This window comes from Triturus cristatus, chromosome 4_2 (assembly GCF_964204655.1).
Source record: "Triturus cristatus chromosome 4_2, aTriCri1.1, whole genome shotgun sequence".
NCBI lineage: Eukaryota > Metazoa > Chordata > Amphibia > Caudata > Salamandridae > Triturus > Triturus cristatus.
Genome location: NC_140586.1, coordinates 937870277 through 937942365, shown reverse-complemented (window position 1 = coordinate 937942365; position 72089 = coordinate 937870277). Strand labels below are relative to the sequence as shown.

The window sequence follows — 72089 nt, the reverse complement described above, 5'->3', positions numbered from 1 at the left end:
AATGAAAACAACAGACCGCAACTCCACTTGCGACGAAAAGCGCCGCCTAGCGAGTGCCGCCTTGAAAATTCCAATGCACAGAACTGAGGGCATTGCGCGTTCTCTTCGGTGGCGAGTAGATCTAACCAAGGCTCTCCCCACTGCTGAAAGAGACCTTGCGCCACTTCTGAGTTCAGACGCCATTCGAGATCCAACATACATCTGCGGCTGAGTTCGTCCGCCCTGGCGTTCAGAGAACCTGCCAGGTGTTGAATCACCAGGGACATGCCCTGATGTTCCAGCCATGTCCAGAGGCGGAGACCCTCCTGACATAGGGTCCACGACCCCACCCCACCCTGTTTGTTGCAGTACCACATCGCGGTGGTGTTGTCTGTGAACACCTGCACCACACTTCCCCGGACAGAGGGAATGAATGCTTTCAGTGCAAGCTGGATTGCCCTTCTTCACACTAAGCAACATCACGGTCAACAAACCAACGCCTGTCACCTGAACTTAGTACGCCCTCATGAGGCCCAAAGAGGGCGACCATGGCAGCAAGAAAATCTTGCACCTGGGCTGGAGTCGCTCCCAGACCCGGAAAAGGTGGGTAGGCCGGGGTCGACTGCACAGGCTCCACATCTCGCCACGCACTAACCAGTGTAACAACGCCATTCATTCCCTAAAAATCTCATGGCATGTCTAAGGTCACCTGACCCAGGATTTGGGATAGTCTTTTGAACACAAATACTACTCATATTTACTCAGTGGTGTTTAAATTTGGATTTTAGTTACTGAGCTGTCGCATTTACCCCTGTACTTTGGAGAGGACAAATATTCTGCAATTTTTTCCTTGCCAGCAGTGACTCTCTGATTCTAAGCAGCCCTTTGACTGATGGTGGGTCGGAGAGGATGAAGTACTGCGGTTCCCCTGTCCTGCCAGCAGAGACTCCCTAGCCAAGGGTCGAAGGCTTCAGCCGTGAGTAACACAAGAGGTTGTTGGGCATTCCCGAACGGGACATCACTAAGCGAGTGCTGGGGGAGGTTTCCCCTCCTCAGATTTTGGGTGGTAGCAGGTATTGCTTCACATTATAGCGGTAGCAGGTATTGCTCCCCATATGTAGGGTTGAAGCAGGAATTGCTCCCCGGTTTGGCACTGGTATTGAGTGCATGACTATATGGTAGGGGGCTAGTAGGTGGTGCTTCCCCCCGGTTGTTGCAACAGGTATTTTTGTGCCGTTTTTGAGATATCCCTGGTGTTGGTAGCCACACTATAGTGTAGCCAGAGAGCGATCGGCTCTGGTGCACTGCCTCCTGCTGGACACCAAGGGTGGCCTCCAGTTGTGAATAGGTGTCCACCTACACACAACAAGGAGGGGGTTGATATTGCATTATATGCATTCATTTGAAGTACCGTTATTGTATTGGATGCATTTATTCGAAGTGCTTTTTTATTTTTATATGCTGTCTTTGATTGTCACATAATGTATTGTGATTCACTGAGATTTCGTATTTTGCGACTGACCTTTCATATGCTGTTAGATGTCAAATGACCGATTACCGGCCGCCTTAATACAAATGTTACTTTGAAATGTCACAATACTATGTTGATACTAACTGTCGAATTGACTAACAGACCTCCTGATGTTTACTTTGTATTGGACAGATGACCCTCTGCCTGTGTGATATTTCTCATCACACTTGAGGTCCTCTTTCTGTTTCCACTATTATTATTTTGGGACTAAGTTGGGAGTACATCACTCAGTCATAACGCACAGTACAACACAGCGCCGCTGCACAGGGACTGAATTCCTGATTCTGTATTTCATGTGTATGCCTGTCACCTTTTATACTGTCCAAGAAACGCCAGTACGCAGGACGTTTCCCTCCCTTTCCAACTTGTGAATGCTTTAGTGAATTAGTAGCAATTGCATTGTTTGTTGAATGATGGACGGCTTCCTCTGCTTTTTCAAAGGCTTCAGGCTTGTGTGTGGTAACGTTTGTCCTTCCTATTGTGTCACTTGCAATTAACCTAATAAACCACCTTTTGGCATTCTCTGCCACAGGGGCACAACGCACCGAGCTGCCCCATGATGAACAGACCTTTAGCAAACTTCTCGGGCACAAGCTCATGAATGGGGAAGTTAATAGAACTTTCAATAGAATACTTCTCTTGTAACAATGGGACAGGAAGCAGCCTATGCGGCTTCCACGTTCTGTAGAAAGAAAAATGTGCTGTTAAAATTATGCGCAGAGAAACAGCCACTAACTCCAGATCATACCAGGATACAGTGCTCTCGCTAGCACGTGCAGAATTAATGGGCAAAGGTCCTGAGGCCCACGGTGCGTATGAGCTGCAAGCCATGGCCCTGAGAGAAGACGGAATACAGGAACAGCCCCCCTCTCCAGATTATAGTTGGGATGTAGCCAAATGTACGTTCACAGATTCCTTTCCAAGAACCAACAACACTTGCATTGATAATGCCCCTGTGAAATGTGTCCCCTCCACCTGGGGAGAAGGAAAATAAAGTGGCATATGTACATGTCTCATGGTCCAGAGCAGATCTCATGTCCTTCACCAAAGACTTTCCGAAATTACGTGAAGAACCAAAAAGAGGGTACACAGAACTAATGAGACAGGAAGGGAGACAATAGGTGGAGTGGAATGCACACTAACTACACCCATTATTCCAGGACCACTAGATAACAGCTATAGTCTCTCAATTAACGCGCTTGGAGCTGGCCACATCTGATTTCCAGCTTCGAAGGCACAAAAATACACTGGAAAGGACCGCTTGAGGAGACCTGACCTCTCCTGAGACACTTCGCACCCCTGATAATTTTGCAGCGCACAAAGAGTGAAAAACAATAGTTACTGAGAAATGTTCTGCCCAGCAAGGCCTTTGATATTAGGATATATTGAAGGGTTAAAGAAAACTCTTTTGGTCTGGCTTTGAAATAACGATCCTGGCTGGCCACTGACTCTGGGCATTGCGCCAAGACCAAACCACACACTACAACAGTTTTCTGTGGGCATGACCAGAACTGGTTAACAAAAAGAAATTATTCCTCGCAGCGGAGAATGGAAAGGAGTGCAAATACTTAACGAAGAGAAGTGTTATTTTGTGTATATGCACTTTAATAAGTTTTGGTGCAACGGTTTGTTTCCTAACATTTTTATTTTCAGATGCAAGAACGTCGGAAAAAAGATGATTGTTACTCGTGCGTGTCAGATTTATGTCTGGTCTTGTTTCATGGTATGTCTCTTGTCAATTGACATTGTAAGGGCCAGACTGATGGCATCCACAGGTCTCCCACCCCCATCTCCCAGAGTCATTTTTAGTAGGAGACATTTGCTATTTTAAAGAACAAAAGATTGCATTACATTGCGCAAATAGCTACTTAATTAACAAGCATTTGCAATGCAAATTGGTCTCGCATTTGTGAGAGTTAGAGGTATTGGCGTTGTAAATGACTATGGGGCATATGCATCAACATTAGCATTTGCGATTCCTTATTAGCGAAAAATAAGGAATCGCTAATAAGGAATAGCAAAAGGCTATGCATGTAGGAATCGCTATTCAAATAGCGATTCCTTAGCATTCCTTATTACCGAATCGGTAATACCGAATCGGTAATAAGGAATACCTACCCATTCATTCCTATGGGCTTGGAGGCCCATAGGAATGAATGTAAAGCCATTCTGTATTAGCGATTCGGTATTACCGAATCGCTAATAGCTGGAGCACTTTCAAGGGTGCCAGGGTGTCAAAAGGACACCCTGTTGCACCCCTGAAAATGATATGTGCACATATGTTGCACACACACATGCTCTAAGGGCATGTGTGTGCGCAACATGACACTTTGAAAAATGCACAAAAGTGCATTTTTCAAAGTTTTTGCAAATTACCATGCGGTTCATCTTCATGGTAATTTGCTCCCCTTATTAGCGAAATCGCTAATTTTTTAACTTTGATGCATTGCATTTAAGGAATCTCACTTTGGGATTCCTTAAATGCAATCGCTATTTAAGGAATCGGTATTTAAGGAATCCCTATTTAAAGAATCGCTATTTAAGGATTCCTTAAATACCGATTTCTGCTTTTGGGTTGATGCATTGGGATTGGGTATTTTTTACTTAATACCGGGAGCTAATAAGGAATCGGTATTTTACCGACTGGATTTTGGCTTGATGCATAAGGGTGAATGTCTTTTATCTACCAAAGGAATGAAAGAGGAAAAATATGTAAAGAGAAAGGATGCTTGAGAAAGGAGGAAAATGAAACAGAAATGGAATGAAACTGAGGAAATGGGATAAATTGAGTGAAAAGAAAATAGGGCGGAAAATAGAAGCGGCACAATAAAGATAGAATGATGAAAAAGAGAAATAAAGAAAGCAAAAATGTCCAAAGATTAACAAAGTAAATAAAGGAGGAAATAGAGAAGAATAAATAGAAACAGGAGAAGAAAATAACAAATCAAAGCAGAGCAAAATAGAAAAAAGCAAGGTGGATAAAATGGAGCAGAAAGACATGGATTGGCAATCCAGCTTTCGAATTACCATGAAATGCCCCCTCACGGATTAACGAAAAAAACAGACGGCCTATGCCAGGGTACAAAACAGAGCCAGACAGTCACATTTCGAGGCCCCCTTTAAAAAACTTCTGACCCACTTCCAAGTGTCCAGGCGGTGACACCAATTGGGCGGGCAGGACTCAGGAATGCCCATTCTCATCCGGAGGCTTTTTGATCAAGAGGCTAGCCAACTAGCCCTTGGAGTCACTCTGGTGGTCTTTGGATCAAGATGTATGTTCAGTTCTTCTCACTTAGACACAAGGGCAGCAGGAAAGAAGGGTGGATAGCATGGCAGCAGAGTGGAAGTCTTTTTTGCCGCAAAGCAGCACAATATTCTGTCTTCTGAGTGTTCATCAGGTCCAGATGTGTACTGAAGAGTTGGGGGTCTGAGGTCCAATATTTATACCCAGTGCCCACTTTAGAGTAGGCGAAGTTTCTAGAGGCTTACATCCACTTGAGGTGTCGGTCATCCCATTTCTCTTTTTCTTTGCCCCAGCTTGTCTGGGGAAACAAAAGACTAGTGACAAAACCTTTGTGAGAGTGATCAGGCAGAGCCTGTGTGATGTACAACTGTGGTAGGTGACAGCTTCTCCCCGTCGTTACGCCGGAGAGGCCCATCCTGCCAACCCCTAGCTTCCCTTGGTCTCATTGTCTGGGAGCAATACACGAAGATCAACTGTCAGCTACACCTGTCATGTGACCTAGGAATAGGCTGCAGTCATCAAATGGTTAGGACAAGAAACTTTCTAATTGTGGTCTTTTCACATTTGTGGCTAAAAATCTGACTTTACCATTAAAGAGGGATTTTAATTACAATTCTTTGGACCTCAAAATCAACCTGACTACCTGCTCCGAAATTGAAAGTTATCACTTAATAAATGTAATAAGGTAACCCAATGTTTTCCTATGGGAGAGGTAGTTCTAGCAGGAGTGAAAAAATGAATTTTGGAGTTTTTCACTATTTATTATATTTATAGAGCGCAACACTCATCCCCAGGGAGACATCACGGTGCTAGATTAATTGCTACATTGCATTCTGTTTCACAACCTTTTAAAGAGGGAAGAGCCAGGTCTTCAACTTCTCAAGAAACCTGAAAAGATCTGTATTGAGACAGAGATCCAACAGCAGCAAATTCCAATGGGTGGCGGCGAGATGAGAGAATGAACGTCTGCCCATTCTGGCTTTTCTGAAGCGCTTACACAAGCCTACACTAACACTCCTGTAGACTTACAAAAAGCCACTCGGCCACGCGAAGTAGCAGGCCCAGACTTGTATTGTGCCATGTGAGCATGGCACAGCAACTTAAATTTAGCTCCCTTGCATACAGGTAGCCAGGAAAGTGAATTCAGACAGAGAGTGGCTGCCCCTTCCTTCACAAAAACAATCCTGCCTGCAACAGGGGCACCCATGCACCACGGTGCCAGGGTGCCTGCATTGGAGCTAGGAGCCCATTGTGCGCCAGTGCTGGGGAAAGGACAGGAATGCACCACACTATGATAAATATGGCGCATTCCTGCCCTGGCTGTGCTGTGCTGCATCACTTTGCCATAAATATGGCCCCAAGTGTGTTTACAAGGCCTGTTTGATGATTGATTGATTGATTGAAGGCACCCGCAGTACCAGGGTCTGCTACAACGTGTGCCCAGGCCAGGCTGCCTGTCTGCTCAGAGGTCACCTGCTCAGGCTTCTTCATTCCATTAGTCACCCCCTCCCCCACCTCGTATATGACTATACATAAGGTATCAAGTTGCACAAAGTTTTTCGTAAATTCGGTCTGGGCAGAGCGCCATCTGTGCACAAACTGAGAAACCTCGGAAGACCTCTATCAAAATCTCAGGCTGAAGTTCCAAGTCGTGACTTCAAGCACTAGAACGAGTGCTAAAAGTAGAGGAACAATCACTAACAGCTCTCCGAGTGGCTCTCTACAGTCTGGACTTGAGTAAAAGGACATTCTGTTGCCCTGACACAATAGCCAGCCTCCTCCCTGCAGGGAGTGCTACCATGGTGTGCGCTCTCAAAGCTTACACCAAAGGAAGCAATGGAGGGCGAGGCGTGGCGTGACCCTCTAGTCCAACCCGGCCAAGAGGTGCTGCAAAGGTTCGAGGCCATCTCACCTCAGAAGTTCTTCCACTGAGCACCCAGGAAGGAAGGGCTGTGATAAAATAGGTTTAATATAATGTGCTTGAAGCGTCTACAGGACTTCAGGGTGCTTCACACAACATAGTTATTCACAGGTAAATTTGTATCATCCTCGGTAGGCAGAGAGGCGTGATCATTACTGTAAATATTAACAATAGGGTGGGCCTAGGGCCATGCCATAATAACCATAAGCCAGCTCAGAAGGTTAAGCGCTTGCAGCGGAGACCAGAGTGGAGCCTGCAGTAGAGTACATCCGACATTACACACATGTGCAGTAAATATAGCAGAGTGTATTTAAAAAAGCTAGACTCCTGTAAACTGGAAAATTATTCTAACAAGAAAACTTACCCAACCTGGTGCCGGCCGGGACATCCTATCCATAAAGTGTGCATTAAGAACAGCGCTGAAAGAGCCTGGACAGACACTGAGACCAGCTGGAGGTTTGTTATGGGAGGAGTCCAAGAGTGACGGAACCAGTCCAGAGGAGAATCCGCCTCCTCGAGGCATGACCGGTGCGAGCCCATGTGTGCACGATAAACATGTCCCAGAAGAGGACAGCTTAGGGACCCCCCTCTCTCACCCTGACCATGTCTGTGGTGGGGTCAGTGAGTCTCAATGACCCTAGCCCACCTTGTGACATGATGGGAGAGAGTGGGCGGGGCTTACCTGACTGATGTGCAGCCTCAGGAGCTGGAAGGCTAAAGCCAGACGCCCTGGCGGGAGGGAGCTCAGCACAGAAGGTCAGGTGTCCGCTGGGCTTATGACCTTAGAGGCTCCAGGGGTGTGAGATGGTCAGTCCAGCAGACTTTGGCTCAGCAGGGTGGCACGAGCAGATACCACATGGAGTTGGACTGCCTGGTTCTTGCTTGTGAGTGCTGCCTGCCCGATGCTCCAAGCCAGAGTTAGCATAACAACCAGGACAGGCAGCCTTTCTGCATCTTTTACTGTTACTAGAGTACCAAACAGCAAAAGAGGTGGAAAAATGGAGAGGGCGGAGCCCGAGTGTCCTTATCAACAGGCGCCACTTCCGCCTCTAGACTTCAACGGCTCATGAGGTGATGTTTAACCACCTCATTCTAAAGGTGCACAGATGGTGTTTCCTGTTCTCGTGACACAAAATCTTCATAGTACTCCTGCCATTCTATTCTTCACCACATGCGACTGACAGTTGTGACCCTCACATCTGTATGCAGCTCCTGAGCCAGATGCGCCCAAGCTGCGAGTGACAATCACTCGGGTAAACTTACCTTTTTCACATCTTTGTTCCCTCACTGGGACAATGTCGAGAACAGTCAAGACATTCCTTATCCCCGAGTGGTGTCTGCTGACTCCCTTCATATATCAAGGCCTTGCTGCGCATCAGTCTCCAGACGTCCCAGTGCAGGAAGGGAAGCCTTTCACCCTCAACTGTGCTCAAAGGACGAACTACCGATACATGCACTGGTATAAACAGAACACCATGGGGAGACTGGAGGAAATAGTGTACTCTCTCGAAGGCGCCACACCCAGCATGCAGAAGACGTTTGAAGACCACTTCCAAGCAAAGAGACTAGACACCTACTCCTTGCTTGTCGCTGTCAACACAAGCCGCAGATGTCCATGACTCTGCTGTGTATTACTGCGCGAAGCAAGATCACACAGTGTGTGCGTGCGCCGGCACCGGGGGCAAAAACACCAAGAGTTATGAGAAACAAGCAGTATCCAACCCCTCTTCAAACTTTCTCTAAGATGCAAATTGATGGTGAAACACAAACGACAATTCATGGATAAAATATGTATCGAGAAACATTGGGGAATATCCAGTAATATAATTTATACCAAAACCTAAATAAAGGAATACAAGAATAATTACAAAACTGCTGTGTTACTGAATGAATAACTCATTTACGGTGCCTACAACTTAGCCTTTAAACTAGCTCAGCGGATTAATGCATTTGTGGCAGACTTTGTGCAACGTGAAGTTCGGAGGTTTGAATCCCATTTTAAGATCGATGAAATTAGTATCATTGTTTTGGGCAATAATTAACACCTGCTGTTGGAGATGGGGCAAATAGTAAAGTGCGCAATTTAAATTTAACAATTCACATTTTTCTAAACATTTACTGTAACTGGTAGTTTCCAATGGGTGACGCTTAAACTACATTCCTAATTGTTGAGCAGATACTTGCTATTTTTCTACCAAAACACAAACCTCTTACATCCACTTACAGCCTCATACAGATGAGAAAAGAGAAATATTTTTCATTAATATCAGAAGTGACAGTCATCCCCACTAGACGGGGCAGAGGTCACACTATTGTATGAATTCATAACTCCAGCACGATTTCTAATGTGCGATACATAAAGGATGCGCAATTATATTGGGTTTGGACAGAAATGGGGTCTCGATGCGCCACACATGCCCTCCCAAGCCCAGAAGCACTGGTGCACGTGCCCTGGAATCCACCATATTGCAAGGACCAACGCTCAACATCACACATTAAGTTAATATCAAGGACTTGACTAAATATAGTTTTACTGTGCAAGGCGCCCATAGGCAGCTCAATACTTACTGTCATTGTCCCCAATTGCACTCATTTCACAGTCCTCCACGTTCATCAATGGGACATTACATGGTTTGTGCAATCTTCACAGGTACAGAAGCATAAAGTGCTCCGGCATGAGGCACTTGTCCTCACTGGTGCGGAAGCATGCAGGGCTCTGACCCACACTTGTCTGCACTGGTGGTAAAGCAGAAAGTGCTTTGACACTGGCCACTTGTCTTCAGGAGTGTGGAAGCGTACAGTTCTCTGACACAAGACACTTGCCTTCAGGAGTTTGGAAGCATACAGTGCTCCGAGACAAGGCACTTGCTTTCACTGGTGCGGAAGCATACAGTGTTCTGACACAAGGCATGGCAGGTTACTGAGTGGGACGAGTATTAGATTTGTGTTTTTCCACGTTCTTAATCTGATGTCATGAGCTGCAGCTTCCCACACTAAGCACTTCTCCCGAGAATTAGGGTGCGGCTTGGTGAACTTGTAATATAATACAAACTCTTTTATTCTGCACTCAGTCACAATTTAAACAGGCTTCGACAAAGGCAATCAATTGACTTTTGTACATTAAACCACATGTTCCAAGTTTCAACATCTCACAAAGCGTTCACAATGGATGAGTGACGGTGCATATCTGAAGCTGCTGCGAGGGCGACTGAATAATGGGATAAATGTAATGCACTAATGACAGCAGAAAAATTAAAACATCCTGGGTTGCCTGGCGATTGTGAAATTCGCCATCCGTCCACTCCTGCAGCCTTGCGTGCGCACGCACACACACGCATCCACTCATCGCACGCTTGCTTAGGCATGCTGAAGTGGATGCCTGCTTGTGCCCCGGGGGGACCGCAAAGTGCATTCTGATAGAGAAGCACTCTAGTAGGTCCCCTGCTTGTGCCCCAGGGGCACTGTAAAGTGCACGCAATGGAAACAAAGATAAACCCCTTTAAGGGGCTTGTCTTGAAGCGAGGAGCGGTGGCGTAACATGTAAAGCTGCCGACGTTGGAGCTGGAGAGCAGAGTTCGATCCTCGACTTGGGCTGAATTAATTATAAATAATGATTATTAATTATAAATAATTAAAAGAAGGCTGTATTAATCCTTAAATAATAAAATAGAGATCTAAAACAAGCATGCATTGTGGGGATAGACACTTAAACAAGCATTGGCAGAGACAAATAAGACAAATAAAACAAGCTTGGCAATGCAATAGTGTGGGGGTGTGAGAAGGCATTGGAAGAAAGTAAAGGGGCCAATAGCCATGGAAGGACACAAATGAAGCCTACAACCAATCACAAGGCACCATTTAGGACACCAGCCAATGAAAATGATGGGTGGAGAGTGGGCGGTGCTTATATACACTATAGTGTATACTGCATGTCTCAACGAGACAGCGCAAGCGCTGCCTAGGCGAGACCTAAAAAGCAGGGGGCAAGTTTTATAGGCGGTATAACAGAAAGTATGTGTGAAGGGCCAACGCCCACCCCGATAGTGAAAGTGCTGCCTGGAGGGGCACGTACGGCCCTCCTGCCGGTCACATCTGGGCCCATGAATAGCAGAAGGGTGTTGTTTACTCTGACGACTAAGTGCTGGAATAACAGAGAAGTTAAGATATGGAGGCAAACATTTGCTTAAAGGTCAAGTTACATTATTGAAGGGAGATAGCCAGAGTGCCCTGCACAGCATCACTTTCAGGATAATAGTACAGCAAAAGTATTAAAGGAAATTAAATGCCCAGGATCACACAACTAGGTCAGGTTAGGTAGCTGGCTTGTTTTCCCCATATCTCACTCCACAGACCGCCGCCTAACATAGAACACCACCATCCTCACAAGCACATATAAGAATAGCACTAGGTGTGTTGAGTTCTTGAAGGGTTTTGCCTAATTAAATGGCACAAGGAGAAGTACTATTTTATGTATGTATTAAAAAGAAATAATGTGTATGTATGTTAATGTTTTTCATTTTCTAGGATTTTCAGACTTGCAGAAGATACTATTCTAAAGGGCTCAGATTGTGAGAGGAATGTGCTAAAATGCATTCTAATGCAGTGCATTCACCAGGGACTACAAAGGATGTATAATATGTAGTAATTTTAAATGTATATATATTGCGGTTTAGTAATAAGAATATGAGCATAAGAAAAATACAGAAGGACAGTGTGCATTGAATAACTGTGCTTCGTATTATAATGTTTTAAAGATACAATGTGGACAGATTTAATATGTCTTTTAGTATACAGGTGCAGTCTTTAGGGGTGTTTGCAAATAGGTTTCAAGGTATAAGGGATTGGCACAGTTTGACATCTATGAGTATTTTGATTCCCAAAGGTGTTACAGTGACAGAGATTTTCACCTGCGTTTGCTGTTGGGACAAGCTATAGTACAATGTTTTAATTCTTCTTTTGCAGATAATGGATTTAAAAAAAAATCTTTTGCAGGGATGACAATATAATTTTTAGGTTCTTTCCTTCATACCCTACCGAGTGTAATAGGTTTCCTGTTTTTGAAATGTGTGCATGCATGTGCTTAGTGATAAACGTTTTGACCCTCTCATATCTGGTTAGAAAGCTCCACCGGTGCAAATGTGTTCTATGATTCTGACAATTTGGCCCACACATTGTGCCACTCCTGATTTCTCACCTAGCAATGGGTCATAGACAGGGAGTGTTTGGTAAAGAACAGTCCATGTGTGCTAGCGACAGATAAGTATGCAAATGTTCGACCTGATTTAAGAGACACACCTTTCCCCGATGGAGATCTAGTTGTTCATGGTTCATCCATCAGCAATAAAACAGGATCACTGCAAAATTCTGACGCAGTGGGCACGGCTAGAAACGTACTGGAAGGGGGCAAGATTAACAACATGAAGGAAGAATAGTGAACATTTACACAGACAGTCGATGTGCTTTTGGGGTGGCCCCTGATCTTGCCCCGCTGTGGGCTATGAGGGGATTCCTTTCCTCGGCTGGCCAACAAATACAGCATGCAGCATTAAAAGCACAGCTATTGCAAGCCCTCTTGCTACCAAAGAGCTGCAATTGTAGAATGTGCTGCACACGCCTCCTCCAAGGACCATGCATCACGAGGTAAAGCCTCGATTGATGCGGAAGTAAAAAAGGAATAGCATCAACTGACTGCGAGAACACAATGGATCAAATTGCTTCTACTCAACAGGATATCAGGAGATCAAGATGAAGGATGATGATATGTACTATGACCCAAAGTATATTACACAAAGGGCGGGTGTGGAAGAGAAGGAAGAATGGAAAAGGGGAGGATGTAGGCAAACAGAAGAGGGAATCTGCTCCACCAAGAGCAGTGCACCGAACAAAGTATTCTCAAGTCTATTGGTATTTTTCTTAGTTTCAATCCTTTATCACAAAATTACAAGTAAGATTGTTTTAAAAAGCAGCCCGCTGTAATAAAGGATTGAAACTAAGAAAAATACCAAAAGACTTTAGAATACTTTGTTCGGTGCACTGCTCTTGGTGGAGAATGTTACAGGAATCTGGAAACAGTGGCACCAAAGGGTGTCGGGTGCGGAGAAGTGTTCACGGACTATAATTCATATATGATCGCAGTTGGAGTGTGAGGTGCTTTAGCAAGAGTCCGTTGCCCGTTGTTTGAGAAGAGGGAATATGGATAGGCCCAAAAGGGAAATATATGTTTACCAACGATAATGCTTGCTCCCATGGCCTGACTTTTTCATGGTCCATCCGATGTGGGACGTGATGGACTGATCAGATTGTTTTCCTAATGCTGGTACAACGGTTACATTGGAAAGGGTACTTCCACTGCCCCAGGCCACTTCCCTTCCACACATGAAATGGACTTCATCAACATGCCCCCCTACGCAAAAGTACAAGTACATGTTGGTTATTGTGTGCATGTTCAGCAAATGGACTGAGGCATAACCATGCAAGAACTGTGATGCACCAACTGTTGCTAAAGGCCTCCTGAAAGAGTTCATTCCGCGATTTAAAGTACATATGCTTTTTTGGTTCTGACAATGGACCGGCGTTCATCTCACATGTGATTGAGGGTTTGTGCAACCAGCAGTGTGTGCTGTTGAGAGAAAGAACGGAGTGTTGAAAAATAAGATAGGGAAGATTTGTGCATCCACTGAACTGACCTGGATTGATGCACTACCACTTGCTCTGTTGTCCATGAGAAGCACCTCGGACAGAGTGACAAAGCTCAGCGCACATGAAATAGTGTTTGGATGGCCAAGGAACATTCCAGGCCACATGTCTATATTGTGAGAATGCTCTCTTATGCCCGCCTTGCGCCGCATTTCCCATGCTAATGTGGCACAAAGTATGTTTCACCAATAATTTTTAATGTGCCCGGTTATTGTTATATAGCATTTCTTGAGTACAATGTGCCCAGATATCGATGTGTATATATAAAAATTATAAATTCATCATGTTTAAAAAAAGGTGCTTGACAAAAGTATTCAGGACATGGTACAAAGCACCAACTGTGCAAATAACGTGTATTCAAATACTGAATAGACATGCGCCTCATGAATATTCAATAGCAGGATACACGTGTAGCATTGGACTTCTGAACACTGGGTAGAAAATGCATATGCATGAGCTGCCTACACGCGTCAACCGTCAAGCAGCAGACGCGTGTATGCAAACAACCTGTAACCGTGAATGAGAGGGTATTTAAATGGCTCCCATTCACACTCGAGTGCTAGGCCTCGTTGCCCCGACACTTACCTGGCTCCAGCTGCTGTTTCCGGACCGGCCTCCTCCTCCTCGGGGATTCCCTGGCTCCTGGGACTCGTCGGACGTCTCCAGTCGGGTTTCCTGTTCCTCCAATTACTCAGCAGCTACCGCATATCCTGAAAAAGTGGGCAGTGCAAAATTAAACAAGGTATTCAAAAGACTACAAAGACACCGGTGAGTAAAGAACTCTTAACCAGTGACTTATTAGAATTTGTGATGGATCAAGTTCATATGCATTATGGATAGAATTACTGTATTTCTTGGTGTTGATGGACATTTGAACTCAAAGACAGAAAACTTTATTTTTTACAACTTGGCAGCCGATTTTGTCGAACCTTATGAGAATTAAGGATTCAATGTTTTATTTTAAGGAGTAAGCAAAGATTATCAATCTCTAACAAAAGAATGTAACTGGCGCATTAATGTCAAAGTAATATTTTGTCTTGTTATTGGTTTTTTAGTGACAATTGATGCTGTTTACTTAAAGCAAGAAGACTCACTATCTTGAACCTAGGCACTTCCACAGAGGAACTCCGGTATTACTACTAGTAAAGTATTGTGTATAATAATTAATGAACCAGTAATCGAGCGCTAATGAATGTATTGTTATTTCCAGATTGCTGATCTGGTATCTAGAGTGTAAGCATTCAGTAGTCCCGTGCACAGCCTAAGAAGTAATTAGGTAAGATTTGAAAGTTAGTTATTGTCAGGACAAATACTAGTGACAAATGATAAGAGGTTTACACATATTCTGTTTTTATATATTCTGATATTAGGAATCTAGTGGAAGGTTCAAAAGTCCTTGAAAGTCCCGAGATATACCAGAATCCAATATCCAGTATTCGGTAAACCTGTCGAACCCCTGTCCGTAACGAAGACCTCTGGATTCTTCGTCTTCTCTAGTCCCTCTTGTCATTCCAACCCCTTTCCCCCCTGGAGACTTTCAAAGGGACGACAAGTTATAAACCTTGGTTGCCACGCTGCCAGTTTTTAGAGGGACTGGGGATTTGTCGTCATCAAGGTGGAACAATCTGGAGCGCAGGTGAGTGCCTTCTACAGTCTATTGTCCCTCTGTCCTTATCTAATGAGCGTTGGCGGCCGCTCCGACCACGCGGCGCTGATTCCCCGCCTGTGCGGGCGAATAGTGCGAGTGGGCGAAGTCGTGACGGAACCACTCTGTCATGAGCACAGCGCGCCCGTGGCTCATGATGGAGTGGTTCCGTCACGAGCATGGCGGCGCCGCGCTGCCCCCAAACCCCCCCGGCGCCGCGGCAAAATTAGTGCCGCGGTGAAGGGGTTAATTGGGATAAACTAGCTGCGTGTAAACAGAAGAAAGATGAGAGTGTCTCCGATTTCTTTACTCGTTCTGAGGAGACGTTTATTGATCACAGTGGTCAGGATATGACTACGGAGGGTGGACAGCGATTATTTGTAGATAAATTTGTATTTAATTTGCTTCCCGAGTTGTCACATAAATTGAAAGACTCCGAAAGTTCATGGGCTGTTTCTTCTTCTGCTCAGATATTGGCTACTGCTCAATATTACGAAAACAGGGACAAAGAGGAAAAAGATAAACAAGAGAAAAAGACTAAAGAATTAAAAACGAAGGTTCTTCTGCAACAGGCTTATCCTCCTCGCTCTGCTCAGCTTCAGTTTCAACAGCCTCCTCAGTTTCAGAGGGTGTTTCAAAAACCTGAGCCCTTTATTCCGCGACCTTTGTTAGGTCCTAACCAATGTGCCTATTGTAGGGAGGAAGGTCATTTTAAGAATGGCTGCCCGGTTTTATTACAGCGTAATGGAACACTATCTGCTCCACAAGGTCGTGGTGGTTTTCAATTAATGCCCCGGGGTAGAGGTCGAGGTGTGTTGCCTCAAACACAGCGTTCCCTTCCCCCTCCAAATTCTACGAACTATTTTGATCAGCAAAATACTCAGTCTACACAGTATTACAATGATGATTACTATGTTGAAGGTGAGAATGAAGGTTCTCACGCTAACTAGGACAGCCAAAGACAAAGTGAGGGAGTTGTATCGATTCCAGTAGATCAGAAAAGGCCTTATGTTAATGTCACTGCAATGGGTGTTTCAGAGCCATTTCTTTTAGATACTGGTGCGATGAGAAGTTCTATCATTCATTCCACCTTTGTCTGGCTTAACGAATGTATCTGTAGGATTTTCTGGCGCCCCAGTTCGTAACCCGGTCTCTTGCACTCTGCCTATTTCAGTTGGTCCTTATGATTTGGAGGCTCCGCTTCTTTTAACGACTGGTTGCGGCGAGAATCTGTTGGGTTTGGATTTATTGAAAAGATTGCATGCAACAATATATTGTTCTCCTTCTGGTGTACATCTTGCTTTGGGCCAGAAACTGACTTCTCCAATGTATTTGTCTAAAGATCAATTTCCATCCAAATTGCTTTCTCTCCCTGCAACACTTTGGGCTACGGGTCCAAATGATGTTGGTTGTCTTGAGATCCCACCCTATATTGTTACCATCAAGCGAAAATGCTAAATTGCCACGCATTCCACAAACCATATACTAAGTAAGTGGTATAAGGACCACTGTCACGGAAATAGGATAGGCCTAGGCCTAGGGAATCGCTGGGGCTACACTATACTACCAAAGGTTAGGAAGTGGGAGGCCCACGGGATTCAGGTGCAGAGTGGAAACACTCACGCGTAATGCGTATAATCGATAGAAATAGTACAGTTTTGAATTAAATAGATTTAGGACACTTCCGGAGTAGCTAGGAAGTCGAGACTGGAAAACTAGACACTAGGATAGTCACTACCCTGATGAGCACCGGAGTACCCAAGTTACCTAGTCCACAGGCTGCGGGTGCATAGGTGTGAAGTTGCGTCGGGTTTCGTCGTCGACTCCAATGGATGCCTGAAGAAAGATGCTGACAGGCAGTCAGTGAAGAGGGTCCGGTGGATCCCAAGGCTGGGATCAGGAAGAAAGGATACCTGCAAGCAGAGGGGACAGAGTCAAGGTCACTAGCCAGTGACCACGTGGAACCAGGAAGGAACCAGGCAATGTCGTGAAGATTGCAGGTGAAGGTGAAGCTGGTCGCTGCAGCCACGATGACCAGGGAACGTCGAGGACGACCAGGACCAGGAGGCGAGCTGTCCGACGAAGGCTCTTGCTGTCGGCGGCGTCGAAGTTGGACTAGGACTCACCAAGCCTCGGCAAGCGGAACCCACGAAGAACGGAGGACTTGCTTCTGGTGCAGACCAGGAAGGTCTGGGGTGCTTCTCTTTTTCAAAGAAGCGGGAGCCAGTCTGGAGGAGCCAAACCAGCGCTGAAGATTGCAGGGTGCGTCGTCTCAAAGGCCACTAGCCAGCGGGCAAGCAACCGGACAGACGCGGCAAGGAGGAAAATGCAGAAGGGCCCCACGCAGGACTCGTGGAGTGTGGGGGGGCTGATCTTCGGTGCAGATGGTGCTTGGGGTTGGGGCTTCTCAATCCCCGGTGCACAACTTCGAGGGTGCCTCAGAAGCTGCGCTTGAAGATACTAGCCACTTTTCCCAGGTAGCCGGTCCCACGTCTCTCGTCGCCTCCACGGATCTCAGCACGGCTGTGGATGTGGATCAGGGTCGGAGAAGTCTGGAAGTCAAGGCTCTGGTCGGGCTCTGCAGTCAGTCCCTCGTAGAACTTTAGCAAAGCAAAGGGTAGTCTCTTGATGGTGCCTGTTTGCACAGGGTAGCCACTCCTTGGCCACAAGGGAGATTCTTCAGTCTTCTTCTTTCGTCGAATGTCGAAGGTCCAGAGTTTCTGTTCAAGTAGCAGGTTCAGGATAATCTAAAGTCTTGAGGCCCAACTCCCACTCTTATACTAATCTGGGGGGCTGGGATACCTGCTAGGTCACGCCTTATGGGTGGGACCTGGGAGGGGGTGGTTACACCCCCTTCCCTTTGTCCAGTTTCGCGCCAGGACTGGGGCTGGAGTGCCCCAGCACCGGTTTGAACTGGACTATGCATGGGACACCTTGTGTGCCCCAGGCATGTCTCATTCCTTTCAGCCCTCCCTGCCCCAATACACTAAAGTCTGTCTGGGGAGGTGCTAGCACCTCCCCAAGCAGGAAACCTATTGTCCAAGCCTCCCTGGCCGGGATCACTCCCAGCAGCAGGAGGTCAGACTCGTGTCTGTGGCAGCAGCATCCATTTTGTGATGCTGGGGCTCTGGTTAACTTTAACCGGGTAAGTAGGTTACAACATGTCTTCTCCCTCTAGAAGGGAGAGATAATATCCTCATCCCCAGAAATGGGATGGGGGTATTATTCCAAAGTGTTAGACACCTTACACGACATGTTTTGATAAAGCCAAACCATAGTTACCATAACCGTTTAAGATTATAAGGCACTTTAAGAGTATATGGTAGGCTATATCATGGAACAGCTATAAGGACATGGTTCCGAAAGCTGCAGACAGGCTCAGCTCATGCTAGAGCACCATCTCACATGTTACCAAGCACTCTGCCTCCAGGATTGTTAAGGCCTGCCATAGGAGTGGCTGATAGGTACACATGTGTCTATATATAAGGTAGATATAGATATACTATATCTAAGCAAGGGGTGATTACACGACCTTGCCCCAGCTGAGTGATCAGCCAGTTGTGTCTGATTGGAAGGCCAGACCAGGGGTGGCATAATACATGCTGCAGCCCCTGGGAGGCCTAGGGTACACCTATGCCCTGGGTACCTAGGGTACACTGTACAGGGTCCAATAAGGTGATCCTTACCAATTGGGAATGTACCTAGGGTACATGGAGTCCATTTTAAAGAGAGAGCAGACAGCCTGAGACCCTGAATGGCAGGATCTCAGGCCAACTAAGTCGAAAAACCAGCTAGACACTAGGCAAAAAGTTGGGGGTAACCATAGTCAGATATCCACCTTCCTACAGCTATTATTTATGATTTGATTCAAAAGGGTGTGGTCAAGGAGACAAGAGGAAATGTATGCAATAGTCCTGTTCTCCGGGTTCTCAAACGCACTGATACTTCTCAGCCTCCTGTTTATCGCTTTGTGATTGATCTTCGGGAGGTTAATAAAATTGTTGTACCACAGTTTCCTGTTGTTCCAGATATAACTGCCCTGTTAACTATGATACCTGCCTCGGCAGCGTGGTTTTTTGTTATCAATCTGAAAAATGCTTTCTTCAGCATCCCAATTGCTGAAGCGAGTAGGGATATTTTTGGGCTTCTCTTTAGGAGGCCGAAGTTTCCGGTTCAAGCGCGCAACCCAAGGCTATTGTGAAAGCCCCTCCATCTATAGTCAAGCTCTGAAATCTCAGCTTGATGCTTTTCCTTTGCCGCCAGGTGCTACCCTTATTCAGTATGTGGATGATTAATTGATTGCTGCTGACTCAGAGGATATTTCCAAGAATGTGACTGTTGCACTGTTGCGTCACTTATCTGATCTTCATCATAAGGTTTCACCTTCCAAACTACAAAATGTCCGCCAAGAGGTTACCTATTTAGGTCATCTCTTGTCGAAGGAGGGAAGACGACTGACCCCAGAACGTATCCAAGCAATTGGACAAATGTCTGTGCCATCCACACAAAGAGAGGTGTGTGCCTTTCTGGGCATTACCTCTTATTGTAGACAGTGGATTTCAAATTGTTGGCACTCACTTTGAAAGACACACCCCAACCCCTTCCTTGGACTGACGAATGTCAGAAGAGTTTTACGGATTTACGTGCTGCTCTGTGCTCTGCTCCTGTGTTAGGTACTCCGGATTACAGTAAGCCCTTCACGCTCTATGTCCATGAAAGAGAGGGTTGTGCGTTGTCAGTCTTAACACAACGATTTGGAGACAAACAGCGGCCATGTGCCTATTTTTCGGCAACATTAGACCCAGTAGCCAAGGCATTGCCTAGTTGTCTTAAAGCTACAGCAGCAGCGGCAATTTCTATTCGTCAATCTGCTGGAGTAGTACTAGATAATACTCTCGTTGTTATGGTACCGCATGCAGTGGATACCTTGCTAAATAGGACGAAAACGCAGCATCTTAAAAGTGCTCGCTTGTCTGGATATGAGCTGACGCTCTTGGCTAGTCATATACCCATCAAACGATGTAACACTTTAAACCCGGATACATTGTTACCTCTTCCAGAGGAGAAAGGTATTCAGGAACAACATGATTGTTTCCTCCGTAATGAGGAGGAGACAAAAGGTAGGATTGATTTGAAAAATATACCACTAGTGGACCCGGATGGGATCCTATGGGTGGATGGTTCTTGTTTTAAACTCCCTAATGGTGAGACAACTTCAGCTCATGCTGTTACCACCTTGCATACAATCGTGGAGACAGCACACATCAGACATAATTCAGCTCAGGCAGCTGAACTGATAGCTTTGACCAGAGCGTGTGTGTTATCTAAGGGAAAGAGAGTGAATGTGTATACAGACAGCCAGTATGCGTTCGGTGTGGCACATAGTTTCGGTCGGTTGTGGAAGGAAAGAGGATTCTTTACCTCCCACGGTACTAAGATACAGCATGGTCAGTTGGTAACTGACCTTCTTGAGTCACTTGCTTTGCCTATCCAGATAGCAATTGTAAAGTGTAGTGTGCATAAGAGGATTACTGATGATGTTGGTCGCGGGAATGCTTTTGCGGATGAGGTAGCGAAAGAAACAGCCAGAGATGCTACAAGTCGCATGTATGTTGCGGGCCCTGCAAATTGGGTCAGGGAAAGAGGAATGTGTGAGGACACAATAGAAAGTGTGAGATCAATTCAAGGAGAGGCTACAGAGAAAGAGTTGAGTAAGTGGAAAGAAAGTACAGGAATGTTAGACGCGATGGGATGTTGGGTAGAATTGTCAGAACGTCAGCGTTGGCTGTTACCAGACGCCTATGTACTGCGTGTAGTTTCTATGGTGCATGGTCCAGCCCACATCAGTGCGAAAGGAATATGTAAGCTTCTGGCTCCAGTTTGGCTCAACGAAGGGATTCCAAAATGTGCAGATAATTTGGTGAAGCATTCTCACCCTTATGCATCAAGCCAAAATCCAGTCGGTAAAATACCGATTCGTTAATAGCTCCCGGTATTGAGGTAAAAATACCCAATCCCAATGCATCAACCCAAAACCTGAGCAAATAACGAATCGCAAAATAAATAACCGCGAACATACCGAATCGCTAATACCCAAAATGCTAATTTACCGAATCGCTATATACCGAATTAGCAATTACCGAAATCACTATTAGCTCCCGGAAACTGCCAATAGCAAATAACGAATCGCACCCCAATGCAACAAAACTCGCTAATAACGAAAATCCCAAGAATCGCTATTTTGCAAGAGCTAAATAAGGGGAATCAAAACCTGGAGGTAAAGTGGAAAAAAAAAAAAGAAGTAAATGCAAAAAAAAAAAATACATGTGCGAATGCTTGAGGCAATCACCAGACCCTTAAATGTGGCCCAGGAGACCCTGTTGGCTCCACACAAAATGGCTGCCCTCTACGTGCTTGCAAGGAGGATGCGGATCAATGCAGCAGGACAGCGCAGGAGAAGGGTCCAGGAGCGAGTATACAGACTGCGCATCACCTTGCTCGGGCAGAATGAGGACGAGGTGTACCAGAAGTACCGCCTCAATCGTGCCATGATCATGCGCCTGATTGCAGACCTGGGACCATTACTGCAGCACCAGACACACAGGACAAATGCTATCCCTGCGCACGTTCAGGTCCTATGCAGCCTGCACCTACTGGCCTCAGGGAGTTTCCAGGGGGAAATTGCGGTGGCCGGAGCTGTGTCACAAAGCGCACTGTCACGCTTCTTCAGGAGATTCCTAGATGCCATGCTGACAATGCTACACACACACATCAGCTTCCCCACAACCCCACAGCAGTTGGACCGCACCAAACAGGCAATCTACCAGGTGGCACAATTCCCACATGTGATTGGATGCATCGACTGCACGCATATCCCCATATGTCCTCCCGCAGCAAATGAGTACATATTCCGGAACCGCAAGTCATACCACTCGATCAACGTGCAGGTTGTGTGCGATGCCAATAACATCATAACGGACCTAGTGGCACAATTCCCAGGGAGCACACACGACTCCTACATCTTCCGCCACAGTGGAATGCACAGGCGACTAATCAACGGAGAATTTGGAGAGGGACTCCTGCTAGGTACGTAGAAATACGCTTCCCCACCCCAACACCACACATGTATGTACATCACCAATGCTAAGTCTATGCTCCTATCTTCTGGGTGACAGTGCCTACGCCCTGCGTGAATACATACTCACCCCATACTTAAATCCTGCAACCCCGCAGGAACATCGCTACAACGCTGCACACATCAGCACCAGGAATGTGATAGAGCGGACTTTTGGGATTCCCAAGAGCCGCTTCCGAATCCTCCACAAGACTGGCGGCGCCATGCTATACCAACCTGAAACATGCTGCCGGATAATTGCTGTATGTGCAATGCTGCACAACATTGCCACCAGAAGGGGGATACCCATAGAGGTGGACAGGGATGACGACCACCGGGATGACCAACCACCCGCCCAACAACGACAGGCACACATCCCAAACACAGCAGAGGGCCATAGGAGGCGGACATACATAATGCAAAATAATTTTTGAAACATGGGAAAATGAGACATTACAAGTTAGTATGTGGTGCAACTGTTTAATGCACAGTAGCACTGAGGATTGTGCAACAAAACTAGCATTGTAAATCATGCTCCGATTGCATTCATGTAAATAAAAGGTGCCTTAAAGTCAGGCCTGTGCATACACAATAATTGGATGGCCATGGTTGCCCCACCATGGTCCTGCATGCATGTCCAACTGTCTAGTGGCGCTTGCCACGTACCCCAAGCCTCCGCTCAGGTGTATCCAATGCCTCACCACGGCCTGTCCCCGTGGAGGCACGCGAACTGCGGCGCCTGGTGCTGGCCTCTGCCAGTGACACGCTGCTGACACTGGAGGCAGCCTCACTTGTGTCATCCCCTCCCAATGCAGCAGCACTGCATGTGCTGCTCTGAAGGTGTTCCACAGCAGTGGTGATGTGTCCCAGTGACTTAGCGACATCCCCGCAGAAGTGCCCAAGGTCCACCTGCAGGGAGACTGTGCGGCGTGCCAACACAGCGGTGCTGTTGCTGTGCCGTGTTATGGCCTTGGTAGCGGCGGCGGAACGCAACATTAGCTGCCGGTGACTCCTCCTCTGGGACTCATGGCCCTCCCTCATGGCACGGGTGAGCTCATGTACCTCCTCCCTGAGCTGAGCATTGCCCTCTGCAACCGCAGTGGTCTGGTCCCTGACCGCCGTGCCCATGTCCCTGACCGCCGTGCCCATGTCGGTGACTGCTGCAGTCATGGCGTGCATCTCCCTCGCAAGGCGCACGATATTGCAGCTAATGCTAGCCACATGTTGTCCCTGCAGGCGCTGTGTACGCAGCATCCTCTCCTCGATTGCAGAGGTTGTTGGGACATCCTGTTCGGCTGAGGAGACGGAACTGCGACGAGCCCTGTGACGCCGTGCGTGTCTTGAGCCTCCAGGTGGTGCATCAGGTGGTGTGTATGTGCGCTGCCTGGGTGCCAATTGCGGGGGGGGTGTTACTATCTCCTGCAAGGGCGCAACTTGGTGCCTGTGCCTCTGCGCTATTGTGGCTGTACTAGCTGCAGCCTGTTTTGCTGGTGCCGTTGCTTGTGGCGCTGGTGCTGGTGCCTTAGCTTGTGGCACTGGTGCTGGTGCCGTTGATTGTGGCGCTGGTGGAGGTGGTGCTGGTGGGGTGGCAGGTGTTGGCGATGCGTGCGCATCCTGCGCTGTCTCCTGGTCTAACTCGACGGGTGTCTCCGAAATGATCAGCTGGTCGCTGTCGTCAGAGTCCCCAGGTGATGCATCTGTGTGTGAAACAGTGCATGGTTAGTGGGATGATTACACCTACATAGTGTTGTACCCATTAATGTCCCTCTGTGGTCCAACAAATGAACAGTCTCCATCCATGTACAACTGATGTGGTGTATGCTCATTGGATTTACGCCTGTACATGCACACTGGGCTGACTAGACTACAACTCCCAAGATGCACTAGTGTCATGTGTGGAGCTGTCTGTGCCAGAGCTGCAGACACAGTGAGATTGGGCTGGGGGCATGGGTATGGATTTACGCTATGCTGGGTGTGGCACAGGCATGCATCTTACCTTGGGCACTTGTGGCTGCGCCGGACGTGTCCATCTGGGTCACCCCCACGACGGCTTTCCGCTCTATCGTCCCTTCCACAAGGTCCTCCAGGGCTGTGTTGGATGGTGCTGTAGATGTGCCGCCTCCAGTCCTGCTAGCCTCCCGGAGCCTCTCCGCAATCCTCTCTTTGGCGCGCTTCCGCAGGTCATACCACCGTTTTTTAAGGTCGTCGATGCTGCGGGTAGTGACGCCAACCGCATTCACCCTCTCACGGATGCGCAGCCAGATGCGCCGCTTCTCTGTCTCAGGCACCTTGAGGGACAGCTTGCCAAAGAGGCGGTCGTGTTTGCTGGAGACTCCCTCGATAAGGTACTCCAGCTCCCTGTCCGAAAACTTCTTCTTGCGCTTGCGTGCAGATTCTGCGCTGGATGGCACTTCCTGCGCCATGATGGATGTCTGATATGATTTGCAGAATCGGTGTGGCCTCACTCTGCACAGGCAGTCTTTCTTCCCAGCTCCTGTCTGCTCCTCTGTCGAGGCTATGTGGGTGGGGCAGCAGTATTTCCTGGTTGGTGATGTCATCTGCACGTTCCCGGCGCGACGCGGCAATTTGCGATTTCGCTATTACCGATTCGGTAATAGCTAACTCGGTATTACCGAACTCGCTATTAGCTAATTCGGTATTACCGAACTCGCTATTTGCTAGTGAGGCCGTTTGCGTGCCCCGCTATTAAGGAATCGGTAAATTTAGCGATTTTTAAGGAATCGCTAAATTTTACCGAATCTGTTGATGCATGCCATTTACCGATTCCTTAATGGCGATTCCTTATTTTTCGCTATTAAGGAATCGGTATTCGTTTGGTTGATGCATATGCCCCTCTATCGTTTGCTTGATGCATAATCCAGGAAAGGGAACCCCAACTCCAGCAGGTCATTTTGCTCCCCCAACATATCCTTTTGAGGTGTTACAAATTGACTATATTCACATGGAGCGATGCAACAATCTCAAATATGTTCTGGTGGTGGTGTGTGCCTTTTCCAGATGGATAGAGGCCTACCCTCTGAAAGACAACACTGCTTTGTCCACTGCCAAAGTTCTTTTGAAAGAGTTCTTCCCTAGGTTTGGTTTGCCGCGCATTGTCTGGAGTGACAATGGAAGTGAATTAGTGGGCCAAATCATGCAAAAGGTGTGTGCAGGTCTTGGTATTAGGCAGAAATTCCATGCGGCAAACCATCCTCAGTCAGCGGATTTGGTAGAGTGCTATAATAGCACTCTCAAACTTAAGCTTGCAAAGGTACAGGCCAGCACGGGTCTTGCCTGGCCCGATGCTTTACCTTTGGCTCTCCTATCACTAGAACAGCTGTGCATTCTCGTTTGGGACTCAGCCCATATGAGGTTGTTTTTGGGCGCCCAGCTAATGTTTGGGGAGTTCCTCGCCCTAAAAAGTATTCTGACATACAGTATCCAATGATGATTGACTACTTACATGACCTTACCACTAAATTACGTGTTCTCCACCAATAGGTTCAAAACGCTTTACCAGAGGCCTCCACAGACCCAGGACATTCTATCCAACCTGGAGACTGGGTCTGTGTGAAAAATTTTCAGAGGACAAGGAATTTGGAACCTCGTTGGAAGGCGCCTCGACAAGTTCTTCTGGTGACACGTACAGCAGTGAAAGTCGAAGGGAAAAAGAACTGGATCCATGGCGTGCACTGCAAGAAGGTGCCCCTGGTCTTGCCTTTTGACCAGTGGGTCCGCAATCGTGTAGGTGATTTTGAAGGCGAAAAGGTCCCCCGGTTTGTACCTTTCAGTAGCGCACGCCTGGATGGAACTCGGTCAGAGAAAGAAGATGACGACGTTTTACAAGTAGCTGTGCCGCCACATCTCCGATTGAACACTACAGACCCACAGACATTATTTCAGGACCAAACTGTGCTAAACAGAACTCGATATAATTTAAGGCCTAGACCGGTCAAGGACACCTGAGATTCTCATCCCTTTTTGTAACATATACCATCTGTCCAGGTTGCAGGGTCACGGTAGGAGTCTTGGTTTGTGACCTGTATAGTGGCTAGGCCCCCAGGACTTGCAGTGTCATAGGACGGCTAATAATCACAGCCAAGTGAGTAAGGAAGATTGCCGTGAGCAACAATTTTAGAGGATGGATGTCAAATTGGGAAAGAAGGATAAGAAGGAATAGATGAGGAAGAAATATTGTAAATTATTGTACAGTCGATGTGGCATAACATTGTGTGTTTTTATGTTTTTGATTATCTTATTGGCTTGTGTAGGTTGGGTTGTTCATACTATGCAGCAAAAATATGTCCCTACTTCTATTTCTTTGCCTCTTCTTTCTACTATCTCCCCACATCAATTACGTACACTTCCCCAACATGAACTAATCAGGAGAACAGAATATTTTAATAATTCATTTGTCCAGTTGTTGCATCAGCATCAATTGGCAGTTAATACAACTGACTGTTGGGTGTGTGGACTTATGCCGCATACCACAGATAAAGGGATGCCATATTTAGTACTTCCGTTCTCTTATGAAGGTTCCGCTTGGGCTTATTTTGTGATGTTTTCAAATGCATATCAGTACCGATTTGGACGTCCGGTTGGTTCATATGGTAGTGGACCAGATTTTAGTCATAGTTCTCTGATAAAGGGAATGGTAGCTATGGATAGAATTGTGGAGAATAGTAAGGTTCCTGTTGATGAGAAACGGACATATGATGATTGGAATGTGACTCGTTACGTTGCCAGCCTTACAGATAAAGTTAAACAGGGAAAATCTCCACCAATTTGGACTGTACCCCATCAAGGTAACTTTTGTTTACAAATGAATGGCCAGACTACTGACACTGGACAAGGAAAGAGCTTTTGTTCCCATACATACATTTACACATCTCAGAACTCGACACCGTTAGTGCCATCTCAGGGCATGTATTTTGTCTGTCACGATAGAGCCTACATGTGGCTACCGACGGATTTTTCAGGAACGTGCTATATAGCGTTTCTTCTCCCTCCTACATAAACTGCTCCTTCAGCTCATCACAGAAACAGATATGGCAGAGGGATAATTGATTCTAAAGACACGGCAGGACAAGAGGGAGGTGATTTCCTTAAAGGATTTCTTCCTTTTTGGGGCCCAATGGCCAACAGTAGAAACATGAGACAATTGGTTCGTGTTGTTGAGACTACCATAGATGTCACTGTGGGAGCCTTGAGTAATCTCACAGCTGAACTTCAGGCGGATCGTCTCATGACATTGCAGAACCGGATTGCTCTAGATGTTATTCTTGCGGATCGTGGTGGAGTTTGTAAACTGATCAGATCTAGCTGTTGCATTTATATACCTGACGATGCCCCTACGGTATACCAAGCCATCTCCAAATTACATGTGATCTCCGAGTCGATTCATCAGGACGAAGGAGATTGGTCTTTATTGGAATGGTTTTGGGGATTACTGTCCAAATGGGGATGGAAGGTATTAACCTTCCTTGGAGTGGTTTTGGCCATCATTTTTTCCTGTTGTCTCTGTATGCAGTGTGGCCCCGCCATTTGCGGTCTTTGTGCCACCATGTGTGTCCCAAAGCCTAGGTCATAGAAGACGGAGAACATTAAAATGATGTTGCAGCAACAGCTTGATGACCTCATGGCCATTGACGTCGACTCAGACTAAAATGAGTCTGTGTGGCTTGCCTGAGTAAGGGCAAAAGGAGGGTCTGAGGTAATTCAGTTTCTCATTTCGCTCGTATTCAGCCGCCATTTTGTGTCCCGTCGCCATTTTGTGTTGCCCTCACTCAGGCAGCACGGCGAATGTAGTGTTTTTGCCTTTCCCACTGATACGTGTCAAATAACCCCCCTGCCTCTGCTTATGAAACTGGTGTCAGGGTCTGGCCGAGTCCACTAATCCTCGTCTGGTTTGACTGATCCCTGGTTCGACTATCTGTTGGTTCGCACCATTCTTTTCTTGACTTTATCTTATCTTCTATCCTTCGCTATTCTCTGCTTGTATTCTCTCGTTTCACAACTGTCCTTCGAGGCATACAAATGTGTTCTGCCACCTGCAAGACGAATTGTAGGTACTACCACTGATTAACTTGTGGGGAAGGGTGACAAACAGAGTTGAAAAGGAGGCTTATTTGGGTCGCTTAATACCTTGTTTTCAAACTCTTCCCATTGGTTAACCATGTATACATTGGGAGTGTACATTGAGAATCTGTGTGCGATAAAACATTGTGCACCACGGAGTAAAGTGGCAGTCTCCTAAGAACATACCGAGTGTACTTCTGGGACCACTGTACTTAGCTGCAGCTAATAAACCTGACCTTCTACGCCTAACGGAGTGTCCCGTGTCTCTGTCGGACAAAGCAGGTGAACTCGGAGATTAAGGCGTGCCCTGCGCCACCAGGCCCATTAAGGTTCCTGGTTCTTCAGCTCAAATGGGCTGTAACCAACCCCCTTCTGTGGAACCTCTCTGTATGCAAACAAAAGGCAGGGAAGAAGAAGGTCCCATTTCCGCCTAAGCTTCTCTGGGAGTCCTTTAATCATTCCCTTAAGGGTTTTGTTGAAACGTTCAACCAACCCATTGCATTGTGGGTGATAGGGAGTGGTGAATTTATATGTTACACCACACTCCTTCCACATTGCTTTCAAATATCCTGACATGAAGTTTGTACCTCTGTCAGAGATGACCTCCTTTGGGAAACCTACTCAGGAGAAAACTCCAACGAGGGCTCTTGCCACCACAGGGGCTGTGGTGGTCCTCAGGGGAATTGCTTCTGGGTACCTGGTGGCATGATCCACTACCACCAGGATAAATCTGTGCCCAGATGCAGTTGGAGGGTCAAGGGGACCAACAATGTCAATCCCTACCCTTTCAAAGGGTACCCCCACCACAGGTAGTGGTTTCAGGGGGGCCTTTGTTGTGCCACCTGACTTGCCACTGGCTTGGCAAGTGACACAGGAGCGACAGAACTCCTTGGTGTCCTCTGACATATGTGGCCAATACAAATGTGGAACAAGCCTGTCCCAGGTCTTGTTTTGGCCCAAGTGACCTGCCAAAGGGATATCATGTGCTAGGGTCAAGAGGAACCCCCTAAATTTCTGAGGTATTACCAACCTCCTGGTGGCTCCAGGGGTTGGATCTCTACCCTCAGAATATAGGAGTCCCTCATCCCAATAAACTTTATGGGACCCACTAGAACTCCCAGCAGCCTCAGCAGCAGCCTGCTGTCTGAGGGGGTTCAAGAGAGGGGCAGCACTGTTGCTCCTTACTCAGATCTTCCCTAGAAGGGCCCCCAAGAACTCAACCTGATCAGGCTCAAGTCCCTCTGGGGCTGTTCCTTCTTCAGGATCTGCATCTCCTCCCTCAAGAGGTGAATCTGTGATCTGAGACAGAGGGGAAGGCACTGCCTTAACCCTACTTAAAGAAAGCTATCCTGGTGGTAACTGTGGAGAGCAGCCTCCAAGCTAAGTCTTGGAGGAATGTAAAGCAGCTTGTTTTACCATATAATATCTTGAATTACCAAGTGAAAGGACACCACACAGGTATATATATCAAATATATGTATTTATTACTTAACAACTCTCTACTAATCTCTTTATGAGATTAGAAGTCAGGAACAAATGCACAAATTAATGTTTCACAATAAATTAAGCACAAATATGGCTGGGGCCCTAGGGGCGTACCAGACCATATACTGAAAAAGAGACTTAAGAACAACGACTTGCAAAAGGACAAGGCCTAGGGCCTTCAGAAGCGCTGGGGCCTCACGAAACCACCCAAGGCAGGTAAGTAAAGGGCCCACAGGGGATGCATGCAGTGTGTTAACACAGCCGCGAATCCCTATTGACTTCAATGGAGCAAGTCGCGATTGGAAATTAAGAGTTTAAGGGTACTTTGGGAGAGTCTACAAGCAAGTCACTTACAGGGTAAGTTGTTCTAGAGCCAACACCCACAGGAGCACCATACCTCACCCAGGGAAGCTGGGTGCATAGGTGTCTTTTGGTGTCGGGTCGCGGCGTCGTTTTCAATGGGAGCCAATGAAGACTTGCTGCTTGTGAAGACAGAAGAAGTGTCCGGTGGAATCCAAGTCTGGATTCAGAAGAAGGAAAACCTGAAAGCAGAGGGGACAGTGTTCAAAGTCACTTGGCAGTGACCCAGGGCATGGAAGGTGGATGCCCACAGTCGTCGGGTGGTTTCAGGTGATTCACGGGTGTCTTGACTCTTCAGCCACAAGGTCCAGGAGGCGTCGACGACAACCAGGAGCTGGATTCAGCGTGTCCCACGAAGTCTGCAGCTTACTGCGGTGTCGGTGACCAGATTGGAGCCAACAAGCCTTGGTAGCAGCAAGTCTTGTGGAAAGGAAAAAAAGTTAGCGGTGCAGACCAGCAAGGTCTGAGGGACTGACCCAGCGAGGGTAAGTTAGGGCAGGCCTGGAACAACCAGGGGAGCCCTTTGCAACTGTAGAAAAGTCTTCAGGGGACCCATGAGCCAACCGGCAAGGGATCGCGAAGACGCCTTAGGAGGATCCACTCATCAGGGGCCCACGGTCACTCGGGATGGGGTAGGCCTCTAATCTTTGGAGGGATCCCTGCTAGAGGCTTGGACCACACGTGGCCCAATGCACAGGTTCGTAGAATGTCGTGAAGGGGTTGCACTCGAAAATAGGGCACGGTACCCAGGGATTCTTTGTCACTCGTTGGGTCCACTTGCCTCAGCGTCGCTGGGGACTCACACTTTGAGAAGTCAGGAAACCCTCTTTCTGGGCTGCAGGGACTTCGGACTCCTTGACTCCAAGGGAGATTCTTCCGTCTTCCAGAGATAATGGAACGTCGAAGGTCCAGGATTCGTCTTCAGAGCATCATCCAGTGGTATCTAGTTTGCAATGGCAAGGGTTCCCTAACTTATACTAGAAGGAAGGAAGGGGCTAGCTCTATGACCCCACCTATGGGAGGGTCAGGAGAGTGGGTGGCTACACCCACTTCCCTTTGTCCAATTTCACGCCAGAGCAGGGGCAGGTAGCCCCTGTGCCGGTTTGAACTGCTGTATGCACAGAGGAGCCTACTGCTCCCCCAGTGCAGGACTTCAAAGCACTCTAGGAGTGCACCCACCCAGTCCCAATACACTAAACCCTGTCTGGGAGGTGGTCACACCTCCCTGTGACAGGATACCTATTGTTGGGCCTCCTTCACTGCGAGTTTCAGTCATCAGCAGGAGGGCAGCCCAGTGTCTGTGACTGGTGGCATCCATTTTATGATGCAAGGGCTCTTCAGGATTCTACCACGTTTCCACAGTAGGTACTGTCTATCCCTCTAGAAGGGTGGGATCATACTCCCACACCAGTTACTGGTGTGGGGGTATGATTCCAAAGCGTTTGACACCAAACTCGACATGTTCTGATGCAGCCATTCCAAAGTTAGCATTAACCGCGAGGTTATAATGCACTTAAGAGTATATGGTTTGACCGCATTCACAAACAGCCCCAGAGAATAGACTCTGAGAGCTGCAGAGGGGCCCTGCTCAGGCAGAGGCACCCCCTCACACGGAAACCAAGCACCCTGCCCTCAGGATTGATAGGGCCTGCCTTAGGGGTGACTGATAGGTTTAGATGTGTGTGCAAGGAGAGATACAGTGAACCTATATCTCAGTGAGGAGTGCTAGCACCACCTCACCCAGGCTGCAGTAGCAGGCATGTGGTGTCAGATTTAGTCTGCTTCCCAGGGGTAGCATACTACATGCTTCAGCCCCTGGTAGGCCTGTGAAGTACCTATGCCCTTGGTACCCAAGGTACCATATACTAGTAAGCCTGGGCAAAGCACTACGCTACGCGCGCGTAGTTTGTGAAGTTTGCGCTACTTCGCACTACGCGAATTGCACGTAGCACAGTGCAAACACACGTAGCGTAGTGTTGCGTAGTGCAGCGGTCATTTTTTGCTTGCTCGCGGCCTTCAACGTCAAGTTGGCGACCGCGAGCAAGCAAAATGACATCCCGGTGAGACTTTTTCCTCATTCGCGATCAGCAACATCAAGTTGGCGATCGCGAGCGTGGAAAATAAACCTCCCGGCGAGATTCTCAACGCGAGGAGGTCAGGTTTCTCATTGCGAGTGGTCGCGTATGCTCGCGACCGCTCGCGATGAGAAACTACCAGTCCGCGTAGAGGAAGCTGCCGCTCGAGTAAAAATCTACTCGAGCGGCAGAAAACTACAGCTCGCACTGTGCAAGATGCCGTTTTCAATGATTGCACAGTGCCGGTTGCTTGTCCGCACTGTGCAATCATTGAAAACAACATCTTGCACAGTGCGAACAGGGTACTACGCAGTTCGCGAAGCTCGCGTAGTGCGAAGTGCACTTTGCGTAGCTTCGCCTAGTGCTACTTCGCGAACTACGCCCAGGCTTATATACTAGGGATTCATAAGGCACCACAATATGCAATCACTAGTGCACCTAATATGCACTCCATTTTGTTTAGAGACAAGAGAGAGGCTGGGGCCCTGATTAGCAGGGTCTCAGCCAAACTATAGCCAGAAATCAGTGTAAACATTAAGAAAAAAGTGGGGGCAACATAAGAGGCAGATCCTACTCTCCTACACATTCCTTTTCCTGCCCTTCTTTTCGAGCTCTGGTTCCCTCGCCTATAGATTTATTTTGTATTTTATCTGAAATATATATATTATTTACTTTACTCTACGCTTTGCGTTTTTCTTTCTGTACCGGTCTTATTTCTCTTCCCTGGCCTCTTCTGCTTTGGGAGCTCGCTCATCTTCCTGTTTAGAGCGGAGAGGCCAAGAAGAGAGACTGAAATTCCTGCAATCATCTGCAAAGTCAGGAACCCTGCAAACATATGGACCCACTGAAGAGACCTCATACAGACATACACACTCTGCAAAGGCAACCCTAACCTCTTCACACGCACACACATCCAACCTACATACACGAAACCTCCTGCTGAGGCACTTTAAGAACGCACAGACATGTATGATCGACTGTTTCACAGGCCCCTTACCTGGCAGGTGCAACAATGTGTGTACACACACACACACAAACACACACACACGTGCAGCAGAAACACCATCTCTTCTACAGACAATGCCATAAGCCAACATACTCCACAACAAACTATTGCAGTGACTGAAGCTTTGGTCTAGGCGGAGAGATGGAAACAGAGGGAAAACCGCCCTCACGTTACTTTGTAATGCTTGCATGTTTCCATTACTTTCATGTTTTATATCACAAAACCTTGATTTACAAACCTGTGCTGAATATACCCAGCTAGTAGCCCATCTGGACATGGAGGAGGGGTCCTGATCCAGTAACGTATTATGATCAGTGAGGATAATTAAGTGGAGACAAACCGATTCGACATTGAAATCCTCTGGCTTTGAGTCTCTGCGACCTCCCCTTGAAGCTTTGACTAACAGTGTCACATCGGGCCCCTCACACCTCCCCGATGAGGAAGACTCTAGATATACATAAAGCATTCTCTCTTCATAAATAAAAAATCACAGAAGAGCAGAGAGAATATGAGTGAAAGAATCAATCAAGATTTATCTCGAATTCACGAATATTCCACAAAATTGATACATCAATAGCGCAGAAGTACAAGTCAATAACTAAAATGAATTTTTACATTAACTAATCAGTTCACTAACACTGGTAGGAAACAAGGAATTGGTGCATCAAAAGTATAAGATACATCCTACATTTAAAAATGATTACACGTTTGATTAAACATTCAAAGATGCACAGACTGACAAAAAAGATGTCATAGTTAATCACACCGCTAGTTAAATCAAACCTGCGGAAACGTTACCAGAAGCATCCTCCAACTTACGGATGAAAGGAATTCTTAAGCTACTAAAGTCACTTTTTGAGCTAAAACTCTTTAGTTGCAGTTTGTTTCATACGTTTGGCTAATTACTACAGAATGTCTGGATCATTTGAGGTTAGGAGGAAACTTTATTCAGAGATTCTCACACTAGCTTTCTTTAAAAAAAAATATTTTCATTTAAAGGGCCCTAATACATTGAAAATGTTGCTCAGCTCATAACTCTTGGCAAATTGCCGCTCTGTTATCCTTTTATCTGTCACCTCAGTGTTAGCAACTTGGCGTCACAAAAATTGATGACCTCCTTATTCTGTGCATTTCAGTGAGAGCTAGGGACAGCTGTCTTGTTGACCAATCAAACTACCTTTTAAATAAGTTGGAGCATCCCCAGTGCCCTCCGCCTAGGTTGAGAAGTTGGTTCTCAGTGAACACCCACCATGCCATACAGGACAGGAAGGCATTATTGATCCTGCACTCATCTGAAGTCAAGTCATGTGATCGGCCTGGCAATCACACAGCTGCAGCTCTGCAACCTTCATTATTGATCCTGCACTCTTTTGAATTGAAGAACTTGGCCTGGATCATCATTTGTTCCGCATCAGAGCTTCAGAGGTAAATGTCATGCACTGCAAGGGTTAACCCGGAGACCTGCAGCTCACATTCTCCTGCTTCAGAGGTAAATGTCATGCACTGCAAGGGTTAACCCAGAGAGCTGCAGCTCACATTCTCCTGCTTCAGAGGTAAATGTCATGCACTGAAAGGGTTAACCCAGAGAGCTGCAGCTCACATTTTCCTACTTTCACTTCTACTGCTTTTCTAAACTGTTCTCTGGCCGCTGTCACAGAACCATTAATGATGCATAAACTGACCAAAACCACAGCCAGCTCTGAAGAATGTTCATTTTGTGCGTGTTAAATTGTTTTGAGTGTGTTGGGTTTATATGTTTTATTACTAATCTCTAAAATTAGCTTAAAGTACCATGTTTAGTCCAAGCATTGTTCATGGTGTTGATTTTAAAGGCAGCATGGTCAGGTGTGCGTGGATTTCTCTCGTTATAACTCTCTCACAGAATAAAAACCAACAATGTTTCTATACTGCTAGTTTTCCAATGGGTTCCCTGATATTTCATGTTTTTCCTAGATGTAGGGAAATAAAAAAAAAAGCAGAGAATAGACAATTTTATATTTTTTCAAATATACATGTTTTTCTCCTTTCCTACTAGCTCAGTCTTCTATCCTCTGCTTTTTATCAGCTGGTATTTGAATGTCCTGCATTATTGTAATTTTATAATATTCTATAATTCCTTCATCTCACAATAACTCATTTTTTTCTTCAGTGTACGCCCACAGGTCAGTATTATTGTTGATGCACTTAAATTATTACCAAATTCACTGCAGCTCTATGTTTATTTCTATGTGTGTTCAGTGATGGTGGTGTGCTCGCTGATGTCTTTGTAGGTGTGATGATTGACTGAAGCTCTTCACACATTCACAGCACTGGAATGGCGTTTCTCCTGTGTGTGTTCGCTGATGTTTATGTAGGTCCGATAAGTGACAAAATCTCTTCACACAATCACTGCATCGGAATGGTTTTGACCCCGTGTGTGTTCGCTGATGGTGTTTTAGGCCTGATAAATATATATATAGATCTTCCCACATTCATTGCACTTGAATAGTTTTTCCCCTGTGTATGTTCTCTGATGCTCATTTAGGTGTGAAAATTGACTATAGCTCTTCAGACATTCACTGGAATGACATGTTTTTTACCCAGTGTGTGTTCGCTGATGCTTTTCTAGGCTTGATAATTGACAAAACCTCTTCACGCATTCACTGCAATGATATGGTTTTTCTCCAGTGTGTATTCTCTGATGGAGTTTTAGGTATGATAAATATATAAAGCTCTTCCCACATTCGCTGCACTTGAATGGTTTTCCCCGGTGTGTGTTCGTTGATGATACATTAATGAAGAAGAGTCACTAAAACTACTTCCACATTCACTGCACTTGAATGTTTTTTTCCCCAGTGTGTGTGTACTGATGCTGTTTGAGGTGTGATAATCGACAAAAGCTCTTCACACATTCACTGCACTTGTATGGTTTTTCCCCTGTGTGATTTCTCTGATGATATTTTAAGTCTGTTAATCGACTAAACCTCTTCACACATTCACTGCACTTAAATGGTTTTTCCCCTGTGTGATTTCTCTGATGGTATTTTAAGTCTGTTAATCGACTAAACCTCTTCACACATTCACTGCACTTAAATGGTTTTTCCCCTGTGTGTGCTCGCTGATGATTCCTTAATATTGAAGAATCACTAAAACTACTTCCACATTCACTGCAATGATATGGTTTTTCCCCCGTGTGTGTTCTCTGATGATTCCTTAACGTTGACGAATTCCTAAAGCTACTTCCACATTCACTGCAATGGTATGGTTTTTCTCCAGTGTGTGTTCGTTGATGATCTTTTAATGTTTGATGATTGACAAAAGCTCTTTAGACATTCACTGCAATGATATGGTTTTTCCCCAGTGTGTGTTTTCTGATGCTGCTTTAGGTTTGATGATTGACAAAAGCTCTTCAGACATTCACTGCAATTATATGGTTTTTCCCCTGAGTGTGTTTGTTGATGATACATTAATCCTGAAGAGGAACTAAAACTACTTTCACATTCACTGCAATGGTATGGTTTTTCTCCAGTGTGTGTTCGTTGATGAACTTTTAATGTTGATGAGTCACTAAAACTACTTCCGCATACACTGCAATAATATGGTTTTTCCCGTGTGTGTGTTCTCTGATGCTTTTTTCGGTGTGATAATTGACTAAAGCTCTTCAGACATTCACTGCAATGATATGGTTTTTCTCCAGTGTGTGTTCTCTGATGGAGTTTTAGGTCTGATAAATATATAAAGCTCTTCTCACATTCATTGCACTTGAATGGTTTTTCCCCTGTGTGTGTTCCCTGATGCCATTTTAGGTGTGCAGCTTGACTAAAGCTCTTCACACATTCCTTGCATTTGTATGGCTTTTCCCCTATGTGTGTTCTCTGATGCCGTCTTAGGCCTGGTAAATATATAAAGCTCTTCCCACATTCACTGCACTTGAATGACTTTTCCCCTGTGTGTGTTCGCTGATGACTTCTGAGTTTAGATGATTCAGTAAAACTACTTCCACATTCACTGAAGGCGTATGTTTTTTCTTTCTTGGTTAGTGTCTCGGAGTCAGGTATGTATTTTTCTACATCTCTTGACTGTGCTTCCTGAAGGGTCAACATGACAGAAAAAGCACTTTTGTTATTCTCATACTCCCTGTATGTGTGTGGTATTTTGCACATTTGCGTTCCCACTAAACACTAAAGTGCAAAGGTCACCAAATACTCAGTCACACTCATAACATGTGTAAGGCTTCTTTGTGGGCGATAGTGTCTTTAGACTGGAAAATGGTTCTGCGAGCTTGCGAGTAAAGACAGTACTCTGTGCTTTATATAGCAGAACCACCATTTCTTTTAACTTTCAGTTAACTGCGCTTTTCGCTGGTTGCTTTGGAATGGCCTGAAAGAGTTTACAATACACCTCTAGCACTGAATGGTGGTCGGATATCACTTTAGGAAGCAGAGCACTGCAGTAACCAACTCATGATCAGAGCTGGTACTGGAAATGTTTACACAAGAAGTGGTTGATCAGTGTTGTCTTAATTTTCTAGAGGTCATTTCTTCATCTTGAGGCACGGAGGTGCACAGCTGAGACTCGTAGAACCACCGAATTGCCCTTGACGGTACTTCCAAGATCTGTCAGTTTATGTTCAGGTTCGGCTGTCTCCGATGGCACTTATGTTTTACTGATTACTGGAACTCAATGTTTCCGACTTTGCTTTTGCAGATTTCCAGTATTATCTTCATTATTCTTAAACATGTTGTACAGTCAAGGATTGTTTTCTGTCGGATGTACAGAGATTTAAATTACTTTAAATGGAAAATACCGGCATGCACAAACACAATTTTTAATTGATTGTAAAAGCATCTCGTTTATTACTATTGTTGAAACTTATGAAGGCATATTTAACCATACAGAGATATTTACATAAAAGTTCCTTTAAACATGCCACAATCTTATTTATTTCAGCAAAGGTGCACATAGAGTAACTTAGCAAAAAATGGGCGCTCGCATAGCACTCGTATAGTAGTTACAGCTTTAGGTAGATGCATATGGTCAAGGTTTTGTTAAAACAAGAACAGCTCTTGGAGTAAGAGATGGATCCGAATTTCCAATTGCATCCTAGGCCACTGTTCATCCCATCCCCTTATCCCTCTACTCTATCTTCCTAATTGCATAATCTAGTTTGACCTAATGTATTTCAACAGCTGGATCCTCTCTTCAGGATTAGCTGATTTCCATCTAGTTATCGCATGCATATAACGCTGGGAAGCCCAAAACAGAAAGAGTACTCTCTTCTCTCTGGACATCTTCTGTCATGATGCTGCTGTTTAATGGGCTGTGTTAGAAGGCAACCTTAGAGGAGCCCGATGGGGGCCCTGACTATCCTGAGACCAACCCTCGAGGTATCGTAGCCGGGCACTGGCGGGGGATTCCTCAGGGGAGGAACCTCGTATCTAGGATCGTACACTCGGCACCCCACGACAAAGAGACGCCACACCGTGAGTTCTTAAGAACAAATCTTTATCAAATCGGAGTCGTAGGATCTTTATGATCAGCAAGGCAAATATATACAAGTAGAGCACGGGCTCACAGAGTCTCGGGGGGGTGTAGGAGGTAGCGGGACAGTCTTTGGGGATATGGATCAAATGCAGGGGCGTACCCGGCGCAAAGCTAACAATCCTCGAGCTGGGGGATACGCTTGTCGTCGTCGGGGTCCGGCGGGACCAGGAGAGTCTGTGGGAGCCGCGAGTCACTCAGCAGGGCTCAAGTACAAGTTCGGAGGTCTTACGATCTTCAGGGAGCCGCGAGTCACTCAGCAGGGCTCAAGCACAAGTTCGGAGGTCTTACGATCTTCAGGGAGCCGCGAGTCACTCAGCAGGGCTCAAGCACAAGTTCGGAGGTCTTACGATCTTCAGGGAGCCGCGAGTCACTCAGCAGGGCTCAGGTGTTTCCAAAGGCGAATCTGCCGGATAGTCCCAGAGCACCCCTTGTTATAGGTCAACTCCTCTTTGATGTCCGGAGTCTGTGCAGGCAGGGGTCTTGTCACCTGGGGGCCGCTTGTCGGGGTTTCCTGCCATTGTCTTTTGATCCTTTCAGGGCCGGGTCGGGAGGAGTCCCAGACACCCAGCAGGTGTGGAGCCAGCCCTCGGGGAGGCCGGAGGGCCGATCGAAACCCACCTTCCCAGGGGTGCTCAGAGGTGCGATGGAAACTGCTCCTCCCTCTCTCATCCCAATGGGAGCGTGATGTCCTCCAGCCGGAGTGGCGCCTCTAGGCCAGGGTCGCGCTGGGGCCGGGCGGCCATCAGGGTGCATGAAGTGGGCACACGGGCCCGGTGTGGCCGAAAGGAGGAAGGCCACGGACGGGGAAGTCAGGGTCGGGTGTGTGTGTGTTCTGGTGGGAAGGACCGGCTAGGCCGTGTGCTCGGGGGCTGCATGGGTCAGGATATGTGGTGCGGGGACAGGGATGGCCATGCCACGAGACCGGGTCTAACAGGCTGCCTTTGTAGAACGGAGTCATGGAACTTTCCTCCAACCACCCCATGATTTGCTCCATCCCTTCCTTCCTTCATCTGACCATACCCCATTCTCCTCAACTCCCCTCAGCTTCCCCCCATGTGAGCATGTAATACTCTGGTCCCTCCCCTCTTTCCACTCTGGAAATTTGGTGCCCTTAGCCATGGATTCCCTTTTTCGAAGATCACTAGACTCCAAACTGGTTCCAGCCGGCGGTAATTCCTATACTATCATATACCCCCCTAAACTATCTAATAGCGTTTTTAAGAACTTCAAACACAGACTTTTCAAATTCCAACCAGAAACCCTTATTTCCACCCCCTATGTCTGCACGAATAAAGGAGCTACCATAAGTGACCTTATCTTTTACACCAAAAGACCGCACGATGAAGGAAAGCTCTATGCTCTCTGCTCCGGATCACTACATCCACTAAAGAGCCCCATGGTCTCAGACTCTCGGTAACTACCTCTATCGTTTGCCGAGCAGAAGCAACCATCTCCCTTTATAATAATGGGATTATCCTCAGCCAAGCATTTGAACGCAACCTAGAACACCTTGATGAAATTTTCCTCACTCATCAAACTCTCTATGATGAAGAAAGTTCTGTATCCTCCCCTCTCCCCACTACTTGTATTGCTCCACCCCTTTCTCCTCCTCCCCATCCACCTTCATGAGATTACCGAACAGCATTCATTTACCATTACCCTTGCCGCTTGATTCAACCAACAGTTGTCGTCATAATAGTCTGAGCCCTCGCCACACCCCTAGAGCAGTGACCACTGAAATACACAGACTAGATACAAACACCATCACCTCATCTCTGCACCTGACCTCTGAACATTCCCCCGCTGTCACCACTGATACGTCTGTGACACCCCCTTTGGAGCAAACCATGACACTTGCTATCTGGGAACCCCCTAACTTGACCAATAACATGGCTCTGATCTCCTCATCAACCAGTTTATGAGTCCCACACCCCCACTCCTCAATCATGACTCCAGTTCTATTCCCCCTCCCCTGGTTCTCCAAACACAGCTTCTCACTAACACCATAGACCAGAGCACCCTCTCTCCTGGCCCCCTGATCCACATCACGACCACCTGTTCCCACATTACTATTTACTTCAAACTCACTGAGATCTCTCAGGACCTTCATCAATTTAAGGCTAAGGTTCAAAGCCTAATATCCCTCACCTCCGAGCTCGTTAATTGTTGGTGTCCCATGAGGCCGATGGGTAAGAATAGACACTCCCTTTAGCAATCCAATAACAATCATGTTAGACAGATGTCACCCCGCACATCCAATGGGATCTCAGCAATCGCAATGTCTCCTCATTTGACCTGGAAGACAATTCCCTACCCCAACGCCTCCACCCGACACATCAGGATGAAAGATACTCAATCGGACAACAATATTTACTCCCTCCTCCTTCAGTCGAATCCACATAGAGATCCTAGGCCCAATCCCAGAGCAATTAACAATTCCAACTTCAAGCAAATTCCCATCACTCAGTCTGCCTCCGCTGTCGCCTTACCCCACCTGAAATGTACGCTGCTCAATTGCAGATCGGCATCTAAACACGCGGTGGATATTGCTGACCTTATCCTAACTCATGATCTTTACCTGATAGTCCTGACTGAAACTTGGCTAAATGACTCCTCCACACCAACGCTCGACATTCTAGTACCGCCCAGCTATGACATCATCAGATTAGATAGACCAAACAGACCTGGTGGAGGTATCCCCTGTACTCACTACAATAATCTCTCTGTGAAGCAAGCACCAAACGTTACTCTCATCTCGTGTGAATATCTAGGCATTGATATCCTGAGTAAAGATAGACCTTTATACAAATTGCATGCGTTTTACCACCCTCCAGGAGATTACCTCCCATCCAATGAACAAATTATGGAAATCATCACAACCAACTCTGGTGTATACTGCGCCCAAATTTTCCCGGGTGACTTTAACCTCTACTAGAATGACCCTAATGACATATCAGTGATTAGCCTAAAAACCTTCCTAGCTCACCTAAACTTGATCCAAATATGCGAAAGTCCTACCCACAACCTGGGAGCGATCCTGGATCTAATTATCTCAAAAGCTAATTCCATTCAGCTTGAAGCTATCATTCCATGTGATTGGACAGACCACCACTGCATCACTTTGCACATCACTGAATCGCTGTCCTCAAAAAAGGTTCGAATAAAAAAAAAAACAGACACTGGAAAAGGAACCCTCGAAACATACACCTGAATGAACTGACATCTATCAGCAATTACATCATACCCCCTCCATAGGACATGTCAGATGTCCAGGACCTTACTGTTCAGGACACTAATTCAAAGACAAACATTCTAGACTCTATGGCACCCCTCAAACTAAAAAGAGTATCCGCCAAAGACTCCAAGCCTTGGTACAATGCTAGTCTAAACGCTGAAAGATGCAATCTAAGATTGGCTGAATGGTAATGGAGATTCTCCTCCTCGCTCGAACACCTCCAGCACCTGAGATCTCTAAGAATCATTTACAACAAAAACACATACATAGCTCAAAAGCAAATGTCTTTAGGAAACAGCTAAACAATGCCAGGAACTGACCTAAAAACTGTTTGAACTCGTGAAATTGCAATCCAACAGGAAACTCAACCTGCTTTCTGGGTCTAATCTGCAGCCTAACCGCTAAGAATTTGCCGCCTTCTTCCTGGAAAAGACAAAAAAAAAATTGAAAGTGACTTAAAGACTGGATTGGATCTCCTCCCGACGCCTTCAAACGTCAGACCCCACCCGCCTATTTGGCCTGAGCATCCAGCACACACACCCAAAAATATTACAGCATGGTGTTCATTCAAATCCTTTGATGAAATGACCATACTACAAATCCTATTAACATTTAAACCTTCAAAGCACTTCAGCGATGCGCTTCCTTCAAATCTCTTCATTGAGATTAAAACCTCTCTTCTCCCACTCTGAACCACAATAGTAAATGATTCATTAATTCAAGGCACCCTTCAAACTGCCTCAAGTCTGGACAGATAACCCCCATTCTTAAAAAAAACCATGGCGGAACACACTGATCTAAATGACTACTACCACACGGGTTGCCACTTACACGGGCAGGGCTAGCGACTCGATTATTGACTTTATCTTTATTTCGAGATTCTTTCTTAATTATGTGATTACTTATAATGCTATTGATATGCCCATGAGTGATCACAACCCTGTCGGACTGGTGCTAACAAATAGTGCCTTATTGTCAAAATTGGTTGTTCTCCAGCAGACTATTTTGCCTTTAAAAGTAAAGGATCAGGGGAGAAGACTCAAATGGGAGGCGGTTGTACCAGAATTTTTTTTTGTAACTTTATCTAATTCAGTCGCAGATGAGTTAAGGGTGTGTGCTACTCCTCTAGCCGGGCACAATGATGTTATATCTTCATTTGAAGGTATTTGCAGGTTTGTGTCTAGCAGTCTTCTAGCCAAAGGGCAGGGGGACACACAATATCAGGCAAAAGGCTGGTTTGATAAAAACTGTAGTAAAGCCCATAACCGCCTCAAAAAAGCCCTTAGTGCCCGCCCAAGGAACAAGGAGCTTGTGGCACGACTGAGGAAGGATTATAATACGGTCATTTCTCTACGTAAAAAAGAATTAAAAAGTAAAGCTTGGGAGGACCTAAGGGACAAAGCTACCCTAAAAAATAGTGCTGAATTCTGGACAATAATAAATTCTCCATTTCTGACAGGCGCCCAAAACTCAGTACAGGAATTAAACATCTCAGAAGTTGAGTGGCTGTCTCACTTTGAAAAAATATATGACAGCCACAGAGAGCTGGACCCTTTTATAATCCCTGTAACTGGTAGTCTAATGGAACCTGTGAGTTTTGAAACCTGTGAGGTACTTAGAGCCATAGAGGAGACAGCTGGGCGTAAGGCACCCGGCCCAGATGGAGTACCTGCAGATATGTACAGGGCAAACCCACTGTTTTGGGCAAATATTTTAACTAGAGTTTTTAACGCCGCCGCAATAGTGGGTTTCCCTGAGTCCTGGTCCCTCGCTACAATCGTCCCTATTTTTAAAAAAGGGCAGAGAGGAGACCCAAAATGTTATCGACCCATATCGCTTCTGGACTCCTCGGTCAAAATTTTAGGCAAGGTGGTTTTGGCGAGGATTTCCGCGTGGGCCAGGGGAAACAACATCTTATCCGAGGCTCAATTTGGCTTTAGGTCAGGGAGGAGTACTGAGGACCAATGCCTCAACCTCCACCTTATATTGTCCAAATACACTAAAGCAAAAGGGGGCAGCTTATTCCTGGGTTTTATGGACTTGTCCACAGCTTTTGATCTTGTTAATAGATCAAAACTGTGGGCAATGTTGTTGGAGATGGGCCTCGATAGCTCACTGGTGCACTTTCTAGCGGAGCTTCACAAAGATCTGAGGGCCCGCATTAGAATGACCACCGATGGACAGTGCACCGAGAGTTTTAGATCCACTAGAGGGGTCCGCCAGGGGTGTATCCTGGCTCCAATGTTGTTTACGCTCTATGTGAACTCTTTGGAGGGTTACCTAACGTCTGTTACAAAAGATTTTCCTTGCATGGGGGGTGCACCAATCCCGGTGCTCCTCTATGCAGATGACGCGGTACTCATAGCTAGGACCCCAGTTGCCCTACAAAAGTTATTAGACGCCTTTTGTAATTTTATGAGTAGTCTCGATCTGGTGATTAATAAAAGTAAATCACATACCATGTCTGTCGGACGTGGCATGCGTAAAGAAAAATCCTTTTTCTGTGACGGAGAGGTGATTACTAGTGTTAAGGTCTTCACCTATCTGGGTGTGATCTTTGATCAGAGGGGATCTTGGACACCGCAGGTAACATCTAAAATTAATGCGGTAAGAAGTTCGTACGGTGCAATTTTGGGTTTTGCAAAGAGATTGGGGGGGAAACCTATGGAGGCCATTATGGCCATCTATAAAGCCAAGACAATTGCTATTGCTAGATATGGTGCAGCTGTCTGGGGTTACACTAACGTCATAGATATCCAGACAGAGGAAAATAAATTTTTTCGTTCACTGCTGGGGTTACCCCAGTCAACTGCTACCTTCTCAGTACACTTAGAGCTGGGAATGGGTTACATTTTAGACATTTTAAATCTAGCCCCACTTTTGATGTGGATAAAGCTTTGGCTTAACCCCAACCTTAGCCTAAATCACCGGATCATCAAAGATTGCCTCCAACTTGATCACAGAAGGGATATTCAGTGGCTGTCATATATCGAAACTATGACAGCTTTTTTGGGTCGCCCTGAAATTTTTAGTTGCCCTGAAACCTTGTGTAGAGCTGACTTACAATGGGTGAAAATAAATTTTCTGAGAATTCGCACAGCTGAGCGTGAAGCCCGCGATTTATGCAAACCCTCTGTGAGGGCTCACGTTCTGATATCCCCTGCTTGTGTGCTGGCCCCTTATTTAACCATGGTAATTAATCCTTTCCATAGATGGCTTTTATCCAAATTTCGGTTTAACCAAATTTATACAGTGCTGTGGGATGTGAAAGACTGGTGCAAGCTGGAGGAATCGGCCCCATGCAAATGTGATGGTTTCTCTATTCAGGATAACGCCCACTTTTTGTTTTTTTGTTCCTTCTATCATGAACCGCGTATAAAATACTTAAAATCTATTCTGAAGGACTTGGGATTTATCCAGTACAAGCCTGCACTGTTTTATTTGCAAATGTTGCTCTCTCCTCTTATTATGTATTGCACTGCTAGTTTTTTAGCCGCATCTGTGAGATGCAAGAGAAAAAGGCTTAGTTTGGAAGAACAATAGGAATTTGGACACAGCTATATCGCCCAGTCGAGTGCTTTTTAATCTATTTTTTGTATCTATCGCCCTTTTAATCTGCTTTTTAACCTTTAAACTGTTTAATATTGTATTAATCTTATCAATTGTTTTATAGATGAACTTTTGATATTTGCTGTAGTATGCTTTTATGATTTTAATTAATCGAATAAAGTGGATTTTGACTTGACTTGACTTGACTTCTGCCCTATCTCTAGCATCCCGACTCTTTCAAAGCTCCTCTATAAATGTGCCCATACCCAGCTATGCAATCGCATAGAGCAATTCCAACTCTTAAACCAATTCCAATCCGCATTCCTTCAGGGAAGCAGCACTGAATCAGCCCTGACTCACATCGTTGATGACGTGTTACAAATGCTTGATAAAAATGAATCCTGCCTTTTCAGCGTCCTTGACCTCTCATCAGCATTTGATACGGTCAAACATGACAGCCTCCTTGACTTACTAGAAAGCAGGATGGGGCTTACTTTCAAATGGGGATCTTAAGGAAAATCAAACCTTTCCTCCCCTCTATGACTTCAAGTCAGTTGCTCAAGCCCTAGTTATTTCCAGACTGGACTATGGAAATGTAACCCTTTGCGGCCTTCCTAGATCAAAGTTGGCCCCCCTTAATTAAGCTGCAAGGCTTATTACTGGATCTGAATGCAATAACCACATTACACCTTATTTGAAATCACTTAACTGGCTCCCTTACGAGGCACAAATTAATTATTAAATTGCCTGCATGACACACAAAGCCATACACTCCAACACTCGAGGTACTTTGCACAAAAACTGGAGGTGCCTGGTGACTCTAGAACCTCATTCTTTCCACAAGATGGAGAATGCACCAGAACAGTGCACGTTGCACATACCACAAAGATAAAGTGTGTTCTGCGACTCTCTCACATGCCCGGCAAGTACACATCCCATACACAGCTTTTACAAAGGCCCACATGCTAAGCAATGCTTTTCAAATACACACAAAATGCCATAGGCACAGCTCAACAATGTAAAATCGAATTAATTCATGGTGTGAAACCCACCAGCAAATGATCCAAAGCGTGCTGCAGGCCACAAGGGTCTTTACTATCTCAGCTGCGTTACACAACAGCAGAGTTTGCTTTAACCAAAGTGTTCTTCCTTCGAACAAGGTGCTATTCATGTGGTATTTGTACAGCCAAACCTAACCAATAAGCAACAGAGCTCCCTATCGGGTCCAAGGCAGGGACAGAGTCAACAAGTGATAGGTGAGGCAGCTGGATAGTGGATTGTTACTGCATTGCGATCGAAGAGCCTGAAACTAACAGCATGTGTGCTGATTCCTCAGCAGCTTCTCCTCTATGACAGGTAGAGCGGGTGCAGCCCAGATCAGACAGAAATAATACATTTATAGCTCAGTAGTATTCTAAGATAAAGAACTGGGTAGTAGGACGCTGGCTTCCAATAACACAGAGCTGAGCACCCCACCTCAGCCATTCTTTAACGATTGTTTGAAGAACAGGGCAACAGGAAGGTGTGTTAAATGCCGACCATAAACCTTTCACCACCTGCACACGGGGACGGCATTGGCTAGATGGAACGCTGTGATCCCGCAACCGCTCAAGTCATGCATGCACGCGCTACAACATGTTGGAAAGGCTTACTTGAACCCTCGACTCCAATTCACACAGTTTAACTACACACATCACAGTTATCTCTCCCCCCACCGTATCCAGCGCATGTTTCCTGATTCGACACCAGAGTGCCCGCGCTGTAAACTGGCTGATGCCAGCTTCTAACATATGGTGTGGGAGTGCTCACCACTACAGGTGTCATGGCTCGAGGTTACAGCCACCATAGTGGAATTCGCAGACCATACACTGTCACCTACTCCTGAATCCTGCCTTCTAGGCCTCCGCCCTAAAGCAAAGGAAGGCAAACACTTACACAAGTTTATAGATCTTGCATACGTACTTTTCAAGCGCCAAATAGAGATGTCTTGGAAAGCAGCCTCTGTGCTGGACACTAAGAGGCAGCTGCATACTCTCCTGCGCTGTGCACGAGCAGAGGCCAACACACTACACATGCTACTCACTAGAGGAGTGGGGAGAGTGGGTGGGGTGAACTGGGATATGTATATCCTTAACCTAGAAGCCAAGAACAATATTCGACCACCATGAAGGAACTATGTCCGGGACCCCATGAATGCATAACTTCTGTACAAATGTACCTAAGTATGATGTATATCCTCCTGTCCATGTGATCCCTGTTTCCCTGTAGACGGTGGGGCCGGGAGCCGCGCCGGCAGATTACATGGATTAGACATCATGTTGATCTACCCTTATGTGATACCTACAGCCTACCCCTTACACCTACTTCCTTATAATTTATTGTTTTATTGACGCACTGCCTGCTATTAGGATTGGCATGTTTCATAGTCCTCACCGTCCTCCTCGCCTTGTGATCACCCTTTACCTTAGTAGATCTTGCTCCGACACTGATGTAAATGGCAATGCTGCCCAACCATGATGTGTTTACATATGTCACATATATTATGTCATTGATGCTCCCTGCAACCTGTATCCCTCAATGAGTTTCCTCTTGTTGATGTTTTAAAAGAATAATAAAAAATAAAAAAACTTTCACCAGCTGCAATCAAATATTAATAAGATAATGAGATGCAAACATACCTCCATCCTGCACATCCCCGAACTAGACTGCTGGAGAGCGATCAATGGGAAATGAGACAGGTTTGGAGGTGAGCAAAACACTGAAACATTACCTGAAAGAGCAAATTCAAAAAAGAGAGTTAGGAGAAAATAGATGGATATTAGAAATGGCAATAGGGACAAGCAAGAGAAGGAAACAAACACAAAATTCTTTGGATAAACACCAGCCCTGAGAATCTTTACAGAGCAAAAATGTTTTAAAAGTTAGTAAAACACTGAAAAAAATACCACAATTTCGAACCCATAGAAACTGAAAACAGAAAAGCCTATGCATCTTGTTTTTAATGTGCATCATCAGAGAAGAGGACTTGCTGCATGCATGGGAGGATTAACTAAGAGATCTAGTGTGTCATGATGGTGCACCAGGTGCAGTTTTCTGTAGTCATGCATTTCAATCAGTCCTGAATAAATCTTGCTTGACAATGCAAGTTGGAGAGTGGAATTTTCTAGCCCTGGGTTTGTAAGCTTTGAGATTGCTTGACAGTGCAGGTACAGCTGCAGCTGATCAAATGGACTATGAGTGAATGAAGGAAGCTATGGTCAGGCGGTTTGGGCTGATTCCAGCGAAGTACATTCAGAGAAAAGCAAGTGAGTGGACGACGTTCCATTTGGTACTTGGATTCACGATGTACTGAGTGAATGAAATGAGCAGGTGAGAGGAATGGAGGTCAAAGATTTTCATGCCCTTAACCAGGGAATGGTGAGAGGGAGACTCAAGGAGGAGTTCTCTACGCCAGTTAGGCAATATCTGTCAGAGAAGGGTTCCGAGAAGATTGCACTCTTGCCTGTTAATTGCTTAGCTACCAGGATTAACAAAGGGATACAGCAGCTCAGCTTTAAGGCAAAGGGAGGCAGGACGTCTCAACAGACTGGTTCCACACCAGAGGGTTAGGGCCAGGACAATGCCCATGGGAAGGACACAGGAAGAACGGTACTGGGCTCCAAGTCAGTACAAAAGTAAAAGAGAGGAATGTTCTTTCAGACTCAAAGGGATCATTTGCTACAGGTGTCACAATGAGGGGCGTTCAGTGAAGAAAAAATGTCAGGTGAAATAAAGACCTTGTCCCAGCTGCATCCGTGATAGTGAGTGTGTTGACCTTAGGTGACAGGGCCCTGTTGCACTCAATCTAGTAGCGATCAACATTTTGGAATGGGCAACAGATGTTCATAGGGACATCCATCCAAATATCTTGGGGTCTGTTGTTAGGTAGGCCCTGAGAGATACAGGTGCTAACTGGACTATGGTTGAGAGAAGTATACCGAACAGGACAAGATTCTCCATTGTGCCAGCTGGCACAGGCTACCTTGCCAGTGGGGATGACATGGAGTGCTTGGTTGCCTGAGATGAGGTAGAAATTAATGGCAAGTCTTCCGTGGCCAATGAACGGTTGAGCGAGAAGCAAGGTGTAACGATTTGTTTGACCCTGGTTAAGTATCAGGACCAGAAGCCTACTTGTGCATGCATCTACGGTTGCTTGGATAGACAGCTCAAACTTCATCTTTTTGTCATTAGATTAGACTGAAGTTGTCTTTGTGAGAGAATCTCTGCAAATGTCTAAAATCTTGAAATAAGAAACCTGCAGCCGCACCTTGTTGTATCTTTCACACGTGCACTGGAAGATACAACTTCAGCTCACTAGCCTGGCTCCAAAAACAAAATCAGCAACCACAAAAGAATAGAAACAGCTCAAGACTCAAGGAGGAACCGTTGGATTGCTGACACATGGCACATGCAGCAACGCAAGCACCTCTTTGATAGACCACAAGCAATGGGAATAAAATATTGTGACGCACTCATTTTCTCAGGAGGATCAACCTCACTTTAGTGTGTATGCTTGGATATGAGCTTACAATATGCAGTTTGGCAGATTCTAGTTCTAGTAGTAAATCCTACAGACACAGTTTCCTTTTTTAGAGTTGGAATAATGTCCCTGCAGTCACGACTTCGTATCACGAGTCGATTTAAGTAATGGCCATCTAAGAACCATTCCCATTACTGTTTCATTTGAGGTGTTGAGACATTTGGTGATAGTTGAAATGCTTCTGTAAATGATCAAGAAACCAGTTTGTGCATAAAACAGTTGAACTCTGGACCCCAATGGCCGCGTGAAAGTATAACTGAGTCAGTAAGCCTGGGAGGCTTGAAAAGTTACAAAGTACAATAATACTTTGTTAAGTACAGCAGAAGAAGCGTGAAGAAACAAGAGGCTACAAGCATGGTAAGAAAGACCGGCCCTGTGACCTGCTGGAATCAGAGAGATCATCTTCGTGAAAATAAACCTGTAAGGGATATGAGGGCAGTTCAATGAACAGGAGCAGGAAGAATTCCCGACCAGAACAGCTGAATACAACCAGCAAGACACTCCACCTGGATACTCTCAGGGAGGAACTGTCAGGTACAGGGGATGTCAGAGGCAGGAGCTGGAGGAAGTACTGTCCAGAACACCTGAAAACACTCTCCAGGACACTCCACCTGGGTGCTCTCAGCAGGAGCTGTCAGATACAGGAGCTTGACAGGCCTTTCCTGGGGGTCATGTGATCAGTCAGTGGTGATGTGGCAGCATTACTGGCAGGCACAGTGTTCCGCAGGGACACCAATGCTACATCACTTCAACTGAATAACCAGCTTGCTTCATTTGAGTAAATGACTCTTGAAGTAGTAAGGTCAAGCAGTCAAGGCATGACCAGGCACAGGTTAGAAATCAGACTCAGCGCAACATAGTAAAACACACAATAAGACCAATGTTCAACCAGAGCTACAACGATAAATAGGGATTGGACTTTCACCTAGAGGTACAAAAGGAGCAGCTAAAATATACAGAAGATGCTGATACCCTCCTGGGGAGAGATACAAAGCCAAAAACATTTATTATGTTTAGCTGCACGAGCTGAGCTATCAAATAACATTGAGCTGTTGACCTGTAGCCTACATTGTGAACATCAGCTAAACATTTGACCTATGTCCCACATTGTGTAGCCATTCTGTCATTTCTTGCTCCTACGTGCTGTTTGCTCACATCCCCTTTCCTTTGCTGATCACAAGAAATACAAGTCTGTGCTCAAGGTCTTCAACCACACAACATGTTTTTCCAGCAACAAATAACCTTGTGCAAGTCTACAAGTAAACCAGACAATTAGTAAATTGCTTCTGATTATGTACTCAGCTCTCTTCCTGCAGTATCCAATATGTGCCGTGTGATAACAGACAAATGTGACTAACGGTATGCTCATAGGAATGTTCCATGCTTACATGTAACTTTGCAAAGGTGTTGTGCCCTTTTTATATGCAGATAGCTGTATAAATATCTGCATGACCCTGTGCCAGGCAAAGAACTCTGAGCGAAGCCATGCGGTCGCGTTCTCTCCACTCGAGTGTGTCTCCACTCGAGTGTGTTTACAATAAATGCTGTTGTAATTCCTCGCTCTGTGGTAGAGTCTTATCTGTTTTTAGAGTTCCTGTATCAGACGGTGGTGGTAACCCAACAATGAGAATATTTTCTCTCTAACAGAGTCCCATGTCCAATGTTAACCTCGGGGATAGCACTTGGGTGTTCTCAGAAGTCTTTAGGGCACAGCAGCTCCTCCGACGTTTGCAAACAAAACTAGTCAATTGGAAAGTGGAGCCAAATATAAGCTGGACTACTCATGGAATCTGAGTCCCTGCTACTGTGTTTCAAGTTATAAACATTCAAGTGATCCGAGTGAGTTCTATGGCATCAAGCGTCTCAGTGTCCAGTCAGAAAGTCACTGATGGCTCTCTGATGCCTGATAGCAACCCACAAAAGAACACCTGCCAGGTGTGAATGTTTTGACTCTGTATAATTTTCGGTCACATCCGCGTAGAATACACAGGCCCGGTTTGCTTTGTCAGTTTGTAAGTTTACAAACTCCAATTTGAAGCTTTCACAACTTGGAGAAGGTTAGATTTCTCTTCAGCAGATGCCGGGGTATCTCTCCTACTAGGGCGGGAAGGGAAATGGATCACCCACCAAACATGGTGGTGTGTACAAGGATTTCTCTAAGGGAAACTGGGAAAATGACACTACACACAGGGAAAATGTCAAGTTACTAAAATGTGACACAATATTTCCACTACACATGTAGAGGGGTCTGCTTGACAGTCATTCATGCCCTGATGACTTCTAAATATATGAAAATAAGAAAGGTGCGATGGCTGGGATAATTAGCGCACTCTACCACATAAATCTACAATGTTCAAAGTCCTATTCATTCAGTGTCCAAGTATTTTCTGGTGCTCAAGAGAAGGAAGAGCCACCCGTTCTTCCTCGGCTGGAGAGGTCCAAGAATCAACAACAAGAATAATCCAGGCACACAGAGATAGAATTGAGGTTGTGGTTTCAATAGTTATTTTATTTTTCTTCAAGTTATAAGTCTCAGCAATTGTCCATCGGTGGTTAGGTATTAAATATGAATATATTGTAGCTTGTGTGCCTATCCAGAATCTATTTGCTATGTTTCACCTGTATCACTCAGGAACAGAGTCTGAGTGATTAACGCATCCATATCTAGCCTATAACATCACTCTGATAACGAGGACACTTGGTATTAAGGGACCAATCACAATTCAAAAGACACGGTTTGTCGAATTTCTCAACTATGACACGTGGTGACCCAACCTACATCTCGCCACGCACTAACCAGTGCAACCATGCCATTCATTCCCTAAAAATCACATGGCATGTCTAGGGTCACCTGACCCAGGTTTTGGGATATTCTTTTGAACACAAATACTCCTCCTTAATTGGACTATGACTTTATTGTAGATATTAAGCCCTGATGAAGTCTGCTGTAACAAGAACAGACTGAGACGAAACACGTGTTGGCAAAAGGGTGCATATAACTTGAAGAAAAATAAAAGAAATATTGAAACCACAACCTCAATTCTAACTATGAGTGCCTGGAGAATTTTTGTTGTTGACTACTAAATATATTCAGTTGAACAGAGATAAAACAGAATTTCACACTGGTTGTAGCTGAAAGGATTAATGTTTTTATTATGTCTTTGTAGGTTAAAAATAAGGTAAATTACCAGAAGCCAGCAGTCCCAAAGTAAAATGCTGAAGAAAGATGGGAAAAGGCTTCTCTTGACATTTGCAATACAGAGATATAAGTCTGTGTAACACAAAGACTGGAAATTGGAATTAATCTAGATCTGGGATTATCATCATCTCCAACAGTTTCATCCTCCGTGGAGACAAGGACTTTCACCTCGAGGACCGTAGTGACTCCAACTCAAATGCCCTCCTCAAAAGCCCTGGGAACCTCGACCTTACTCAGCACATCACCAGACCCACCCACACCGCTGGACACTACCTGGATCCTATCTTCTTCACACTAAGCAACATCACAGTCAACAAACCAACGCCTATCACCTGAATTTACCACGCCCTCATGAGGGTCAAGATCACCATCCTGGACCACAAGAGACCCACCACCTTGGGAAGTCCTGCCGCTTCTGGAAGAACATCTCAGAGAAGGTCTGGGTTTCTACCCCCTACACACACTGCCCCAAGCATACCAGCAGCCTAACGGAAGACATCAAGAACTTCAATGAATGGATCACCACCTGCAGCAACACCCTAGACCCCCTCAAGCATAGCAAAACTATTCAAGATCACAAACACAAGTCAAATGGCACACAGAAGAACTCGGGATGGCGATGGAGCACTGTAAGCAACTGGAAAGCAAGTTGTGAATGAGCCAAGACACCAGTAAGTCTGAAATGCCAAATGAACAGCCCATGCCATCCGCATCTACGCCAACAACAATAGCAGCAAAGAAATCTTCACCATCATCAGAGAATTCATGGTGCCTGCAGCCACCACCAGCAACATCCCCCCCATTACAAGACCCATGCATCAATCTCTGTAAATCCTTTTGGAACAAGATCACATCCATATACGACAACTTCAAACCTCCACCTGACCCATCAACCTCGCAGCCCGTCTTCCAATCTCAGCCAAAGAATGGACCGTGGCTATGTTGAATGCCATCACCACAATCAAGGGTGTCACAACCATGAAGACCATCCACTCCGGTGCCTCATTAGACCCACCCCGTCACACTTTAAAAAAGGCCTAAACACTATCAGTGAAGTCCTCTCTCCCATCCTGATCGATTCCATCAATGCAGCCCTCTTCCCAGGTGCCTTGAAAGAGGCAGCTGGTACAGCCCTGCTGAATAAACCCTCCATGGACCTTACCAAACTCTACAACTACTGACCGATCTCCCTCTTACCATACATGGCCAAAGTCCTACAGACCACCCTCAACAGTCGTCTGACCGACTACATCATCAACAACCAGCTTCTCAAAGCCACCAAGTGGAAACAGCACTCATCGCACCCACCTATGCTATACACATGATCATAGACAGAGCCGAGTGGGGCCTTAATCCTATTGGACCTCTTGGCGGCGTTTCACATGGTATTACACCTCATCCTCATGGACACCTTCGCGAGATGGGACTCAAGGACCTGCCTATGATAGACCTGCTCCTTCCTGACAAAAATAACTCAGACGGTCAACCTGACGTCATAGTCCTTGGAAACCGGAAATCTCATCTGCGAAGCACCTCAAGGGTCATCTCTCAGCCGGACCCTCTTCAAAACTTGCATAATCCCACAGGCCAATGTCATCCATACCTAACACATCACCATCCTCTTCTACACCGACGACAACTAATACTGGCCCTCTATGAATACAACTCAGAACACAAGGAACATGCTTACCGCCTGCATGACATGGATGAAATCCAACTGTTTCAAACTCAACACTGACAAGACAGATGTGTTGATCTTTGGAAACAACACCTGGGAGTCTACCTGATGGCCATCCACCCCAAGACCTACTCCCACCCCCAGCTTGCACACCAGTAACCTAGGGATCATTATCAACTAAAGCCTGGACATGTCTGCCCAGGCCAACCACGTCACTGCTTTCACACACTGAAAATGCTGAAGAAAATCTTCAAATGACTCCAAAGCAACACCAGAAGCCCATTATCCATGCACTCATCACCAGTAGTCTGGACAACGGGAACTCTCTCTATGCAGAAATTAGCCAACAGCTCACGAGAAGGCTGCAAACCACCCAGAATAAAGGTGCCAGACTCATCCTCAAACTCTCACTCAGAACACATATCACACCGCACCTGAGAGAGCTCCACTGGCTCCAGATACATAAGCACCGACAGATCCAACTACTCACCCACACATTCAAGACACTACATAAAAAAGGCCCTGCTTACATTAACAACCACAACTCCTTCCAACAACACCCTAGGTACCCCCCCTAGGCCGGACTCATACTCGGACACATCACAGACATACACAGAAACAGATCCGGATGCCACACCTTCTCATACATCGCTCCTAAATCATGGAACGACCTTCCCTCAACACATCAGCGCCTAGTCCTCGTTTCTTGAGTTAAGCAAGAAGCTGAAGACCTGGCTCTTTGAATGACTCTGCCCTGGAGGCTAGACTTCCACACCTGCACAGCTCCAGGACACCTTCCCCGGTGATAGTGTGCTCTACAAATACACTTAACATAAAGCATAGCCTAACTTCTTTCCCCCCATTGTGGAGTCTGCAGTGAAGTAAAAAGTAGTGCAGTGTAGAGGTTTCCTCTTCTGCTAGCACTGCATACAGCAATAGTACAACACAGTGCAATGGCCACAGACTCCCTCATTTATTTAAAGCCACTCAGAGTGCCAGTAATAAGTGGTACAGAGTGTGAAAGTTCACACAAAAAGTAAATGCCCCTTGCAGTGTGAGCAAACATCAGCGCAGAGCGCACAGATTTCTTAAGCTCTAAACACCCTCTTACTCTGAGTGATAATCAGTGCACCTTACAGGTCTGTAAATACCCCTTTCAAGGGTGTGGAATTATTTGAAAAATCTGCTTGTTTTAAGGGCAGATTGATACAGGAATCAGCTTGCCCTTTAAAGAGATCCACTTGTCCAACTTACAACCTAAATATTAGATGGAGCCGCTCGTAGGCGCGGACATTGGTTTCCAAATCGTTTCACTCTACGAACACTGAGGATGTAACCGGGACTTTTAAACTGGCGCTAATCAATTTATTTTAGTTGGAGCCTGTTTTTACTTGCTGGGACTGCGAGGTCCAGGGTGCGTAGCCACAAAGCCAACACAGCGCACCTGGACACTCTTCCCGGCCCCTCCTACTCCCATTATTTGAACCCAGCCCACAACCGCGTTCGCGGGACGCGCGCCGGGCGAAGCCCGGGCCAAGGGCGGGCCCGTCTGAGCCCGTCCGAGAACGTCAGAGAACGGAACGGGACCTCCCTCTAACAACTGTAAAACAAACCATCGAGGGTAAGCCCAAGTATCTAGTGTGTTAACTGAGTTCGTCAACAATATTTAGCAATGGATAAAATCGCCAAAAAAGATGGACCAAGTAAGCAATCGCCCGGGGGAGCTCTATTGGGAACCTTAGATAACTTCCTAGTGCGAGTATAAACAGTGCTTGCCAAGGACATAGAACTAACTGAAAAAAGATTATCTTTAGATATCCTTTGTGACAAGAGGTCTTCGCTGGGAAACATGGCCAATATAAGATCGCCACTGTGTTGTCAGTCTGTTATGTCGAGTTCTCAGGGTTCAATAATTTCTCTGATGGAGGAGTGCCCTGGCGAAACAACGACATGTTCCCCAAAAAAAGCAGGTGAAACGGAAGCTATCTTGGAAGTTGAAAAAATGGCCTCAATCCCTAAACCTTTACCAAGCATAAAGACCCGCTCGGCTAGTAAAGGGAAAATGGTCCCTGTCCATCATCAACAACTAGCCCAAACCCTGAAAAAAAAACGGAGGGGAAATCAACAGTCTGCAGCCGGGAAAAACGCCAAACCTGATACTAGTTCTGTTTTAAGGAAGGACATTGCTCCAGGCCCAAAACCCACAACTGTTGAGGAGAGGATTAATGCATCATCATCACTGGGGATACAGCCCATGGGAACTACAGACGTAATGTTCTGGGACAAACTGGAAAGTATTGTTAAGAACTTATGTGGCCCAATTTACGAAAGGTTAGGCTCCATCGAAAGTAGGCTTGTATGTATGGAGCTCTCACTTGCCTCGGCTCAGTCACGGGGGGGTAGAGAGGGCGCGGGCCCACAAAAGGAATGTTCTCGTGGGGTAGGCCAATGCCCCGAGATTAAATCCACCTCTAATAAATTAACAAGTTGTTTTGTGAAAGATAATCCCCCTATTTTGAAGGTGCCTCAAATAACTCCTGTCGTTGATAATCAACCAAGTGCTGAACACCTTCCCCAACGTGTTGTAGCAAATAGCCCTGGGATAGGTAGGGCTAGAAATGTTAAGCAATTAACGCCTGTACAACCTTTAGCGCAGGCTTCACCAGGCTTAATTGACATCCACCTACCCCCCGAAGCAGCCCCCTATGTGGTGGTCCTAACAGGGGTCCCTCCATTGGCTAATGGAGCAAGGGAATCCTATAGGGACCTAAAGAATAAATGCACATTTTGGCTTAATGTCAAGCGTCCACTGCCGGCCCATATGCGTGCTGAAATTCTGTACGCTAGAAGAGTAAATTGGGTTGGCAGGAGACCTAAGATGACAAAGGGGGATTGCATTATTATTAACTTTAGGGATAGGCACTGTGTGGAATATATCTGCTCTTGGCCTCAGGATGACTCTACTACTTTAATAAGCACAATGCCACTCCAATACTTTTATGCTCATCCATTTCGGCCACAAGGAGGGGTAACGCATGTGGGACCCCAGACAAATGGATGTTCTTTGGGGGACATTAGGTCCATCAATAGATTTGATGTGTTATCCGGGCTGGCGGATTGTGATTGACTGAAAGATGGCAGAGGGTGTCCTAACCATGAAAATCCATCCGTAGCTCGAGAAACACAGGAGTGTATTATAAACAGTTATAGAGGCGAATTGGAGCCCTCTGCTCTAATAAAAATTACTGGGGCTGGTGAGCGGGGCCTACAAGCTGTGCCACAGAAAGAAACGCTAAGCAGTGTGGGTAATCTTTCTAGGTTTGTTGCAGTTGCTCCTCCTATGTCAAATACAAGAAGTAGTGGAGGGGGTACCAATACCACAGGTCACATCATGTTTTTATCCTGGAATGTGGCGGGCGTGGGATCCAAACTATCTTCTCCCCTCTGGTCAGATTTTATTAACAAGCATGACATTTGTCTCCTCCAGGAGACATGGTCATTAGAGCCAGTGTTCATGCTGGGGTATCTGAATTTTTTTATCCCAGCTGTAAAAAGGGCCAAGGGCCGGCCAGTAGGTGGACTGTATTGTATTGTATTGTATTGTAATCGGTCTTGTATAGCGCGCAGTTACCCTTGGGCATCCCGGACTGATTATATGGATCAAGCAAAGTCTGGAATGTAACATACTACCTGTCCCAACTCAAAACAATGACATTTTGGGAATCAGATTGAACTTTCTGTCGAATTTTAAAATTGTCATATATAATGTATATGCAAGAGGCTTACCAGGAGGGAAGCGATCGGAGGTAGTTTTAGCACTAAACACCCTTGTCGAAACTTGTGCCACTGACGTGCTCCCATTAGTTGCGGGAGATTTTAATACGACTTTTGAGCCATTGGGGCGACACGATATGCTCCTAACAGAGGAGGAAGATCTCAGATGGGGTGTCCCACAGCTCGAGATTAAGTCAATCAGTAAATAGACAGAGGCGGCCCTGTATCTGAAAGGGTTCTGCCTGGGCAACCAACTGAGGGCAGCTAATGGCAGAACCACATCAGATAGGACATGTAGTAAAACTTATGACAATGGAACCAGGGCAAGTAATATAGATTATATTCTGGTCCACCTGAAAATGTGGCATACTCTAGTGGATATGGGGGTTACGCCACGGATTGAAAGTGACCATAATCCACTAGCTGCCACCTTTGATCTGGGTTTGGGAGATAGAAAGGATCGAGCCTCTGAAATGGCTTGTCAGGTCGTTGTTTTATCAAATGATGAACGTCACCTTAAGTGGCATAAAGTTGCAGAGCAACCCGATCTCTTAGATAGCATTAAGACTAATGTTGAAGATGCGTTGACATCAATCACGGCAGGAGGATCTAAAAGCCAACCTCCAGCTGTCATTGAGGAAATACATGAAAAATTATTTACCAACCTTAAATCTTGTTTCTGTAGATCTTCCTTAGGAAAAAAAATCTCTAGAAATAAAAAGGAGGAATGGTACAACGCCTCCTGTAAACTAGCTCGAAGAGATCTGGGAGTTGCTCTGAAATTAAGAGATTCAAGCAAGATTAAAAAAGCCCGCAAGTCCTATAGGAAGGCACAATGGGAAGCAAAAAAGGATTGGGAAGAAAGTGAGTGGCAAGAGCTGACAATAGCATGCTTGGACAAAAACCAGAAAAAGTTTTGGGACATATTCAAATGGAAGAGGGGTGAAATCACTGATAGCCCCCATAATCATGTCCCCCAGAACTCTTGGGTTGAATTTTTTAAGCCACAATATGCTAAAGGTGCTGAGGAGATTAGTATGTTTTATCGGGAGAGGGGGTTTTATAATAACCTTGTTTTTAATGTTGAGGAGGTTAACTCGGCGCTTGATACGGTAACTCAGGTACGTGCACCCGGCATGGACTGTATCCCAGCCGATGTATTTTTGAATGATAGACAAAGATGGCGCTTATATATCACTTGTTTAGCCAATGCTATAGCCCAGGGAATGCCCATCCCCCAATCCTGGAAAGGCGCGGAAATTGTCCCTATATACAAAAAAGGGGATAAAGCGCTGGCCAGCAATTATAGGCCAATCAGTTTGATTGATGCCATGCAAAAAAATTTTGGCCGGCTGGTCTTGGGCAGAATCCAGACCTGGATGGTGGATAACAACATTTTAAGTCCTCTCCAGGCTGGATTCCGTCCAAAAACCAGTACTATAGACCAGGTGTTTAGGTTCATTGTCCTCTATTGGAGGACTGTGGTCATAGGAAAAGGGGTATTGTACGCAGTGTTTGTCGACCTGCGGGCGGCATTTGATCTACTCCCGCGCAGCAGACTATGGCAAGTACTGGAGGAGCTGGGCATGGCACCGGAGTTGTTGGCACTGGTCGTTCGTTTGCATGAGGGCAATTTTGCCCGGGTACGGTGGGGCCAGCAGGGGGAGGTAACGGAGCCTTTCCCAGTTGATCGCGGAGTACGGCAGGGTTGTGTCCTGGCACCGACCCTGTTCTCACTCTTCGTGAACGGGGTGGCCGAGTTCCTCTCCCGGGTCCCCTCGGATGCCCCGGCTATGGCAGGTAATCGCATTCCAGTCCTCATGTTCGCGGACGACACCTTGCTGATTTCCAAAACTCCGAGTGGCCTGCAGCTTACCCTCCGGTGCTTCGAGGAGTTCTGTTTGCTGCGTGGACTGGAAATAAATGTCGCCAAGACCAAGTTTATGGTCCTCAATGGCCCTAACCCGTGTAGGTCTTACAAACCCTTTAATGGCGTAATCCTTATGAATGACATACCCTTGGAGCAGGTTGACGCATTCACTTATTTGTGAGTCACCCTTCAGAAGAATATGCGTTGGAATAGTCATTTGGACTTGTCTAAACTAAAGTTCCAACAGCAGACAGGCTTCCTTCTGAAAAGATTTAAAGCTTTGCGGACACAACCTATTGGCCCCCTCCTCGAGATTTACTCGATGAAGATTCGTAGTTCGTCCCTATATGGTTCTGAGCTATGGGGGTACGGTAATAACCCACAACGACTGAATGTTATGGAGAGTGAGTTCATTCGGAAAGTCGTTGGTGTGCCGCAAAGTACTCCCTTGTTACCTTTATTTTGGGACCTTGGTCTGAAAACCTTACAAGACACAGCTAATTTGCGGCCTTTGCTGTATTGGCGTAGGGTATGGTCAACTGAGGAGCTCAAGCACTATGCTATGGGCCTAAAGGAAATTATGGAAAAAGATCTTTTTCATAAGATAGAGTGGCTGAGGTCTATAAAATCATTACTTTATAGACTGGGATGGAATAATTTATGGGATGATCCCCAAAATGCGATGTTCCCTTCAAAAGAAACACTTAAGGCTAAGTATTGGGAACTAATTGGCTTAGAATCATTAGCCAAGGGGAGTACTTCCCTACTAACAGCCAGATATTTAGAAATTAAGGCATACCCTAGACAGGAACCATTCTGGGGTCTGATTGAAACTCCCATTGATCGTAAACTCTACTTCCAGTTCAGAATAGGTACCCTTTCGATTCGTATCTTTTCATCTAAATGGGTTAAAGGGTCTCAGGACAAATGTCCCAAGTGTCTGGATACGATAGAATCTTTGAGCCATTTTGTGTTTTTTTGCCCTCTTTACGTGTCCCCACGTAAAAAATGGGTACTACCTGTTTGTCGACTATTAGGCTTCCAAAGGCATGAAGAGGCCTTAAGAGTTCTGCGTACAGATCCGAGCCCGGTAATTGCAATAGCAAAATACATAAAGTGGGCCTGGATAATACGGTCCAGACAAATTAACACTAAAAGCGCCCTTTGAATAGGCGCCTGCATTCACTCATTTACTTATTTGCCTGTTAATAGATTTGTTTAACTGTCCAAATTGCTAGTCTGGGATATCTAGTTGGTTTTATTGTACATTTTAGATGTGGATAAAATGTTGTTGTGTAAAAATGAAATGTTTTTATTTATCCGGACGTATAGGCACAAAAATTGCGTTTACAAGGTGATGAATAGTGTAATCTATGGTGTTTACTCATAGAATTATGTTGACTATTATGTTTTGGTGTAACCTGTATTGATGCTATAGTTGATGTCTGATACTTTTATGACTTAATTGTCGAATAAAGTTTTTTGAAACGAAACGATGGACCATAAGAAACATTTATAGATATTTTTTAATAGTAAAAACATGTCTAGACTTGGAACAGCTTGAGGGGGTCTTGGGTGCAAAACTGGTGGAGTACTTTTTAATTAAATTTTTATTATGAATTTATTAGTATTGGTACTTGTGATGCAAAGGTAACAGGTCTGTGCAGTCTGAGCATTAACTCACTTGTACAGGACGACAGTTGGAACCTGGGACCCCTTAGCTATCTCACTAGAGTTGAAATTGGTAACCCGCAGGAAAATACATGGATCCCTCCAGTTGATGCATTTACACCGTTTGATCACTTGAATTAAAATCCAGATTCATAGCACTAAAGTTGGTTCAAGTATTGGTACCACTCAACAGAAAATAACACCTATAACTCTTGAAGAATCACATTCACATGGCACTTAAATCTCATTTTTAGCTCACAACATACAATTCAACTTTCTACAATGTAGAAATAATGTTAATTCCATTTCTTTTTCTGCTCTTCTTTTTCCCTCCCCTTCAGACCTATTTCTTCCATATTTTCGATGATATCTATTATTTACTTTACCCTTTATGCTGTTCTCTCTCTTCTCTTGCCTCGTCTTGCTTTTTCTGCTCACTCATTTTCTCCTCCCCATCCTGGTGAAGTAACAAGCAGAGCAGAATGACTTCACATAGACTCCTATATCATAGTACACTCCTCATTAACGCATGAAGAGAGAGTGCAGCAACCCTTTGTAGCATTGTTATACAAGTACCGCTGGGTACTTGGGGGAACTCATGTCAGGTTAGGCTGAAGTCTCACTCAAATCTGGCTAATTCTTCAAACTATGGGGAAGAACTAGAACTTCATATGTGACGTTGCTCAGACGTCTGCTGTGTGCTGAGTAGTACCTGACTATTCTGCACAGCGCAGACCTTCTTTTCAGCCAGTGATCTCTGTACAGAGTAGAGGAGAGGAGAGGACAGGACAGGAAGAGTGACTGATAGCCCGCAAACATCTGCCAAGACAGACACCCTGCAAAGAGACACAGTGCAGACACGCCTCATACCAACACACACATATCCTACAAAATGTAAATGTCCAGTATTTGTAAAGCGCGAACAATTACCCAAGGGTGTCAAGGCGCTGGGTGCTGTCGGGAAGATTAAGCGAGCTATTGCCCAGAGTCACATGTTGCTGGGCTGATCTGCCGCCGGCGATCGAACCGCGAGCCCCTGGGTTCTGGAGTCAGCCGTCCTGGCCGCTGCGCCACACCTCTTCCCTGATAACCCTACCCTGTTAACATGCACACAATCCAACCTACACACACAAACCCTTACAGAGATACATTAAAAAAAACAGACACATACCTTGCACTACTTGACAGGCCTCCTAAAAGGCACACCCAAGATCTGTGCACACACACACACACACAATCCTTGCAGCAGGCTCACAACCTCTGTAGCGGATAATGCCATAAGCCAACCTATGGCACAGGAAACTATTGCAATGACTGAAGCTTTTGCCTAGTCTGAGAGATGGAAATAGGACAAAGGGAGAAAAGGGGCAGGGGCAGCAGGTTAGCCTTGACGTTCAACTGCATGGGGGGCATGCCTCTGACATAGGGGCAGGGGTGGCCGAGTCAACAACTGAACAGCGAGAGCAGAGCACAGAGTACGGATTCCTCACAGTGCAATAAGATCTAATGCAGCATGCACAGATGTGTCGTTGCGGTCTAGTCGTTGCGTCCACGCGATGACGTAGGCTCGCAGCGGGCATTTTGGGGCTCATTAGCGCCGAGTCTGTGCACCGGCAAGACGGCCCCCGGCGCTCTCCCTCGAGTTATAATTAACCTGTATTAGTGAATAAAGAGAGCCCTGTTATCACCTACATGAGCGTCTCTGCTATCATTGCCCCTGCAGGCTAACCTCCACAACAGATACCTCACAGTGCAGCAAACGGCAGAGCAGTGGCACAGACTTCTCACAGTATAGTAAGATGCAATGCAGATTTATCATAGTGCAGTAGAACGCAATCCAGTTTACACAGATTCATCATAGTGCAGTAAGGTGCAATTCAGTAGAACAGATTCCTCACAGTGCAGTAAGATAAAGTGCAGTGCACAGATTCCTTACAGTGCAGCAATATACAGTGCATTGCACATATCTCCTCTTTAACACACATGATGCCCACAAACACCCCCAGGGCCCCCGGATAGAAGAGCCCAGCTCAGCAAGGCTCCGGCAGAGATTCCCTCCAGGATTATTCGGTCTATTTCTACAAACACAGAAGGTGCTGACAATCTCCTACCTGAGCAGAAACCTGTGCAGACATGTCCAGGCTCTCTCCTCCCCCTAGGGGGCGGGGGGGGGGCAGGGGCAGATCTGGGGTCTGAGGGGGAGGGCGTCTGTGTGGGTCTGAAGAGGAAGGTAACTGGACAAACAATGGATCCTTCCTCCTCTGCGGCAGACAGGACACACCAGGAGAGACAAGAAGTGATGTCAGCATCCGCTGCTGGTGCTGTCTCTGCCGCCGCTGACCCGGAAGAGGAAATCCTTCTCCCTTTCATCCAATGTGCTCAATGGGTTTCATCAGCAGGCGAGGCGCTCTCTCTGGTGGCCGCTGACGGAACCGCCGCTTCCAGGCTACAGCAGTAAATACATTTCACACAAACAAGCACTGGTACCTGCAAAGACCTGGGATTTCAGATGTCACAGACGTGAATGTTTTTAAGGGTCAGACAGTTCAAGTACAGGGCCTCACACTTGGTTGCTGCTGTAGAAAAGTATTTATAGCTTCACTCCAGATGAGCATCTTCCAAACACTGATGTAAAGGACTAAAGAGTATTTACAGAAATGTGACAACTGGAAGTAACAGTCTGTATGTCAATGAATATATGAGTATTTCGGTCAGTTTTTCAATTAAACTGGGCAGCTTAATTGCCGGTTTTTCAAATCCAGAGCGTGGTACTCAGGAAAGTAAACATAGGAAAATGCCATGGAGTTTTAAACACCAGATCAAGTAGAATGGGGCATAGGTCATGTGTCAAAGCGACAATTAAAGGAACAGCTTATTTCAATTTTCCTGTGTCTGTGGCTTATTCCTTATATCTGATACGGTTTTATATCCTCGAACTAGACTGAAATTTAGGCCCTAATTAGGTTTTGAGTTTCTGATTTAAGAGCACAACTGTCTCAGACGTGCATACATCAGAGCCCTCAAGCCTCACTCATCACGAGTGACACTAACACATTTGGGGGTCGTGCTGAGGTCTCACTCAAACCAGGCCCATTCTTCAAAGCTAAGGGATTAACTAGAACTTCACACATGACTATTCGGCACAGAGCAGACCCTCTGTCCCACATTTTGTTGGCAAAACTTTTCTCATATTTCACCATGAGGACAGCACACAGTTCAGTAGAATGTTAAATTGAATATCTATTTTAGTGAGACTTGATTGTCAATCTTATTACTTTACATGTGTTCTGATCAAGTCTAAAAATTCAGTAATGTCTCTTTCTTTGGTATTGTCAAAATCAAATGTTAAGTGACACCACTCTCTGTGTCTTTTTTTAATACCTCAATTCTTTATTGATTTTTCATATAAAATCAGCATATAACAGGTATGAAAGTTTATCGGTTCAGCAGAGTCCAAGATACTGTGTAAACTAGAACTTGTGAGAAGACATTGATAACAAGAAAACAATAAATAGCATAACCCCTCCAGATAGAGGTGATGTGGCTCAGAAGATCCCGCAGATGATCAGGGAAGGAGGATGAGGGAGAACACGAGGGGAAGGGACATGGAAAAAAAAATGTCAGGGTGCCAGGCCCCATGGTCGCCCCCAAAAAGACAACTCCCACTACAAAGGCCGTAGCCAGCTAACTCTTACCATGGTGTGTTAAATTCTGGAATATTGACATTTTGTGAAGCAAGGTCAGACGGGCCATGAATTGCGGTGCCACCCCTAGTTTTGTCATCAAGGTATCCCAAACGGAGCCCCAGTAGCACAAAGTACTGTACAGTCCGCAGGAAATGCAAAATGTCACAGGCGAGTGCGCCACACCGTCAGCACCTCCAGCACTTGGAATCGTCTGCCATATGTGCTTTGTAGATCCACTCCGGCGTCCAGTGCCAGTGGTGTAGGACCTTGAAATAACTGAATTTCAACCTGACCTCCTGGAGGAAACTGCCATGGAATTTCCAAAGGTCGCGCCTGTCCTGCTCAGAGAGTGAGAGGCCCAGCCTCGGCTCCAACAAACAGCATAGATTGTGGGCAGTGGTGCTCGAAAAAAGGCTGTCCGCAGCTGTAACATACAATGCAACCATAGTGTCCTTGTATCCTTTCCACAACAGGATATAATGCAACATTGGGACAGTCTCAAGATCATAAGGGGGGGCACCCAGCATGTGTCGCAGGTTCTGCATGAGCTGTCTCAAGATCGTAAGGGGGAGCACCCAGCATGTGTCGCAGGCTGTGCATGAGCTGTCTGAAGATCATAAGGGGGAGCACCCAGCATGTGTCGCAGGCTCGGCATGAGCTGTCTCAAGATCATAAGTGGGGGAGCACCCAGCATGTGTTGCAGGCTCTGCTTGAGCTGTCTCAAGATCGTAAGGGGAGCACCCAGCATGTGTTGCAGGCTCTGCATGAACTGTCTCAAGATTGTAAGGGGGAGCACCCAGCATGTGTTGCAGGCTCTGCATGAGCTGTCTCAAGATCGTAAGGGGGCACCCAACATGTGTCGCAGGCTCTGCATGAGCTGTCTCAAGATCGTAAGGGGGGGCACCCAGCATGTGTCGCAGGCTCTGCATGAGCTGTCTCAAGATCGTAAGGGGGGGGCACCCAGCATGTGTCGCAGGATCTGCATGAGCTGTCTCAAGATCATAAGGGGGGGAGCACCCAGCATGTGTCGCAGGCTCTGCATGAGCTGTCTCAAGTTCATAAGGGGGGGAGCACTCAGCATATGTCGCAGGCTCTGCATGAGCTGTCTGAAGATCATAAGGGGGCACCCAGCATGTGTCGCAGGCGCTCTGCATGAGCTGTCTGAAGATCATAAGGGGGGGCACCCAGCATGTGGCGCAGGCTCGGCATGAGCTGTCTCAAGATCATAAGGGGGGAAGCACCCAGCATGTGTCGCAGGCTCTGCATGAGCTGTCTCAACATCATAAGGGGGGGAGCACCCAGCATGTGTCGCAGGCTCTGCATGAGCTGTCTCAAGATCATAATGGGGGCACCCAGCATGTGTCGCAGGCTCTGCATGAGCTGTCTCAAGATCATAAGGGGGGGAGCACTCAGCATGTGTCGCAGGCTCTGCATGAGCTGTCTCAAGATCATAAGGGGTGGGCACCCACCATGTGTCGCAGGCTGTGCATGAACTGTCTCAAGATCATAAGGGGGGGCACCCAGCATTTGTCGCAGGATCTGCATGAGCTGTCTTAAGATCATAAGGGGGGGCACCGAGCATGTGTCGCAGGCTACGCATGAGCTGTCTCAAGATCATAAGGGGGAGCGCCCAGCATGTGTCGCAGGCTATGCATAGGCTGTCGGTACTGTCAGTGATGCGATTGTGGCAGCCCATAATCACGCATGAGAGTAGCAAAGGGGGTACACTCACCGTCCCCTACTATATTGCCCACAGAGCGTTTCCCTCTGGTCTTCCTGTGTGTAATGGGAGTTCAGATCATACTTGGCCCCAAGCAGCTCCTTGAGAAGAGCAGGTGTCAGCAATGCGTTATACGTCTGAGCCAGGTGAAGCGTGAGGTCAGTCAACCAACACTGTTATGCCTCACAGTGGCACTTATAGGCAGCCATATCATTCATCAAATTGCCTCTCAGAGGCCATTCTGCCCTCCCACAGCACCTGTGCAGAGGAGATGGACCCAGCGTTCTCCTCCAAGTACTGGCTCAGATATTGGCGCCATCTGTGCTTGTCTTCAGGGGCTTTATACCGTGCTGTATACATACGCCAACGGGCCTGAGGGGTTTGCAACAGTTGATTAAGGTCGAGTAGCACAGGATCATGATCAGAGGTACTGCTCAGGAGGATCAAGGCATAAACGTTTACAATGGACGCAGGAGGTGAAAGTATAGTCCATGTCCCTCAGGTGCGTCAATCACCATGGACCCATCAAGGCATGATCATCAATAATGTCAGAGAGGATGAACCGGTCTCGGGGCTGCCTGGTCGTATGGTTTCTGGACTTGTCAAGGTGCCATATTCCAGCACCCCCCCCCCCCCCATGAGTACCCTGTATGACCCAAAGGGAAGCAGGAGTTTGGTCAGCCGCCGGGGCATAGATAGAGCCCACACACAAAGACTCATCGAGTATCTGAACCTTGGCAAAAATATATCTGCCCAGTGGGGTCCCGCCATGTCCGCAGTGTGCGAATCTCCAGGGAATTGTGAAAACAGATGTCCAACCCACTCTCCCCATGTTCCAAAGGAGTAGATGGCTGTGTAAGGGTAGTCTGGATCCTGCTGGCATGTAGTACCGTACTCATCCAATCCCTTCTGAGTTTATCATGTTCAATAGGTGGCAGGTGTGTTTCCTGGAGCAATGCTTCATCAAGGTGGTGCATCTTCTGAAATGAGAGGATTTTCTGCCTCTTGATAAAATAGGTCGGGCTGGAGACACTAAGGGGCATATTTACAAGTGGAGAGCTTCTGAAATGCAGGGCTGCACCGTATTTACAAGAATACGGTGCAGCACTGCGTTTCTCCCTGTGCTGATGCTAGATTTAGCTGCCTAGCACCAATGCAGGCAGCCTGGTACCATAGTGCAAGGATGCCTGCGTTGAGGAGAACAGGCCTGCCAAGTACCACGCATCAGGGGTTAGACTAACGCATTTCAATGTGGTGGTCCGCATCACTGTACTGAAATGCAGAGTCACACATTTTTATAGCTTTCTGAGCTGTCAAGTGCTGGAGTGCCACTATACAAATTAGAAGTCAAACTGAGAAAAGCTGGCAGCGCACATTTAGGGGTTCTGGTTTGGCTACATTCAGGCACGGTACTCCGATCCATCACGTGAGACTGCAAAGATTTGCCCAGTGCTGAGCTGTTTGCCAGGGCCGGTTTTGGTTTCCAGTCGGGCCGTGGCTCGCTCTGTCACAATAGTGCCTGCCACAACCGGTATTTATGTCCTACAGCCCCAATCCTGGGGAGGGAGGCGCTTGCATTATGTTGTCGATTTTACTCAGGTCTGGGTTCTGGCGCAGGCAAAAAGAAAATCCTAAATCATTATTAGTACCGAGTCAGCCCGTGTCTTATTTGCGTGCGTAGCTGCTCCTCAATTGGTGATAACATAACTGCCAACACCTGCAGACAGCACCAGGCATATGTGGATCCGTGGGACAGCGCCTTGCCTGTTGATATGTTCTTGCAAGGCTTGCCACGCTACTTCATAATTGCCACAAGACAGACATTCCATCACCTCCCCAAAGGCCCTTAAGCTTTGCAGCAGACAGCAGCATTGAATGTACTCTTTCCTGGTGTGCTTGAGTCTGCCATGGTCAGGTCGAGAGAGCAGTCGGTCTGCTGCATCCTAGCGCCAGATACTCGTAAATGCCCTTTGTGAATATCGAAAGTCGTAAAGTTAGACTGTTGTCTCAGTATCCCTTTGTGCATCGGGCCGTGAGTCTGTATTGAAGTTCACTCTGACTGCTGCAGGCAGATGTTTTAACAGTCGTAGGACCTAATTCCACTCAGTTTACGCCAAAATGAGACAGAGGCATAGTTTTCTTGATTCATATCTCACTCATTTGAAACGGACAAAAATGTTATGCATGTAGGTTAACTTGTTCCATCCACAAAGAGTGAATGAAACATGCATGAAAAATATGAGATGAATGTTGTGTCTTAGGGACTTCTTAGAGTTTCTCGTTGCTCAAATGGGTGTCATTTCTGATATTTATGTTTCCCTATATGTTTCATTTCTTGATTTTCTTTGCGAAAAAGTGTCACTCATAGTCATTAAAATGTCACTCATAATTACACTGAAATTATGAAAATGTTGCACATAGCAATCTGAAACCTTGGCAGCTCTGTGGATGTTTTCAAGATACACTCATTCAAGTGCAGGCCTCACACTTGGTTGCTGCTGTAGAAAAGTATTTATAGCTTCACTTCACGTGAGCATCTTCCAAAACCTGATATCGAGGACTAAAAGTATTTACAGAAAGTTGACAACTGGAAGTGACAGATTGCATTTCATGGAATAAATGAGAATATTGGTCAGTGGTGCACTTTTTAAGAACTTTATCTGTTTTTTTCAAATGCACAGTGTGGTACATATCAAAGTAAACAGAGAAAAATACCACGCAGTTTTATACACTAGATCAAATACAGTGTGTGGCATAGTTCATGTGTCAAAGCAAACATTTAAAGGAAAGCTTGCTAGTTTTCCTATGTCCATGGGAAATTCCTTATATTTAATATGGTTTTACATCTTCGAACAAGATTGAAGTTGTGGCCCGAATTAGGTTTAGAGTTTCTGGTTTAAGAGCACAGTGGCCTATTAAAATATTAGGTTTGCGGCCTCTGTCAGGCATTGATACTTGGGACTGTCTCTTTGTTTGTTGCTTTGTTGACCACCTCCCTCTCTCGATCAATTAAATAATTTATTTTGCATAAAAGTGCATAAAAGTACATAAAACATTTACAATAATTTAATAAAAAGACATTAAGGTGCCGATTCCGATCCTGTAAAACCCGGGTACGAATGGTCGTACGGAGCGTATTCTCCGTCCGACTCGTACCTGGGAAAACCACCTTACAAACCCGCAAGTACGATTCGTACAGAAATACAATTTCTGTACGAATCGTAAAAAAGTACATGCGGTGAAAAAATACCCACAATTCCGATCCGGGACATCGCGTACGTGACGTCCGGACGGGGTCAGGCAGCGTTTTACAGACCAGCAAGTACGATCCGTTCCTACGTCACTCTGCACGGCTCATTTTTTACGGCAGCCAAAAACTCCCGGGAAATTGAGGACGACGCGAAGAAGGAGCACCGGTACGCGACGGACAGCCATGGACACCATCCTACGTGTCATCCCGGCCCTTCTAGCCTATGACCTGGTGCACAGAAACAGACGCAGACGCCGCAGAACGTCAGAACAACACCCAGGGGCAAAGGGGGGGGCGAGGGGCAGGAAACATAACCCCCACCCAAGTTAAAAAATATATATCCTGCACATAAATTACCTCCAGGGTCTGGTCACTTCGGGGGGCGTGTCCACCAATCCCTACGTACCGCCACACTGGACGTGGACCTGGACGCGTACCCGTCACCACTACAATTGTGGGACGGACCGTACCCACGCCCCCCAGAGCGTGGGTACGGTCCGTGCCACCATTGTAGTGGTGACGTAGGGGTTCGCGTGGTACAGACCGTACCCACGCTCTGAGGGCATGGGTACGGGCCGTACCACGGTACCCCTACATCACCACTACAATGGTGGTACGGTCCGTACCACCATTGTAGTTGTGACGTAGGGGTACGCGTGGTACGGACCGTACCCACGCTCTGAGGGCATGGGTACAGGCCGTTCCACGGTACCCCTACATCACCACTACAATGGTGGTACGGACCGTACCCATGCCCTCAGAGCGTGTGTACGGTCCGTACCATGTGTACCCCTACGTCACCACTACAATGGTGGCACGGACCGTGCCCATGCTCTGGGGGGCGTGGGTACGGTCCGTACCACCATTGTAGTTGTGACGTAGGGGTACGAGTGGTACGGACCGTACCCACGCTCTGAGCGCATGGGTACGGGCCGTACCACACGTATCCCTACGTCACCACTACAATGGTGGTGGGGACCATACCCATGCCCTCAGAGCATGGGTACAGTCCGTACCACGCGTACCCATACATCACCACTACAAAGGTGGCACGGACCGTACCCACGCTCTGGGGGACGTGGGTACGGTCCGTACCACCATTGTAGTTGTGACGTAGGGGTACGCGTGGTACGGACCGCACCCACGCTCTGAGGGCATGGGTACGGGCCGTACCAAGCGTACCCCTACGTCACCACTACAATGGTGGTACGGACCGTACCC

At 46.2% G+C, this 72089-nt stretch overlaps 1 protein-coding gene across 1 annotated transcript; it reads right to left on the bottom strand.

Annotated features, from left to right (window-relative positions):
* Positions 1-33648: 33648 nt before the first annotated feature.
* LOC146838977 (uncharacterized) lies at positions 33649-64557 on the bottom strand. Its single transcript, XM_085603027.1, has 5 exons — positions 64324-64557; positions 48120-48211; positions 36579-37876; positions 35981-36241; positions 33649-35809 (listed from the first exon to the last, which is right to left on the bottom strand). The coding sequence occupies exons 3-5, from the start codon at positions 37274-37276 to the stop codon at positions 35710-35712; spliced, it is 1059 nt and encodes a 352-aa protein (XP_085459153.1). The 5' UTR covers positions 37277-37876; positions 48120-48211; positions 64324-64557; the 3' UTR covers positions 33649-35709.
* Between the last annotated feature and the right edge of the window lie 7532 nt (positions 64558-72089).

What these genes read in the sequence shown, in the direction of transcription:
- LOC146838977 (XM_085603027.1), bottom strand. Translation starts at nt 37,276, where the DNA reads ATGTGCAAAATACCACACACATACAGGGAGTATGAGAATAACAAAAGT. An exon ending in AGTTCCTCTTCAGGATTAAT is followed by an intron (nt 36,242 to 36,578) that starts GTATCATCAACA and finishes TTCAATATTAAG; the next exon opens with GAATCATCAGCGAGCACACA. An exon ending in TCACACCTCAAACAGCATCA is followed by an intron (nt 35,810 to 35,980) that starts GTACACACACAC and finishes ACTCCATCAGAG; the next exon opens with AATACACACTGGAGAAAAAC.